This window comes from Diplodia corticola (genome assembly GCF_001883845.1).
Source record: "Diplodia corticola strain CBS 112549 chromosome Unknown scaffold102, whole genome shotgun sequence".
In the NCBI taxonomy this organism is placed as follows: domain Eukaryota; kingdom Fungi; phylum Ascomycota; class Dothideomycetes; order Botryosphaeriales; family Botryosphaeriaceae; genus Diplodia; species Diplodia corticola.
In genome coordinates, this window is record NW_017971581.1 from 1 (window position 1) to 60,003 (window position 60,003).

At 57.6% G+C, this 60,003-nt stretch overlaps 19 protein-coding genes across 19 annotated transcripts; 10 read left to right on the plus strand and 9 right to left on the minus strand.

The window, feature by feature from the left end:
- Window positions 1-1,548: 1,548 nt before the first annotated feature.
- BKCO1_1020001 (c2h2 transcription factor) lies at window positions 1,549-3,236 on the minus strand (the record flags this gene model as incomplete). The annotated part of the gene is made up of 4 exons (XM_020270139.1): window positions 1,549-1,580; window positions 1,635-2,030; window positions 2,276-2,477; window positions 2,541-3,236. The coding sequence occupies 4 exons, from the start codon at window positions 3,234-3,236 to the stop codon at window positions 1,549-1,551; spliced, it is 1,326 nt and encodes a 441-aa protein (XP_020125199.1).
- A 10,503-nt stretch (window positions 3,237-13,739) lies between these two features.
- BKCO1_1020002 (atp-dependent rna helicase dbp2) lies at window positions 13,740-16,194 on the minus strand (the record flags this gene model as incomplete). The annotated part of the gene is made up of 5 exons (XM_020270150.1): window positions 13,740-13,912; window positions 13,971-14,099; window positions 14,542-14,649; window positions 14,704-15,839; window positions 16,055-16,194. 5 exons carry the CDS (start codon window positions 16,192-16,194, stop codon window positions 13,740-13,742), a joined length of 1,686 nt encoding a protein of 561 aa, XP_020125200.1.
- Window positions 16,195-16,751: 557 nt separating this feature from the next.
- Window positions 16,752-18,786, minus strand: BKCO1_1020003 (phosphomethylpyrimidine kinase; the record flags this gene model as incomplete). The annotated part of the gene is made up of 9 exons (XM_020270151.1): window positions 16,752-16,787; window positions 16,841-17,136; window positions 17,189-17,363; window positions 17,414-17,564; window positions 17,617-17,776; window positions 17,833-18,217; window positions 18,297-18,379; window positions 18,455-18,636; window positions 18,734-18,786. 9 exons carry the CDS (start codon window positions 18,784-18,786, stop codon window positions 16,752-16,754), a joined length of 1,521 nt encoding a protein of 506 aa, XP_020125201.1.
- A 415-nt stretch (window positions 18,787-19,201) lies between these two features.
- BKCO1_1020004 (rni-like protein) lies at window positions 19,202-21,215 on the minus strand (the record flags this gene model as incomplete). Its single annotated transcript, XM_020270152.1, has 6 exons — window positions 19,202-19,242; window positions 19,318-20,252; window positions 20,304-20,454; window positions 20,602-20,702; window positions 20,808-21,026; window positions 21,079-21,215. The coding sequence occupies 6 exons, from the start codon at window positions 21,213-21,215 to the stop codon at window positions 19,202-19,204; spliced, it is 1,584 nt and encodes a 527-aa protein (XP_020125195.1).
- A 189-nt stretch (window positions 21,216-21,404) lies between these two features.
- BKCO1_1020005 (dna repair protein rad9) lies at window positions 21,405-23,011 on the plus strand (the record flags this gene model as incomplete). Its single annotated transcript, XM_020270153.1, has 6 exons — window positions 21,405-21,518; window positions 21,574-21,714; window positions 21,768-21,906; window positions 21,959-22,181; window positions 22,269-22,941; window positions 22,994-23,011. The coding sequence occupies 6 exons, from the start codon at window positions 21,405-21,407 to the stop codon at window positions 23,009-23,011; spliced, it is 1,308 nt and encodes a 435-aa protein (XP_020125196.1).
- Window positions 23,012-24,525: 1,514 nt separating this feature from the next.
- BKCO1_1020006 (myb dna-binding domain protein) lies at window positions 24,526-27,201 on the minus strand (the record flags this gene model as incomplete). The annotated part of the gene is made up of 3 exons (XM_020270154.1): window positions 24,526-24,634; window positions 24,705-26,793; window positions 26,955-27,201. The coding sequence occupies 3 exons, from the start codon at window positions 27,199-27,201 to the stop codon at window positions 24,526-24,528; spliced, it is 2,445 nt and encodes an 814-aa protein (XP_020125197.1).
- An 880-nt stretch (window positions 27,202-28,081) lies between these two features.
- On the plus strand, window positions 28,082-29,775 carry BKCO1_1020007 (uncharacterized protein; the record flags this gene model as incomplete). Its single annotated transcript, XM_020270155.1, has 3 exons — window positions 28,082-28,678; window positions 28,751-29,648; window positions 29,702-29,775. 3 exons carry the CDS (start codon window positions 28,082-28,084, stop codon window positions 29,773-29,775), a joined length of 1,569 nt encoding a protein of 522 aa, XP_020125198.1.
- Window positions 29,776-30,876: 1,101 nt separating this feature from the next.
- Window positions 30,877-31,971, minus strand: BKCO1_1020008 (uncharacterized protein; the record flags this gene model as incomplete). The annotated part of the gene is made up of 2 exons (XM_020270156.1): window positions 30,877-31,470; window positions 31,582-31,971. 2 exons carry the CDS (start codon window positions 31,969-31,971, stop codon window positions 30,877-30,879), a joined length of 984 nt encoding a protein of 327 aa, XP_020125202.1.
- Window positions 31,972-33,914: 1,943 nt separating this feature from the next.
- Window positions 33,915-35,504, plus strand: BKCO1_1020009 (heterokaryon incompatibility protein; the record flags this gene model as incomplete). Its single annotated transcript, XM_020270157.1, has 1 exon — window positions 33,915-35,504. One exon carries the CDS (start codon window positions 33,915-33,917, stop codon window positions 35,502-35,504), a length of 1,590 nt encoding a protein of 529 aa, XP_020125203.1.
- Window positions 35,505-36,845: 1,341 nt separating this feature from the next.
- On the minus strand, window positions 36,846-38,809 carry BKCO1_10200010 (uncharacterized protein; the record flags this gene model as incomplete). The annotated part of the gene is made up of 3 exons (XM_020270140.1): window positions 36,846-37,271; window positions 37,332-37,681; window positions 37,735-38,809. 3 exons carry the CDS (start codon window positions 38,807-38,809, stop codon window positions 36,846-36,848), a joined length of 1,851 nt encoding a protein of 616 aa, XP_020125191.1.
- Window positions 38,810-39,570: 761 nt separating this feature from the next.
- On the plus strand, window positions 39,571-42,729 carry BKCO1_10200011 (c-4 methyl sterol oxidase; the record flags this gene model as incomplete). Its single annotated transcript, XM_020270141.1, has 6 exons — window positions 39,571-40,178; window positions 40,253-40,645; window positions 40,684-41,035; window positions 41,582-41,709; window positions 41,766-42,027; window positions 42,079-42,729. The coding sequence occupies 6 exons, from the start codon at window positions 39,571-39,573 to the stop codon at window positions 42,727-42,729; spliced, it is 2,394 nt and encodes a 797-aa protein (XP_020125192.1).
- A 652-nt stretch (window positions 42,730-43,381) lies between these two features.
- On the plus strand, window positions 43,382-45,530 carry BKCO1_10200012 (dna replication initiation factor cdc45 protein; the record flags this gene model as incomplete). Its single annotated transcript, XM_020270142.1, has 3 exons — window positions 43,382-43,632; window positions 43,687-44,380; window positions 44,433-45,530. The coding sequence occupies 3 exons, from the start codon at window positions 43,382-43,384 to the stop codon at window positions 45,528-45,530; spliced, it is 2,043 nt and encodes a 680-aa protein (XP_020125189.1).
- A 476-nt stretch (window positions 45,531-46,006) lies between these two features.
- On the minus strand, window positions 46,007-46,750 carry BKCO1_10200013 (acid phosphatase-like protein; the record flags this gene model as incomplete). Its single annotated transcript, XM_020270143.1, has 1 exon — window positions 46,007-46,750. One exon carries the CDS (start codon window positions 46,748-46,750, stop codon window positions 46,007-46,009), a length of 744 nt encoding a protein of 247 aa, XP_020125190.1.
- Window positions 46,751-47,778: 1,028 nt separating this feature from the next.
- BKCO1_10200014 (six-hairpin glycosidase-like protein) lies at window positions 47,779-49,881 on the plus strand (the record flags this gene model as incomplete). The annotated part of the gene is made up of 1 exon (XM_020270144.1): window positions 47,779-49,881. One exon carries the CDS (start codon window positions 47,779-47,781, stop codon window positions 49,879-49,881), a length of 2,103 nt encoding a protein of 700 aa, XP_020125187.1.
- Window positions 49,882-51,033: 1,152 nt separating this feature from the next.
- BKCO1_10200015 (uncharacterized protein) lies at window positions 51,034-52,000 on the plus strand (the record flags this gene model as incomplete). Its single annotated transcript, XM_020270145.1, has 3 exons — window positions 51,034-51,103; window positions 51,191-51,346; window positions 51,471-52,000. The coding sequence occupies 3 exons, from the start codon at window positions 51,034-51,036 to the stop codon at window positions 51,998-52,000; spliced, it is 756 nt and encodes a 251-aa protein (XP_020125188.1).
- Window positions 52,001-52,804: 804 nt separating this feature from the next.
- BKCO1_10200016 (family pyridoxal phosphate enzyme) lies at window positions 52,805-53,750 on the plus strand (the record flags this gene model as incomplete). The annotated part of the gene is made up of 2 exons (XM_020270146.1): window positions 52,805-52,912; window positions 53,022-53,750. 2 exons carry the CDS (start codon window positions 52,805-52,807, stop codon window positions 53,748-53,750), a joined length of 837 nt encoding a protein of 278 aa, XP_020125185.1.
- A 1,067-nt stretch (window positions 53,751-54,817) lies between these two features.
- Window positions 54,818-55,954, plus strand: BKCO1_10200017 (ligninase h2 precursor; the record flags this gene model as incomplete). Its single annotated transcript, XM_020270147.1, has 1 exon — window positions 54,818-55,954. One exon carries the CDS (start codon window positions 54,818-54,820, stop codon window positions 55,952-55,954), a length of 1,137 nt encoding a protein of 378 aa, XP_020125186.1.
- A 350-nt stretch (window positions 55,955-56,304) lies between these two features.
- Window positions 56,305-57,576, minus strand: BKCO1_10200018 (carbon-nitrogen hydrolase; the record flags this gene model as incomplete). The annotated part of the gene is made up of 5 exons (XM_020270148.1): window positions 56,305-56,543; window positions 56,608-56,712; window positions 56,782-56,948; window positions 57,153-57,481; window positions 57,532-57,576. 5 exons carry the CDS (start codon window positions 57,574-57,576, stop codon window positions 56,305-56,307), a joined length of 885 nt encoding a protein of 294 aa, XP_020125193.1.
- Window positions 57,577-57,800: 224 nt separating this feature from the next.
- On the plus strand, window positions 57,801-59,356 carry BKCO1_10200019 (eukaryotic translation initiation factor 3; the record flags this gene model as incomplete). The annotated part of the gene is made up of 3 exons (XM_020270149.1): window positions 57,801-58,103; window positions 58,166-59,203; window positions 59,276-59,356. 3 exons carry the CDS (start codon window positions 57,801-57,803, stop codon window positions 59,354-59,356), a joined length of 1,422 nt encoding a protein of 473 aa, XP_020125194.1.
- Window positions 59,357-60,003: the final 647 nt, after the last annotated feature.

Here is a 60,003-nt window from a genome sequence, read left to right on the forward strand (position 1 = left end):
CCCCCTACCCAGCTATTGCGAGGAAGAGCAGAAAAAAAAACATAAAAAACAGTGGGAGAGGAGGGAAAAAAGAGGTCAAAACGTCTAGCGGATCGGCAATGCCGCCCGGACGCACGCACGCACGCACGCACGCATGCCTGCATGCATGCATGCGTGCATGCGTGCATCATGCAGGCGGAGGACGGGCGACGACGACGCCGAGGGAACTGACTGACGCACACGCGCTTCGCTGCAGACGAAAGGCAGGAAGGACTGACGGTTAGCCAGACGCCAATGTAATGCTGAGCAGCAGCAGCAGCAGCAGCCACCGCACTCTGTCCTGGCCCTTTTCCGCGCCGAAACAGAGCGGGACGGTGTCCGGGAGAGCAGAAGTGGGTGCTAGAGTGGAAGAGATTTCTTTTGCATGACAGGTCGACGCTCGCGAATCATCAGGCGATCAGTCTTTGAACGTGTTCTCGGTCCTGTCGCCCAATTTTCTCTGCCAGAACCCCGTTCCCGGAAGTGCCGTCGTGTTGCGACGCAGGAGTGGCGCCCCCCTCCATACCCACATGCGGCGACCTTCGTAATGCTTGCTGCCCACTCGCATCCCGGTTGATGTGATACATCGCATTTTGCTCTTCGATCCCGCATCTCGGAATCTGTTGCGGCAACGATGCGGCCTTGGAACCTGAGCGGTCTTCTTGGAATTGTACGTGCACATTGTGCGCCACGTCTACCGGTGTTACACAGAAACAGGATCGTTATGGGAGGACGGACGACTGCTGCTGCCGCTGCTACTGCACAGGATTCGCAACTGAAGAGCTACATACTTACATGCCCTAGGCTTTCCATGCCTGCCAATTGTCGCCCGAAGCCACAGCGAGAAGAAAACAATACGCCTGCGATGAAAGCAATAGGAAAACCAGTACTTCTGAACAAATTGCGCGTGCGCCAGAGCGACAGGTCGACAGGCTTTTGCAGCCAGGGTGCTTTCTTCCAGGGACTTGCATCGCTTTTCCTCCCAGAATCTCCTTCCAGTACCCTCGCTTACTTCCTGCATTAACCCCATGACCAAATGAAGAGCAGCGACGAATTGTTTCAGATGCGCCGGGCTTGAATGCATGTCTCTAGAAGCTCCTGAATCGATAATTGATGCAGCCCAAACTTTTGAGGAAACCCGCACGTTGGCCGCCGTCCCACATGATCTTTGATGCCAATGATAGCAAATGTGAGAGGTCCTGCCGCCGCCTGACTCCTAAAAGAGCACGACCCAAAGGTCAACGCCGCCTTCTTTTCGTTGACACCACCGCGCTATGGTGCAACAGGTCTTCCATGAGAATGATGGGCTGTTCGTCGACGGCGCGACCATCAAGTCGTGATTATCGTGTCTTCGCTTTGTGACCGCAAACACCCCCGAAGAAATTTAGCCGCCCCCGTGAAAATGCATGTCGAAAACCAGAACGCATATGCAACCATGCTGAATGTCGTAACGAAAAACCGGACTGAGAGGCGGTCAAGACTGGGGGGGTACCGAAAGTGTGAAAAAAAATAACGCGGACGGTCAGGTGTCTACTGCTGGTAGTTCGATCCGTTATCCGCGGCTGCTGAAGACATCAGTATGCGCGAACCAGCTTGGGCAGGCGAGTAAGACGCACGCTGTTGGTACATGGTCTGGCCTTGCGTGTAGGGCGACTGTGGGTAGCTGCTACTGGCATTAGACGCACTGCTTGTGTACATCTGTGGGTTGGCGGCGGCATACTGGGCCATCTCTCCAATCGCACTGGGACTCTGCGTGCCATACTGTGGTGGCGCCTGACCGCTGGCCGCAGGAGCGTAGCCTATAGGAGGAAGCTGGGGGCCACCCATCTGCACGGGCTGGGCCATCTGACGAGGCTGGCCGTAGATGGGTGTCTCCGGGTTACTGTTGTTGGCTTCGTTGTTCTGTGCCTGGCGCTGCTGCTCGGCCTGGCGCTGGCGTTCCTCATCAGCTTTGCGCTGAGCCTCCTCCTCCTTCTTCTTGGCCTTCCATTCCTTACGAATCTCTTTAAACTCTGTTGCAATAAACGTTAGTTGGTGTCGTCTAAACACGAGTTGCATGCATGGTAGGGTTGGTGTTGAAACTAGACAGGGCATGGGTAGTCTTGTGCTAGCTTCCGGCCACCAAGTCGATGACCCCGACCGAGCGGGAACCGCCAAAATAGCTCGCAACACCAAGCGCGCGCGCCAGAACTAAACCTGGGGTCGATCGCGCGCTACACATTACATCGCAACTAGTGGGGAAAACAACACCACGTACCTTCTGGCGTGCGCTTTTGCCCGTGCGATTGCATCGTAACGTGCGCGTTTAGGTGGTTAAGCGTTCCATATGCCTTCTCACACCCATTCCAACCACATTTATACATGCGCTCGATTTCCTCATAACGCCTACGTGGGCGCTTATGTTGCTGCGCGCCCGGAATCGGAACGAAAGAGTAAACGGTAGAAAGAGGATGGCCGCCCTGTGGAACCGACGCATTAGTATCACAATCTCAAGTGCCGCCGCGGCGGGGCGCGATTCTTACAGTCGGCGGACGCTGTACCGGTGAGACCATTGAGGGCTGTGGAGGGCCTGTAGTGACAGGCGCGTGCCCGTACATGCCAGGGTAGTGAGAACCCCACTGGTCGGGGCGTCCGTAGACGGGTGTCGCCGGATGCGCGGCGTAGTGAGGCATCTCGTGCTGTGGCGGATAGGGAGAGTATTGATTGTGGGGTGGGTAGGAAGGAGAAGCGGCCGCGGCTATCGAAGGATCTATAGGTACTTCGGGGTCAGACTTGTTGCTTTGCGCGTTGTGGTTGTTGGCATTGCCATCGGGCAGAGGCATGGACGGACTTGATGCTTGCGCCATATTTCCTGCTTGCTGCGGCTGACCAGCTGGGGGATAGTGTCCTCGTTGAACGTAGTCCGGAAAGGAGCCTGAGCGCGCGGAGGAAGGATTGATTCCGTACTCGGAGGTGGGAGTGGCAGAGGAGGAGAAGTTGGCGGAGCGAGGATCGGAAGCCGCAGGGTATTGCGCAGCAGATGCTTGATCTGCGGAAGAACCTTCAGACTGAGGTTCTGAAGTGGAGAATGGATAGGGCGAGTTCAAACCTGGCTGCGAGTAGTCGTTTTGTCTACCGTCCATAGACTGTGCGTGTCCGTTCAGGTGCAGGGCAAGCTTTTGACTAGGCGACAGAGGGCTCTCGGGTGCTGGGTGAGGAGAAGGATAGCTCGCGGACATGTCACGCTTAATTGGCAAGCGTTCGCGGATGATTCGCCGCCGGTGGTATCGACCAGCAGGAGGTAGAAAGGCCGTGCGGACCGAGGCTGGGATCCAAACAGCTGACTAGGAGGCCGTGGGCGGTGGAAGTCGACAAGCACGATAGCGTGCGACTTAGGTGCGGGTGATGCGCAGGCCGGTCTCTTTCAAGTCAGGCTAGCAGAGGAAGATTGGGCGCACTTCTCGGCAGATTCGCTCCGGAAAGCCCACAAGACCAAGATTCGCGCACGGGGACTGGGTGGGCGGGCGCTTGATCGGTAGCCTGGCTGGAGCGCTGAGCTGACCGTGGGTGCTCGTTCTTGGTAGCGTGGTAGCGCGCGCCGTCGAAGGTGCAAGTGCGACGTGCAGTCGCACGGATGCCGGATGCTGGTGCGCTGGAGAATATCAAACAAGATGGAGGTAGCTGAGGCCGGCTAGCGGCAGGTAGGGGTTGGTGTTTGGGCACGGTGGGAGCGTGGCGTGTGCCCTGTGAAGATTGCGGCGCCAATTGCAGGTCTAGCCTTAGCTTAAGCTGTGAGGTAATGACGCCGAGTCGCTGGAGATCCCCTCGGCGCTGGTCCCAGCCGTGTCGACGGAAGGATTGCCTCTGAGCTTTGGGACGGACGGACGGCGGGCTAGGCTGTGCTTGGGAGCCGGGTGAGGGAAAAGTGGAAAGGCGCGAGGACCTCGGTACCCAGGCGGGTTAAGAGCGGCCGTAGCGCTACCACGTATGAAACCACGGTGAAGAGCCCTGGACGCGGGCGGCCCAGACTGCCCAGTGAGAGCGACCGGACCGACGCTGCCTTAGTCGGCCCTTCCGCGGGTCAGCAAGGCAAATAGACTTTGGGCCGACCACACTTTGCGCAATCTAGTCCGCGGGGCTTTCCCAGCTCGCTGACTGATGAGCAAATGCCGCGGCTGCGAGTGCCTGACCGTGTGCAGATCCTGTCACCAGTGTGTGCATGCGCCGACGCTCCCGGGGGTGGTGCTGGTCGGGGGCCGCGGTGGGCGCGCGTTCTGGCGCTCTGCCGCCGCCGCACGTCAAGGTGACCGCGGTGCTCGCCTGGCTGTGTCTGCCTGCGTAGACAGTGGTGGGGGGGGGAGGGGAGCACGGTCAGCGCTCCGGCGTGCTTGACTGAGGGCAGTCGCGGGCGACGGTGCTGCTGCCGGCGGACGACGACGCGCGCAGCTCCAACGGCGGGCAGTGTGGGCGCGCGTCACACGTGTTGCACGCACGCGGTGATCTGGTATGACGGCAGCGGAGGGGATGGCGCGCGGCGGTGCGAGATTCGCGATGGGCTAGCGACGGAGTCGGGATGGTGGCAAAAGTGGCCTGGCTGAGGTGGAGGTTGGTGTGCGTCGAATCAAGCACAGCTGTGGGCTAGCGCGAGACGAGCACGCGGATATTGGGGTCGCGCGCCAAGCCCACACCGGCCTAGCAAAAGGCTTGTCTGCGTCTGCGTCAGGGCGCGGACGGCGTGACGGCAACACGATGCGGGCGCGATGCGCAAGAGATGCGGATTGAGGCTGAGTAGCCAGCGAGCGCAAAGGGCGCTGAGATGCGCATGCGAGAGCTGGCTCAGGCCGCCTGCCCGGGGGAGCCCTGCCGCAATATTGGCGTCTGGCGGGCAGTCGCGCTGCCAAAGTACACACTGACTGCGCTGCAAATATCGAATGCCCGCCGCAGTGGAGCGCGCATTCTGGGCGTGTTGCTGGGCGCTGCCCGCTCGACGCACTCCTCTCCGCAGCAAATTCCGATACAACACCGCTGCCGCTGGGCTCACCGACTCTCGCGCGCCGCCGCCGCCGTGGCAGCAGCGGCATCCCCGCGGCGCGCTGGCCACCTGTGCTGTCTCATCGTCGCCGAGCTCCGATTCCAGCGTGTTTCTGCTGCCAACTGCCAGCCTGCCACTGCTCCAACCCTCCACGCCCACACGCCGCCGCGCGCACAGACGGATGACGACGGCGATCGCAGCCTCGCGTATCAAACCGTCGACTCTATTGGCCTCGACGCCCCCTTTGCTTCATTTGTAATTTGCCATCCACGTTGCATCTGGCCGTCTGCTCTCTCCCCACCGCTATACGAAGCGATACGCGCGGCGTGGGAGGGGCGAGGGCCCCGGGCAGGCGGGCGGGCAGGCAGCATGGCAACATGGCAGCATCTGAGCGCCGCCGCGGCACCAATTGGCAGCGTGCGGAGGGGTGTCCTTGGAGGCGCATCTGCCACTGCCACAGCTGCAAAAGCGCGCATCGCGAGAGGATGTGCCCCATCAGCTCTAGCGCCAGGCGGGGGTAGCTCCGCCGCAGGCTGGCCCAGCTTCTGCTTGCAGGCGGGCACCTTGCGCTGTTGGGCGTAGGCGAGTTGGAATGCGCGCTGTGATTGCGATCTGCCATCTCCGTATGGGGTTCTGCGCACTCTGGCGGCCGGCGCAGCTGGCAGCTGGCAGCTGGCAGCTCGCTGCTCGCCTGGGCGCAGCGGGCGGGCGCTGAAAGAATGCCCTCGACACGAGCGGGTCAAGGAGTCATCTGGCAGCCTCATCATCAGCACTCAGGAGAAATGAGACGTTGCTGCAGCCGGCGAGCATCCCTTGGCCCGTTTGCATGGGCGGATCAGACCCGGCTCGTCGGGGCCGGCCGCTTGCGAGTGTCTCGAGAGGCTGCGCGCGCGGCCATGTGTGCGCGCTGCCCGTCCATTCGAGAACGCATTTCGAACGAGTACCGCCGCCGCTCTCCCGCTGCCGTCGCCGGCCAGCGTCGCCCGTTCTGCCCCCGCCTTGCCGTAGCCTGCCCGCCGGCTTTGGCTTCGCCGCGGCACGACATCAGCGGAGGCCGTGGCGGCGAGCCGTCGACAAACGTCACGACGCGCATGCACTTGCCCCCATCCGCGGCGTCTGGCGAGTCTGGCGAGCCTCCGGCCTCCGATGCCACAACACCGCCCGCCAAGCCCAGGCATTCTCTGGCTCCTGTGACAAATTACGGCCTCGTTGCGGGCATTCCTCCTGAGGCTGCGCAGCTGTTGTTCCCGGCCCCGTCATCCGATCTCTCGTCCGGCTGCTGCATCGCAAATTTACCTCAACCATGGCTGCGATCCAGATGAGGACAGGCCGAGACTCGCGCCCTGCACAGCCTCGTGCCCCTGACTCGAGCGGCCTTTCGGATTCCCCAGTCGTGACGCACTTTCAGCCCGCCAGACTGCGTTGCCCGTTTGCTACGGCCGCGCGCCGATCGCTTTGCTGGTCATTGGCCGATCCTCACTCATCAGAGCTGCGGGCGCACATTCATTGGCTTCCAGCGCTGCCTTGCAAGTCCTTTTTCGTCCCAAAGCTTCGCCTGCAGATCTACTTTGCGATCCGTGGATGATTCAGCCCGTCCAATCTTTACAGCTGGCCTCAGCACGCCCTACTACGTACACAGTATGTGCCCTCGCCCCTTCTGCGGCGTTCGTGGGCCGCCGAGGGGCATGCAGTTCGCCGTGGGCACAGAGAGAGAGGCGTACGGCACGCCCCCCCTGCCCGCTCCTGGCCGCTCCTGCGGACCTGTCGAAACAGAGCGTGTCTGAAGCTCCCTTGGACGCTCACCGAACAGGCAAGAGAAACGAGAAACGAGGCTCTGCGCGTCAGGTCATGGAAGGTTCACGGCGGATCGCACCACGTCCGTGCTCGATTCTCTTGCAACGCACACGCCTTGATGCCATGCGAGCTCACACACAGACCGCACACGATGCCTCGGCTCGCCCCAGCATCAGCTGTGCGCGGCGGACAGCTGAGGCCCCAGCACTTCCCCACACAATATTGGGAGCGTGTGCGCTGTGCGGTGTTATTGAAATAAGGCCCATGACTAAGATCCTTAGCCAGTTTCCTGAAATCGCATCGGGCTGCGGATCCCTTCAGCAAGTTGTTGGTCTCTTGCACGAGGCGCGAGGCCCTGCCCGCGCTCGTGGCCGCCGTGGCGCTCGTCTTCTGGCACTGAAACTTCTTCGTTGCACCCTGCGGCTAGAGTCAAGCGCGCCGGCGCATGCGCCTGATGATCCGCGACGTTTCCCTCACGTCCAAATACTTCCGGGCAGGAATTCCCAGGATTAGCGATTCAAGGCCCCTGCGAGAGTTGGCTGCCAGGGTGTGGCCGGACGACGGGGGGCCGGGATGGTGAATCGTCAACCGCGAATCACCCCGTTCTGTCCTGGGCTGCGCCGCCGCCAGTCGCAGCTCGGCTGCTGGGCTGTCACCGCCTTCTGCCACATCCAGGACACGCGCAACCGCACACGCAAACACAATGCTGGGCAGCGCCCGAGCTTTCTGGGCGCTGGAGCTGGCGTCGTCGGTCAGTCAGTCACGGGCTCGCCTCCTCCGCGGTAAACAAGGGTCTTGCCGGACGCGAATCTGATCAGGCTGCGATAGCGCTGGAGATCCCGGTGGCTCTGTACAAGGCCGCCCGCGACTGGCGAGCCGCGGAGCAACATCAGTGCCTCGCCAGAGACGGCAACCACTGCGCAACCACTGCTGCCGCGCCTGCGTGATGGTGATCTTCCACGCGCCCCCCTTTCCTCTGCACTTCGGCAAAATTCCACGGGGCAGCGCGCGCGAGTTGGTCCGAATGCTGGACGAAAATAACGCCGACGTCTCGAGGCCGAGGGCGGGACGGGCGTCGATTGGCTTGGACAAGCAGCCGTGTGGCCGCAGCGGGCAGAGCGTGGCGCGGAGAGGAGCGGACATGCAGAGAGCAGGAACAGCCACCCGGAGCCGGACGCAGCATTGCAGCAGACCGGTCAAGACGTCCATGGCTCACCGCGCATCTCCATTGTGGCCGGGCAGATTCACGGAGGAGAGGGGGGAGCAGAGGGCAAATGTGATGTGTCGTCTGCAGATGCAGCGCTGAGAAAGGTACAGGATGCGGGTGCGGGAAAGTGCGCCGCACGCCCGGCCAGCTGCCCCGATGCCTGACGAGCGCCGCTTGGCGATTACCACGGCGGCGGTATGATCTCCTACGTTCCGACACGGCAGTCCGCAGCCCCCGTGCTTGCGGCGCAGGTGGGAGGCCGGAGGGCAGGGAGGCCGGAGGGCAGGGAAGCGGGAGCTTGTGGCCGTGGTGGGCGGGAGCAAACGAGCCGACAGCGGCGGCGGCAGGGCGTGCAGCTTTTGCCAGCCGGTGGAGCAAGGGACGGGCGGCCAGCTGCGCACCTGCGATATGCGCGGGCTGACTCGGGCGACAGGGTCCTGCTGCGGCTGCGTCCCTACGAGGCATTCGACTTGGACCTCCGGCTTGCTCCAATCTGGCCATCCCGCCAAAATGCACTATTCCGGCCCCCACCATGGCGCGCGCTGGACTACTCCAGCTCCCACCAGCGTTTCGCCCGCCGGTGCTGAGTACGGGACCCAAATGCTTTGCCAACCGCTGGAGCGTTGCGCCTCCCCGTACACACCACGTCCGTACCTATTCCCGTCCACGCCTATCGGACGGACGACTGCTCGCTTATCTCCTCCGGTCCAAGGCCTACCAAGTGGCAGTTGCCAGCCAATCCCCACCTCCGGCCGCAGCTAGTGTACTGTATTTGTATCCTATATGCTGCAATAATCCCTCTCCCGCACTCTCCCGCCGGCACGCATCTATTGCCTGCTGAGTCAAGATGTCCGCGGCCTGCGTCTGAGAGAATGCCAGCGTGCCAGGGTGCTTCAAGAGCACGTCAATAGAAGGTGCCTCGGCGAGCAACGCTAGCTGTGTTATACGCCCTGTGTATTGCCTGTCTAACGGGTCCGCCCTGGTGCCTTGCTACCGATACCTACATTATTGTTGAGAACGGGCGCTACTACTACACAGTATGGCTACACAACCTACGTCGCTCCTATTACAACGTTCTTCCTCAGCCAACCAAGCGATGCTGCAACCATCAAGTGACATCCCTGACGCATGCAACAGCTCATCATTATTGCAACCCATGCCACGCATGCACACGTGCGGGCTTGGGCGAGCCTGCAGCGTTCTGGACTCACGCCCTCTCTCCGGATTCGCCTTGTCAGATCTGTCTGATGTGGTCAGTGATGTTCCAAGTACTAGTACATGTCCGCCTTCGACCCGGGCATTGGCCGGAGCCGGCGCCGGACTGGATATATGGAAGCATATCGTCTGATGTGAGCAACCGAAGTCGATTGGTAAAGCTCATGCAATCAGCTCCTGTCATCTGCGTTTCCTTTCGGGTGAGAGTCTATTGGAAGCCATAATCGTTGGTCTTGGGTTCCGCGGTCTCAGGGTAAGCACAAAGCCGACTTCCGCGGCCCTGTCGTTGTTACGTCGTGACAACAGAAAGCGAGGACTGCAACAGCGGAACCACCGGCCTCGCCCGTCGCCACCACCGCAATCACAGGAGTCGGCACCGCAGGCAGAGGAAGCGTTGTCGTGCATCCTTCGCAGGGGACCACTGGGCAATGATCCCAATCGCCCATCAACGCACTAAGCCCACGGACCGATAGATCGATGGGTGGCTTGCAGATGCGCCGTCTCCGCCGCTACGTAACCTTTTCTTTCCGCGCACCACTTGTCCTCGTCGCATTCGCGGCCACGTTCCAATCACCCGCACTCAATGCCGGCGTTCAAGGGAAAAGAAGGGACTAGCTGTCCCAGGCGCGACCTCGCCGCAGGCCTGACGATGATCGTTCCGGTCGTGTCGATCATCCAAAGCAAAACCCACCCGCCTCGCTTGCTCCATCTCCACATTCCCTCTCGGTCACTGTGGGCTCCGAGGAAACGCGGCCGCAGAAGTTCCCTCGGTAGCTGCTCACCGGCATCGAGGCTCGCAAACACGCTCATCAAGAGAGAGTGACAAGCAGAATATGCAAGGAGACCAGAATAACAAAGAGGGATGGAAAAAGCAAAGGCAAGATCATCAGCTCCGTTCCACGTGTACGGACGTACTCCCTAGCGGATCGCCGTCCGCCCGCCGAACGCTCCATTCCATTTCTCCGTTGTCGACGGTCGGCGACCCTGCGGGAAAATAAGAGCACACGGACAATACGCAACACCGAGCGCCTCAGCCTCGTTCAGCTAAAGACGGTTCTTGCAACTTGACTCGCTGACCATCTCGTGCCTGGTCTTTTTTTTGGGGGCATTTTGTGAATGGAAAGAGAGCGAGAGCCTGGGGGTGGGTGTGCGGTTCACGCACCGACGTTCCCCAAGAATCGCCGCCGCCCTCGCCGCCGCCACCGTCGCCACTGCTGCTTCCGTGACTTTCGTCGTCTGCTTTGCCATTCACCGTCCCGGCCCCACAGGTGATCCCGAGTTAGAACAGAGGTAGGATGTTCGCGTCTGTTCGCCGTAGGCGCAGCACGCGGACGGCATGTCATGCGGCACCTGGGGCACCTGCGTTCGTGACGGTGGTACCGTCAGAGCGGATGTGGGTTGATGGTCTGTGAGCGTACATCGCACCGTGTGAGCTAATTCCGGGATTAGCAGGTATGGATGCGGCGGCGGGCGGACCAGGGAGCAGCCCCGCAACAGAATCGATGGTAAATCACGACGGAGAGGAGCTGAGAGAAAAAGAGAAAGAGATAAAAATTGCACGCAGGCGAGACGGGCACATCCGTGTGCTTGCGCGATCTCCCGTGTCTTGAATGGCAACTGCCGGAGTGGAGTCGATATCATCTGGTCTTCTGTTTGTGAACGCTGAGCTTTGCCGCCGCCGCTGCGTCCCCACAGCTGCTCAGTCGTACTATCGCCATCTCCGTCCAACGAGAGAGCGCGGAGGACGAGCATGCCAATGGTCTCCCAGCTGAATGGTTACAGGGCAAAATTAGCCCGAGCTTCCCACTTGCGGCGGGACATGGGCGGTGGAGCAGAGGCAGGCGGTGACGCTTGAGCACACTGGCACCAACGCACGGAGCCAGCAGTGCGCGCAGGTAGGCGCGTGCACCTTTTTTTTTTTTCGCCGTGAGCTCTCACGGCTTCATCCAGACGAGCAGTGGCCCTGTGGGTGCGTGTGGCACGCTTTGGCCACCACCGCCAAACGACAGTTGCCCCCAATTTTCCCATTCCCCTGCTCACAGACCAAGGCAGACCGGGCAGACCGGGCAGACCGGGAAGACCAACAAGCGGGCATCATCGTTGCACAGTGGACCGGGTAATGCTACCCTGGAGGCGCGGCGGGGGGCAACAGAGAAGCCATCGATACCCACATATCACGCACGCAAACCCATGACCCAGCAGGCAATCAATCCTCGGAAGGGGCGCGTGCTCCATCATCCCACAATCCTTCATCAACTCATCACGGAGCGCGTATCATCAGCGATGGAATCGAAGGGGGTTGAGGGAAGCAGGATCAGGCACATGGTGCCAACCGTGAATCAATCTTTCGCCTGGCCCGTGTACTGTTTGACTGGCTGACGAGCAGCAAGACATTCGTTCCGTTTCTCACATCACCTCGCTCCGCTTGTGCCGGACGATGACGATTCATCAGAAGGCGACGCACTGCACAACACCCTTTGCTGGCAATGCCGAGGGATAATCGCAACTGGACCCTCTCTTTCTCCCCCTTCTTGACTCCATTCGCACCCCACCCCACCGCCCACATCATATCACACGCATCACCTCTTGTCCCTTACTCATACGAACTGCGCGCCTCGGGAAAGCGCTCGTTACGAGAGCGTACCGACCCGAACGCGAGCGCATATCGCAGCCGAGGGGGGTGAGAGTCATCGCCATGTCAGAACTATCTGATCGAACCACGCACACACGCAATGCAAATAGGCGATGCCCACCTCATCGATCTGCACCACGGTGCGAGCGTTTTAGGTAGCCATCACCTCAATCCGAGATCCATATCCGTTTCCAATTCACGCACACGCACTGTGACTGGTCGCCCCGTCTCTATCTCTACCTCGTCACGCCTTCCCTCACGTCACTCTCTCTCTCCAAGTGAGAACCGCGGGAAACTGTACACAGTAGACAATTACGAATCGCCATGGCGAACGAGGCCGGAAACGATGAGCTAAAGCCAAGCAAAACGAATAACACAATAGATGCACTGGCCAATACCATTGCCGCCAAGCCTCTATATAAGTACGTATACACACGGACTTGCATATTCATCGTACACGATAGAGAAGAAAAAGGCCGCGGCATTCGCCAGACGCACGAGTGCCTTAAAGTATGTACCTACCACAATCACGGTCTTCTCCCCTTCTCCCTCCCTCCATCCACGCTCGTGCTCACGCTCCGGCTCTTCCCTTTTGCCGTGCGGAACTGCCCGTCGCGGCTGAAAAGAGGGATGGGGAAGGAGGGGGAGAGGAAAAAAAAATACAAAGGGTGGGGACCGAGGCTGTCGTCAGCTTGCTAGCTACCTAGCTAGCTGGCATCATGACCGCTTTTCCTTCTCTCCGCCGTAGCGAACTCCTCGATTAGGCAGATCTGCGATGAAAGAAAAACTTTTTCTTTTTTTTTTCTCACGATGAACAATCCAGCCCCCTCCACGATTCATGTGAAACTCAGGCAGAGATGGGGGCGGAGGTGTGGAACAACAAGGGTGCGTGTATGGGGGAGGGGGCGCGCACCATCAAGGGGGGTGACCAGCTATATTAAATGGGAAAAAGAAAAAAAGTAGGGAGCGGAAATGGAGAAGATGAAAAAGAGGCGGCTATCTGAAACACAAGTAGCCGCACAAAAAAGCAAAAAAAATATTGCTATAAGAAACAAACGATCGGTGGGGAACAAATAGATTGCTTTCCGACGCCACCACCACTTCCCACTGGCCCCGCCTCGCACCCACAGCGCGGCGGGAACGGAGATGAAAAGCACGGTACATGATATCGCTGCCGACGGCAGTGGCTTGAGACGACTGGGCGTGGACTCTCGATTCGCCGGCAAAGTTCGTATCTGCTATTCGTGTTCACAACACGGATTTCACCGTCGGGTACATTAAAACATGTGAAGGGCATGAGCTCATTTGGCTTCGATCATCCAAGACCTCGGGAGAGGCCTTAAGAAATGCAAGGTAGCTTCTATCAGCAAGACCGATACCGCCATTAGAAAAGAAACGCAAATTTTCAAGGAAAACCAGTTCATCGCAATCTGCTCATCATCCATCCATCCCTTCTTAACCTGACTAGTCCAGGAGCTATCAAGCCGTGAGAAAACCAGTCCCGTGTATCAGACAGAGAACCCGACGATGGTTCAAGTCATTGATGACGGCCGCCGATGATGAGAGGCAAGAAAGAGCCTATTCTATGCAGAAACACCTAACCGAAAACGCCGTGATTTTTTGTTCCATGATCCGAGGCTCGTCAGCCCCGATCGTAGAGGTCGCTGGTATCTATTACAAGTCAAAGCCTACTAGGCTGCGCAAAGGGTCAATGGTGCGTAAGTCAAGTAGCCGCGCGGTGCTCGCAGTACGTGGCTTGTCAAATTCTTGATTCACCACCTGCTGCGGCCGAGGGGCATTGCGTTACCACCAGAGTAACCTGGGATGACCTGTTATCATCTGACCGCGTTCGGACCCAGACTTTAACGGCGGGAGAACCTACCACCACCGCCACGGCCGCCACCGCGTCCACGACCACCCCAGCCACGACCACCACCGCCGCCGCCACTGTAGCGAGCCATCTCGTGGAGGCGGGGATCGATCTGTTGCTTGGACTCGGTGAGAATCTGGACGAGGTCACGGGCTTGCTTGGCATCTGTTGCACAGTCAGTGGCTTGGCTTCCGTGGGGGGGGAGACCTGGGGCAAGACTTACTCTCCGTGGTGAACAGGGTGATGGCGGTACCCTTCGCACCAGCACGACCAGTACGACCGATACGGTGCACATAGTCCTCTGAGTTGTTCGGATAATCATAATTGAGGACGTGAGTGATGTTGCGAACGTCTTTGACATGCATCAGTTAGCGTGAACCTTGAGGTAAGTCATTCGAGCAAGCGATCTTTAGTGTCGATCGCGTGAAGCTGCTGTATGTTGCATGCACTACTCTCTGTGCGCAAGGAAGATCATGGCATCCTTGGTGCGCCGGCAAGGCTGTGGTAATTCTCATCTCATGGTCAGGAAACCTTGGGAGGGCGGCTCGAGCAAGTCAAAAAGCCTATCCGACTCTGCACCCGGCTGGTACGAAGAGAAACGGAAATGAGTGAAGCAAGCTTCGCCTCAGCGAACCAAGATTCCCAGAAGGAGAACCGAGAAAAAGAAAGAGCCCTGGACGTCATGAATGCAAGCGAAGGCGCACGAGAGAATAGAGAGCAGAGCATCACACAGATCACGCAACAGAGCATAAGACAAGGGGGGAAGGGAAGTGCAGGAGCAATCGCAACCATACCGATACCACGCGAAGCCACATCGGTGGCAACCATGATGGGGCTCTTGCCCGTCTTGAACTCGTTCAGCACCCAGTCACGTTCGTTCTGCTGCTTATCACCGTGAATAGCTGGGCGTTTGTCAGTCCATGTTCGGATGAAAATCAACGCCAAGGAAAACTTACAGAGCGCGGGCCAGCCGTCCTGGCGGAGGAACCTGGTGATGTCGTCCGCGACACGCTTAGTACCTGTGAAGATGAGGACCTTGTTGTTCTTGTCATCCATGATGCGCTCGAGGTGCTTGGCCATCTTGTCACGCTTCTCGAAGTCCGAAACCACCTCAACAATCTGAGTGATGCGGTGGTTGGCAGAGAGATCCATGGAGCCGATGTTGACCTGGATGAAGTCGGTCTGATAGTCAGAAGCAAGCTGGCGAACCTCCTTGGGCCACGTAGCAGACCACATGCAGGTCTGACGGTCAGGGCGAATCTGGCCGATGATCTTCCTGATCTGAGGCTCGAAACCCATGTCCAGCATACGGTCAGCTTCGTCGAGGACGAGGTAGGTAACACGCCTAAGGTTGGTCTTGCCAGACTCGAGCATGTCGATCAGACGACCGGGAGTGGCAATGCAAACCTCGACACCGCGAGCGAGGTCACGGATCTGACCGCCCTTGGGCACACCACCGTAGACGCAGGTGTTCCTGATGCGCGAGGACTTGCCGAACTTGCTGATCTCGGTCTGGATTTGGACAGCGAGCTCACGGGTGGGAGCGAGAATCAAGACGATGGGGCCGTCGCCAGGAGCAAGGAGAGGCTGAGCGTTGATGTGGACGATGGCGGGAAGGCAGTAGGTGAGGGTCTTTCCGGAACCGGTCTCGGCGATACCGACGACGTCACGTCCGGAGAGAGCCATGGGCCAACCCTGAGACTGGATAGCAGTGGGCTTGTCGAAACCCTGGGCCTTGACCTCGTTCATGACGTATCCAGGGAAACCAGCCTCGTCGAAGGTGGTGACGGGCTTAGGGACATCGCTGCCGTGGATGGTCATTTGCTGCTCCTTGCGGAAATCGTCGACCTCCTTCTGGGAGCGGGCAGCGACTTCGGGGTGCTCCTTGTAGAAAGACTTCTCGAACTTGGGAAGAGAGTTGATATCCCAGTTCTGCTGCTTCAGGCCGGCGCCCAGGTTCGACATCCTGTCACCGCCACCGCCACCGCCGCCGTAGCCACCACCATATCCACCGCCGCCGCCGCCGCCGCTGTATCCGTTGCTACCGCCGTAGCCACCGCCGTTGGAGTAGCCGTTGCTACCACCGCCGTATCTGTGAAGCGAGCGTCAGTAAGCGTCAAATGCGTGGGTGAGAGAAGGTGACGCCTAGCAGACTCACGCGTTACGAAGAACCAGCGCGTCGCAAGAGGCGCCAGAAGTTCGCTGCATGAGTTCGCCAGACAAGGTGAGAGGAGAGGGGGCGATGGCTGTGCAGAGTGAGGGCGCAGACGACCACTGCCAATATCTAGACCTTAGGGTGGGCCATACCCGCTGGAATAGTGACTGGAGTTGTAGCTGTTCGCGCAGCGCGAGGAATCATACCCGTTGCTGTAACCGCCGCCGCCGCCGCCGCTACCGCCGCCGCGGGAGCCGCCGTATCCACCGCCGTAACCGCCGCCGTAAGACATGGTGTCGCTGGATCAGTAGGGACCGGCTGGGGCTGATAAAGGGATCGTGGGCTGCGCGCGAAGGCTCCGAGTCGCTCAAGAGTGAGAGGGCGTCGGAGAGTGGTGCAGCAAATCGCAGCGCCGTGGATGGAAAGAGGGAAAGAGTTTTGCAGGAGAGGGAGGAGTGGAGCAGATGAGAAAGGGCGGGTGGTGTTTTTTGTTGGCAAGCGGCAGGAGCCCTGGCTGGGAGGCGAAGGCAGCGCAGAAAACTTCGGGCCGGAAAAATTGCCTAGGCAGCGGCGCTAGCGCTCTGATTGGATGCGCACAGCCCTACGCGGCCAAACGCCGCGCGACCAGCTCGGCGGCCAGCGCGCCCATGTCAAGAACGTCGGTTCCAGTAGCCCAGAGCCTGCCTGGTTGCGCCGCGGTCCGCGGTACCAACTGCGCTGCTATGCTACGTTTCTGTCATCCGCCCCAGAGATGCCGCGCCGCCCCTCCCAACACCTAAGCTGCCGATCTGCCGCGCCCGTCGCCGAAAACCCTTCGTCGCGCGCGCCCTGCATTGTCCACCGCCCGCCCTACAAAGAACCCATGTCCCAGAAGCCCGTCTCCATCTGCGCCAAGTTGCTCAGCACTCTGGAATGCATACAAAGGAGGGCCGGCTTACCTTCGTCGCGTGGATGAAAATCTGCACGAGCTGCTCTATCCTGCTCGGTGACTGCAGCACTGCGTTTTGCTCGATGATCTCCAGCCCGGCCTTGACCGCGTCTGTGTAGTCCTCTGCGACATACTGCTCCACCCAGTTCCAGTACGTGTTGCCTTCGCGCTTGGTCTTCGGGTCGTCATACAGCCTTCTCGCAATCTGGCCATACCCGATCAAGCACGGCATAAGCGCTATCTGCAAGCCGAACCAGTCCTCGGACTGTCCGACGTCAAGCACGTATCTAGTGTACGCAGTGCACGCTAGGCCCAGTGTCAATGGCAAACGACCTCTAGAAACTTGGAGACAACCTACCTGGGTGCTCCTTGTGGCTTTCGATCTGCTCCTTTGTCAGACCGAAGCTTTCACAGTACTTGATGTGCAACCCCATCTCCTCTTGAATGTGCTGGACTATTCTGGCCGACTTGGTGATGTCGGCGAGATTCTTCGCCTTGTACGCAGCAAGCGCATTTGCTCTTGAGAACTGAATCTGCCAATGTGTCAGCGGAGCGCTCCACACGACCGGACATTGCCAATTACCAAGAAGAGGTAATCTTGAACGAGATAGTTCTTGAACTTCCTAACAGGCAAAGTTCCGTCGGAGAGTCCTTGCACGAACGAATGATGCGTGTGCTTCTGCCACGGATCCTTGACATCCTCTCTGTCGAGGACGTATTCGAGAAAGCGGCCGCTGAGGAATAGTCAGCAATGTAATGTTTTAGCCTCGGATGAGAGAAACCTACGGCGCAAATGGTAGCGAGTACATCGAATGAAAATGGTTGATAGGCCCACTACCTTTGCCGAGGTCTTTACTGGTACGGATGCCAGCTTCAATGTAGTAGTTGGCTGTTTTCACAGCCTGCTCGATAGTCATACCAGAAGCCAATCTCGACGCAATTGCCGCTGGTGCCATGTTAAAATTGCAATCCGTAAAAATAAAAAAATGGAACTGTACTTACAAGCCAGCGAGCATCCTGTGCCATGGGTGTTTTTCGACTTCAGGTATGCCGTTTCAAATATGACGTCCTCCTCTCCACCGACAAGCACATTCAGAACAATATGGCGGTCCACCTCACTCGTGGACACTACCCTATCTTTCGTCAAGGGCACATGGCCACCTTTGAGCAGGACGTACTTCGGACCAAGCTCGCGCACGGCCTTCGCCATGGCCACGATGTCGTCGACACTTTGCGGCTCGCCGACTTGATTGCCGGCACTTTTGAGAATGAGCTGAGCCTCCGGAAGGTTCGGCGTCAGCAGCGTGGTGACGGGTAGCAGTTGCGTGATTAGGATCTCCACGGCATCTTCGGGCAGCAGCTGAGCCCCGCTCGTGGAGACCATGACCTGAATGATAGATCTGTCAATGAACCGAAGCACGGGGCGTTTCCTTCCAGGAACGCATTTCAGGGGTCTGTCAACGTACAGGGTCGACGATGCACATGGGGACGTTGTGTCTCTTCAACGCATCGGCAACAACTTCGATCGTCGACGCCGACGCCAACATTCCTGAACACAAGGGATAGAAAAGTCAAACCACAGTCATGCGGGACTTGAATGGATGGGATTGCCAAATAAAATTACCTGTCTTGACGACATCAACGCCAATGTCCTCAATGCACGCGTCGATCTGCTTGCGGACGAATGACGAGGGGATTTGATGGATGTCGTAGACGCCCTGCGTATTCTGTGCCGTGAGGGCGGTCGTGGCCGTCATGGCATAGCAGCCATGAGCGGCAATTACTTTCTGATCGGCCTCGAGGCCACTATACAGCGAAAGTCAGAGAAGCCGTGGTGGTGCCACGCAGGCGGCGGGCACACCGGCGGAGAGAAGTTCAGGACGGGTGATTCAGCTGCACGTACGCTCCGCCAGAGCTGTCCGAGCCGGCTATAACCAGGATCCGGTTGCTAGCCATGCCTCCGAATCTTGCGTTGTTTGGGGCTTGGGTGATTGTTGGGAAAAGTTTGTTCTCCTAGTAACTGAAGGAAGGCGCGACCCCGCCGCTGTCGCACCGAGTAGCGAGACAAGGACGTCATGCACTCCTCCAGCACAGCTCGAGGCAACCACCCATCCCTACCAAACTCCCTAAGAACAAAGCAATCAGGCTGCCATTTACTTCTGCTGTTCGTGCCGGCCTTTTTTTTTTTTTTTTTGACTGAATCTCTGTAGACCTGCATCTCGCTCCATTGCCACTCTAAAGCGCCCGAGACCCTTGATCCTATCCCTTTTCGCCTGTGTGCATTTTCCAACGCCTGTACCAAAGTGCCCTTCTGACAAGACTTGATTTTCCGTGGAAGGTTTTGCGAATGAAAGTCCCCCAACAGCGGGGCTCAATCCGAATCGGACTCGTCAATTTGCTCCTCCTGCGGATCTGTGATGCGTCAGCTCCGTCCAAAGATGAAAGCCAGGATCAACGCCATCCATTCGACCTCATCGACATTTATACCTCTGTATAGCACCCATTCCAGTTTTCCATCGACCCTGGATGTTAACTGCTGGTTGACGACTTGCAGTTCTTCGTCCGAAAGCTTGCTTTCCGGCGCGGCAGCTTCCACTCTGAACTCGATCCCTCTATTTCCAGGTCCGAGCCGCTCTGCAAACTCCAGTAGCCCCTCAAAGGTAAACGTACTGATCGAAGCAACCTCGAGCCGACGCAGGTCCCTGAGATTGGCGAGTTCAGGAAGAATGGCATCACCGACTTGAAGGCCGGTGAAGTAGACATCATCTAGATGGGGCAAACTCTTCGCAAGCGCGATAATGTGCTCGTCATTAAAATAGTCCGACACGCCAATGAGCTTGATGTGTCTCAACTGTCCTAGTTGTGTCAGTGTTTCGACCACGATATCTATATCGTCCCTGATCATTCCATCCGAGTCCGCCGTAAGCTGGAGCCATTGAAGGCTTGGTTGGTTGGTCAAAGCTCGGTGGAATTCCGCGGCACTGTGCGCCTCATAACAGTCGACACTGAGGTGAGACAGCTTAATGTCGTGCTGAAGAAGGACGGGTGTAACGAGCTTTAAGGCAGAAAAAATACCGCTAAATTGCAGGCTGTTCATGCTCTTGCATTCGCAAAGCCACTGTTGGACCTCGACGAAGATATCGTGCTGCGTTGCTTCGAGGTCAAGCGGGTTCTCCCTGGAATTGGAGTATTCGAGCTCTAGACTCTCGAGCGCTGTGCAAGTCTTGAGCAGACCGAGATGTGGTATGGTACTGGGCCGCAAGGCCATCTTCAGATTCTTCAGCGACTCGCCATGAGAGCTTAATGAAAGCAATGCTCCCTCGCCGAGGTCAGCATGACTGATGGTTTCGAAGTATTTCAGCCGTTGAGGCTGCAGTCCCGAGAGGAAAGAAGCGAGCTGCTGGTCGGCGGCTTCGCCAATCCTTTCCGAAACGTCAATGTCTTCTGATGGTTGTGTAGTTTGAACCTCTTACCAGATGTAGAAGCTGAGAGCGTTGAACTTCGGACAGTGCTCGATGATTGCATCTTGTGCCTTGGGATCGCTGAGGGCATCGCCCGCCCACAGCTGCAGCGAAGTCAATCGCGGGAGCTTCGGCGGCCACTTGATGAGTGCGCTGGCCTTGACTGTAAAGTAGCATCAGCCAGCTATCGAAGAGATCGCACGGGACTACTTGCCGTTTCCTGTGATGACCTCAACAAACGGCGTGTGGGGGGTCATGGCTGTCTTGCGTCAATGGATGAATGCAAAGGGCAGGAGGGAGCTGAGCGTACCGTCTCCGATGGCTTCGACAGTGGCGCCGACATCCAGGACACCCTTCCTCCCAACCTTGTTCGTGATCTTGAAAGCAGACATTTCTCCGGAAAAGAAATCTCTATTGGGAAATCAGTAAACGCATCGGCCGAAGGCCGAAGTGCAAGAAGACTCGGTCCGCCGTCCACGGAGGCTGACGGCGAAGCGAATGGACGGGTCGACCTACTTCATGAGGTCCTTGCGCGTGAACCTAGGGTCCTGGAAGAGCTCCAGGAGCACGATAAGGTCGCGGAAATCGAGCGTCTTGATATAGCGGCAATAAGGAAAGGCGGTGACCTCGAGGCTGGCGGCAATGATGGAGCGCCACATGATGGACCATTTCTGCACCTTGGGAGGGGGTTGGCCATCTCCGCCTCCGCCGATAACAGGAGAAGCATCGTGATGGCTGGCGACTGGTCAGCCACTGGTGCCGATAACGTGGTGCTGGAAGCAGATACCGATAGAGACAGGTCAGGGCTGGCACGGCAAAGCGTTTGGCTGTGAGAGCGCACTGAAACAGAGTGTCAAAGTCCTTGGCGTCGGCGAGCTTGTCGCACAGGATATACAGGACATCTTCGGGCACCTCGAGCGGCATGGTTACGCGGAAAATCGGGTGAGGTGCGAGCGGTGCCGGGATGGGGACGAAGCTGCCGGGCTTGTTGTGTCTGGGGCCTGCCTCGAGCTCCCGTGTGCACGCGCGCCGCGTCTCCCGCCCAAACGCGCCGGCGACACGGCTGCCTGCCTGCTCGCTCCTCACCCAACGCCGCCCCGCCAACCCCGCACAATGGTCGTCCTAAACTTCACCCTGCGGCCCGAGGCTCTGGCCGCCCTGCACGATGCCCTGGTCTGCCTCGCCAAGTTCAGCGACGCTGTGTCGCTCGAGGCCCGCCGCGAGAAGGTCCGTTTTGGCCTTGTTTCTCAGGCTGCAATCCGCCGCTGACTTCCCTTTCCAGCTCTCCCTTACAGCCCTCAACTCGTCCAAGTCCGCATATGCCTCCTTCGCTCTCGACTCCTCCGCCTTCTTCTCGTCCTACAAGTTTGCCCCTGCCACAGCAAACGTAGACGGGCGCTTCACCTGCCGTGTCTACAACAAGGCACGCCACACGTCCCCACCACACGTGTGACCCTCGGCTTAACTCATTTTTAGGCGCTCCTCTCCGTCTTCAAAGGCCGTATCATTGATCCGCGTGGAAAGGATACCACCGTCGACCGGTGCGAAGTCAGCTTACAAGACAGACCCGATCAAGCAGAATGCCGCCTGATCATCAAGATGCTCTCCGACCAAGGCATGTGCGCCGGCGCCACTTCCATAGAGACTGCTGGCTCACCAACCTACAGGGGTCACCAAGACCTACAAGCTGACGTACGAGTCGGTGGAGGTTATGCACGCATTGTTTGACAAGCAGTCCGCCCAGAACCGTTGGTCAATTCACTCCTCGGCACTGAGAGAGGCAATAGACTACTTCGGCCCTAAGACTGAGCAGCTGGACATCTACGCCGAGAACGGGCGCGTCACATATACAAGCTTCACTGAAAAGATCACCAATGACAAAGGCAAGCCGTAAGCTCATTCTCAATGCCCGCGCCGCTACGCTAACCATCCCACAGAAGTTCTCAAGCAACCCCTTCAGACTGCCGTTTCGCTTAGTACGGCAGACTTCGAGCACTTCGCCGCTGCCGAGCAGATGCACATCGTCATCAGGGTCAAAGACTTCAAAGCCATCGTCACCCACGCCCACCATCTGCGCGCCTCCATACAGGCTTACTACTCGCAACCTTCGCGCCCGTTACAGTTCAGTTACGATATGGCTGGCATTGGTGTTCTCTGTGAATTTACCCTCATGACAATCGGGGACCCGCAAGATCAAGTGAACAGCAGCAGCACCACTCCCCGTGTGATATCTACTCGCTCTGCTACTACATCCGGAGTGCATCCCACAACTGCACGGTCAACGCCTTCTGCCGCTGACAGGCAGCGTACTACGGCAATGCCTCCCCCAGCCGCGCCCGTCTCTCGTGCCTCGAACAAACAACGCAGAGCGCCCATCGGCTCGGCAACACGACCTTCGCAGCAGAAGATGCATGCTAACGAGGATGAAGAATCACTCTTTGTGCCCTATGGTGATGAGGACGCGCGTTGGGACCCGGCAGGCTACGGCGATGATGACGAGGAGACACTTGGCTGGGACGCAAGCGCAGATCCCGGTGCATGGAATCCAACCGTCCGAGACAGTGCATCGACGGCGGCGGGTGCGATGGCCAGGAGTGACACGGGGGAGACAGAAGCGGATGGACTGGCTCCTACACAGAGGTTGTCACAAGTAAGTAAAGATTTGACTTCGTCCCACGACTCAAATACTGATTGGGGGATAGATTCGAGGCCTGTGGTGACGTGGAGAATCTCAAGTATAAACTTCTACTTTGGGACCGAGATGACGCGGCAAATGGTACGGTTTCTGGGCTAGCTTACTCGTCTCGGTAAACATTTCCGCCACCAACTCTTGATATAGCTTGACATGCACTTTCTACCCAGGCAGCTCGTTAACACGATAACAGACAGTAAAGCACGCGAACTTTTTCAACCCGAACAATTTCTCGTGCTCAAAGTAAGTAGCGCAATATTAGTTCACTTGTGGCGCTGCAAACTTCAGCTCCAGCATCGAATATCCTGCATATCACGCCTCTATATATGAGGAAGTACGCAGTCCCCCTTGGTCGTTTCGTTCCCAGTTCCGACTTCTACTTGTTGTGACAAAATGTGCATCATCATTAGGTGGCATTTGAGGCTCCGTACGGGCTCGGTGAGAGGAGCATTATGCGGCACTGCTCAGGGGAAAATGTTACTTCACCTGACCAGCGTAGATTGAAGGAACTGCATATGCAGGCACGCGTGTGCATGGCTTGCCTCTAAGTCCATTCCGGCCCGGCTATAAGTTCTGTCCCTGAGGACTCACCGTCCCGCCCGGCCGCCATCATACCATTGGTGTGTCTGCTCGGCGCTCGGTCCGTCTTCCGAACCGGACTCTTAGAAAACCCCCCCAAACGCCAACGCAGTAGTAAGATATTCCTACGTGCAAAAGAGATAGCATTACCACGATGCAAAAGAGAATTTCCGTCGCCGGGAATCGAACCCGGGCCTTGCCGGCACTTGTAAGTGAGATGACTCTCGGAAGACTGAGAGCGGCAAATCCTAGCCCCTAGACCACAACGGAGTTGTGAACTACCTCGATTAGGAGGTGGATCTCTCAGGTATTGATGGAGGCCTGAGCAGCCAGCACAATTAAATAAAGACATAAACGACCGAGATATCTGATCAATGCCCTCACCTTTGTTATGGTTGCATGCCAAGGGAATATCGATCCCATTTTTCGCAACAGTACCGCAGCGTCTGTGCGAAAGTTGGCTAGCTGTCAAGGTAGTTTTAGAGATACTTGTGACAGCGTGGTGCTTGGCAAAGCGTTAGGTTAGAGCTTCGAGTTGTGCATGAGTGCTTGATATGTGCACATGTTCTAGACCGGTCCATTCACTCCACACTGTAGCATGTTCTATAATTCGACCTTGCCTCTCTCAAATCATCATTGGGAACTGCAGTCAGTCAGTAAGGATATAAGCTGGAGAGGGGGGGAGGCGAGAAAAAAAAAAACAGCAAGTGGTATTGGTCACTTTCTCCTCCTAGCTCTGCGCATACGAACTTCAAGCAATGAGGTCAACGAAAAAGTACCGTGTCTATAACTTAATAATATCTTAAAAAAGAGTGAAAGAACGACGCTCATCAACATGAATTGGCTCGACAACTTCGCCATCATGAAGTTGGCGGCGAAACCCTTAATCATGGCTCCCAACGCCTTGTTAAAGATATCAAACCCGGAGATATTTTTTGTTCCATGCAGAAACCTCATATTCTTTCACTCTTCCGAATCCTCAGGTAGAACCCCTCGACGCTTTTCTACTTTCTCCTGGAGTTTAGCCGGTAGCCTGAACACTTCGAAGCCTGTCGGCAATGCTTGACCAGCCCTACGGTAGTCGGTCAGCGAGCAAGTGAGAGAAGGGAATATGAAAAGGGAGGAAACGGGGTATAACACACAATCTGTAGTTGTAAATCATGTTGATGGCCTTGTCTTTCAGGTCTTTGTTACTTCTGTGCCTCAACACGTCGTCGCAAGCAGAATCCGTACTCTTGATCATTGCCCATGGCTGCGCTGAATTTTTGAACGTAGCAACAAGTTCCATGAGGACATTGACCTCTTCGCGTGACCATGGCCTGCGTCCCTTGCCGACCCGAATGCCATATGTGCCGCTCACAGCCTTGGCTTGTTGGTTCACGGTCTTGAACTGCTCGGCGGGAGACGGCGGAACTTCGTCCCGGCCGTCGTAGTCTTCTCCTTCCTCAAGTCGAGTACGGACAGCTCGACGGCTCGTTTCACCTCGTGCGGACGGTGATGGCGGCGGAATTGAGGATGAATCATATCGTGTCCTTCTCTTGACGGGTGCTTTCCGTTTGTTGTTCGAGATGCGCGTTTCAAACTCCTCTTCCTCGTCGGACTCGGTCTCGACACGCCTTCTCCTCTTTGGGCGTTTACTGGACGAGGCGAACTCCGTTGGAAATGATACTTCCGGTTCGTCCCAGGAAACCCGCGTTGCGCTTTTTTGTTTGTCGTAGAACGACTTGCGAGCAGAGGGGCTTGAGTTTGTCATTGTTCTCCGCATGTTCTCCTTGTTTTGTTTTTCGCGTAGTCGTAGGCTCTCAAGATCCTCCTGCATAATACTGGATCCTGCTGGAGGATTGGTAGATGTCCTTGAGTCATCCTCTTCCTCGGTGATTGGCGGCTGATAGTCCTCCTCGGCTGTTTGAGGGACGGCGCCATTAGGTGCACTGGCTTCCCTTGGATCTTCCGCTACTTCGATGCCTTGGCCTTTGAAACGGTCCCAACGCTTCTTCCAGTGCCTGGCGACATTTTGGTTTGTCCCGGGGATTTGTTGGCTTTGGGACTCTGTTTCGGCGGTAGATTCGCCCTGGCTCTGCGATGCGATCTGTTTGCGCTCTCCGGAATATTGAGTGTCTTCCGCCTCTAGGTATTGCTGCAGAGACTCTTGAATTTCGTGAATGCCGCGAACACCGCCAACCTCGTTTTCGAACTCGACACTACAGACGCTCGCCCACTCCAAGACGCCTATAACAAAACCATGCCAGGGAAAATCCAACTCGAGCGTTTCTGCATCGATATAGTCCCTTTGCTGCAAAGCTTCCTGGTCTTCCCGGAAGGCTCCCCTGATTTTGTCGATCCTCTTCGTGACGGCTTCTTTGATAGGCTTGGGTAGATCGTCATCGCCCGAGCCGAGACCCAAGATATCCCATCCCCGGAGGTGACTAGCCCCACTGCCTTCTCCATCTTCATCATCGGGGATTGCAAAAAAGACAGAATTGAGAGATGCATCTGGATCGAAGTCTACTTCATTTCTGGCGTTCATCAGCAAAGAAATAGCAAACTGGGTGCGAATATCCAGGGCGAGGTTAAATGTCTCCTCTCCAAGAGCGCCATCCTCCAGCTCTAACGACCCAATCAGGTTACGGGGGAAGGTGTGGTCAAGAAGTAGGAGGCTATGAAACATAGCGCTTCTATCTTCGGGTAAGGTGGCAATTTGGCTTGCCAACGCTGCTACATTGGCCATGTAGAGAATGGCATCGAGGCGATGCACATCCGGCTCGTGCATCGCTTCTCCATGAGCCAAGGACGCCAGCACGGTTTCCACATTGATGAAATCACCATCTCCAAAGTTTCCGCGTGCTTCTCTGAAGTGCTTGGCACGCTTCTCCAGGAGACGTCGAGTCCGTGAGTCTGCATCGGCAGCTTCAGAAGCAACAGATGCAAGGCGCTCAGTGGAAGCACTCTTGGGGGCGATGATTGTCAAAATCTTGCTTGCACCCGTGTACAGGTCCTCAAGAAACTCGATCATCAAGTCGTTGTCTAGGTCGGCAGGGTCATGGACGGTTTGGGCGGTTGAGATTGCGGTAGTGCCGGAGACGTTGGACTGAGCTCGGGGCGGTTGATGAGCAATGTAGTCGTTCTCAACGTACAGAGGCGAATCTGCCTCGTCGTCATCGGGAACTGCTTCTACTGGTTGTGGAAGAGCCGGATACTGCACAGCCGCATCTTCTTCGACAACAGGGAGGGCTTGAGAGGGTACGGGTTAGTAAGGTTGCACGCTAAAAATACAGATTATAGGCGACGAGAAGATTCTGGGCCATCAGAGACGGGAAGGATAAACGAAGGACAGCTGCATCATGCAATTGTTTGCAACCCTAACCCAACGCACAAGGCCAAAAATCACTCACTTCGTTCTACAGCTCTCCGGGATGAGCGAGTGGCGCGGGCGCGGACGGTGTCGGTGTCGACGCTATCAATGCTCTCGGCACTGGCTCCACGGCCATTTCTTCGCGAGGGATTTGTGCCATGCTGGGTTGGTAAGATGTCGGGGTCGCGGCTTTGGCTGCGAGTGATGCGGGTCGACTGCTGTTGGTGTGAGAGGTCGACGTCTGGTTGCGGGGTCGCACGCGACCGGACGCGTCGGGACTGCGCCATGGTGGCGTCGGTGCGAGCTGCTGCGCCCTCTTTCCGGCCCGGTTCGGTCGGCGAACACGGCCTTCCGGGCGGCACTCAATGGTACGGCCGGGCAGTGACGAAGAGGTCAGGAGGCCGTGGAGCGGGCAGCAGTGTTGCGGTGTTGCGACAAAAGCAATGTGGGCATGTCCGACGCGCGCGGGAAGGTCGAGGTTGCGTGTGCACATGACGGCGCCGCATCGCATGCGACGAGTCATGCTGCCTCAGGCAGGCCTGTGGATCTGGCAGTGCTCGACAAAAGCAGCAACCCTTGCGGCGATCAGCGCCGTCTCGAAGGCGATCGTGCAACCGTCGCGCGCGGGAGATTTGACTCTCGGCTTCCGCGCCGGCGGGGACTCGGGAGGCGATGCACAGGCAAAGCCGTTGAGCTGCGCAGCGCAGAGCCCACGCGCCGTCACTCGCGCTCCAGGAGACGGCCCGGCGCCCACAGGCATAGGTCCATTGGACGCTGGCCCAATCGCGGCAGCTTCAATTTGCGGAAAAGGCCCTGGTCGAGCCTCGCTGTTTCCGCGCTGCCAGCCCCTTGCGCAACTTGCGTAGCCCCTGCACCGCCTCCGCTGTCATCCTGGCCAGAGGCCGACTTTCTCCTGCGCCGCCGAAGCCACCTAAGTCTCACGCTCAACCGAGCTGATGCACCACCATCACCCAAGACGCCCCCGCTTCACTTCCTAATCCCCTTCTTTTCTTTCCCCGGGGCCCGTCCTAACCATCGGCCGCCGACGTTCGCTCCTTCACCCGTTTCGCGCTTCCCACAGCTTTCCTTCCGCCGCCAAGCTGCGCGCAGCCCTGCGTCAGCGACGCCCGGCTTTTCTCTCCTCCCCCTTGACCTCTGCCGAAAGTCATGATTCTCAGAAAAGACAAGGCTGCAGCGCTGCTGCTCCTGCTGCCCGTCCTCTCGGCCGCCTTGGTGGTCGACGTGGACGGAACTGGCGTCCAGAAAGTCCGCGAGTCCTCCAAGGACGTTACCGCGACTGCGAGCAAACTCGACGTCGGCACCAAAGACGCGCCCGTGGACGGCCTTGACGGCAAGCCTCACGCCGGCCCGTTTGTTGTCGAAAATTCCCCCATCGCCGCCAAGGCCGCCGACAGCACGAAGACGACCACTCGCGAATCGCTTTCCGACGAGATAACCGTGGACCAGAAGAAGGTGTCCTCTGAACTCCTCGCGGAAAAAGACATTGGCGTCATGGACGATCCCGACCGCGCTTCGCCCAAGAAGGGTACTACTGGAACTGAGGGGGGGGTGTCGCAGAGGACCAAGGAACACAAGGCGCTGGAAGCAGAGAAGGGCGCAAAGGTCGGCAAGGTTCCGGTTTCGCCGGATGAGGAGCGCCCGTTGTCCAACGACGAACAGGAGCGCATGGGCGTGGATACTGCAGACGATAGCGATGACGAAGACTCGACCTCTGAGAGGGCGAAGGGTGCCGCTGGTTTGGCGGTTCGTAGCCCCATTTAGCAACTCAGGCTTTGCGGCCGCACATGGAAGTTGAGCTGACGTTGGATTACCTAGAAACCCACAGACCTTCCGGATACGCCCCACGGCGACAGCAGCTCCTCCAAGCCCGTCATTCCAAGCATGCCCAAGGATACCTATGATTCCTCCAAGTCCTCCTCAACGACCTCAAAAACCTCCACGACTGATGTGGATTCTGATGACGAAGAGGGCATTATTCAACCGTTCCACTCCTTCGTTCTGTCCTTCATGATGATCATCTTCTCCGAAATTGGCGACAAGACCTTCCTCGTTGCGGCCCTCATGGCTATGCGCCACCCTCGTGTCGTGGTGTTTACCGCCGCTTTCGCCGCTCTCATCACCATGACGGTCCTCTCAGCCGTTCTTGGTCACGCTGTGCCGACGCTCCTGCCCAAGTGGCTCACGAGCTTTGCGGCCGCTGTTCTCTTCTTCGTTTTTGGTGCCAAGCTGCTCCGCGAGGGTCTTGCAATGAGCCCTGATGAGGGCGTCGGCGAAGAAATGAAGGAAGTCGAGGCCGAGCTGGAGGAGAAGGAGCATAACCTTGGGAAGAGGCGCCGCTCGTCCATTTCACCGTATGCTCTCGAAGCGGGCACCCGCGGCCGCCGCTCAAGGTCGAACAGCCGTCTGCCCACTCATCGTAGTCCCTCGTCTTCGCCTGCCAGGTCTCCTTCACCCTCTGGTGCAAGCCTCTCCAACATTCTTGGCGGTCTGAATAACCTTTTCTCGTTGCTCCTCAGCCCGGCCTGGGTCCAGACTTTTGTGATGACCTTCCTTGGCGAGTGGGGAGACAGGAGCCAGATCGCCACAATCGCTATGGCTGCTGGTCAAGATTATTGGTTTGTCACCCTGGGTGCCATTGTCGGACACGGTTTGTGCACCAGTGCCGCCGTCATAGGCGGCAGGGCTATTGCAGGCAAAGTTAGCATGCGTGTTGGTAAGTCATTGCCTGGCTTCAATGAATCGATTACATATACTAATATTCCCCAGTTACTCTCGGTGGCGCCATCGCGTTCTTGGTTTTCGGCGTCATCTACTTGTTTGAGTCTATGTATACGGACTAGACATATCTTTCGTCCTCCCTTCCAAAAAGTCGCCGGGATCCCGAGGGTAGAGCACCTGTTTCTCAGAAGAATAATTTTTCTGCTCTAATAAATGAGGTCTCGCACTACATTATCCTCCTAGTCCCAAGCTATACCTTTCACGCTCCAGGGGTGGTCAACCTTTTTTCACTTCTTCAGATGTTTTTTCCCTCCAGCTTGTAGGACATGAGGATTTGGCTATGCCGTGGATTTTCACTAGGTTCTGGAAGATACGAGGGGTTCTTATCTTTTATTTGGCCAACGGCGAACGGTACTATTGGGGGAATATCAAACGAACGGTGCGTCCTGGCATGGTTTAAGGCGTATTCTTTTGTGTAAAGAGGGCAGAATGTTTCTTCCCGATTCCAGCTTGCCCATATTTCATTGCTCTTCAGAGTGTGGTGTTTGCTGGCCGAGAAATACTGGGAACTATTCCTGACGATGCGCTGTGTCTGTTATTATTATTTTTTCTCTGTGGCATTCGTCTCTTCCAGTCCTATCTTCCTCAATGGTTGCCCGACTAATTCGTGCACGAAGGCTGATGATAGGCGCAACAGTCATCGCGAAAGCCATGTGCGGTATGGTGCTGTATGGCTGAACCTCTGAGGCTCGCTGCATCAGTTACGGCTTTGTTAAAAATGCACAGTAGATTACCAAATGACTTGTAGTCGTTCTTCCACCCCCCCCCCTCCCCCCTATCCCAATCTCGACCCATGCCGCAGAACTCGTGGAACGAGCTTCAGAGAAGCAGTGGTTCGGCGACTTGTCGTACTTGTATCATAACAGCTTCCATTCCTTGTCATGTTGAGGAAAGTAGGTGATGAAAACGAATTGAAATAGCTTGAATTTGCTCCAATCACACCGAACTAGTTTGCTATGCGTTACCTGACGCATTCGGCCGGTAAACTTAGGTGCGCCCAACGCCATACAAAGTGATGATTCAGGGAGCAACGCGGGCTCTCCTGTTACCAAAGTCGCAGCCGAAACCAGTCCGTGATTCCTTGCCCCAAAAACCTTGACGCCGAACATGGGCTCCCATTTCCCTCTTCCTCTCGTCTTCCGTACCGCCGCATGCTAGCTACCTCATGACGCAACAGCCTCGTCTCTCCGGACGCCTCGGCTTTGGCTCGTCTCTCTGGGTGAGGTCGTCGCCGGCGGGCCTGCTCCGCTGGATCTCGGACCCCGCAGCTCAGACTCCAGCTCCCTGATGCGCTTCCTCAGCAGCTCGTTTTCCTTCTTGGCTTCCTCGAGCTCCTGTCTGTGCAGCGCCGCCTCCTCGAACCTCGTCGCAGCGCTCGCTCCCACACCGAGGCTCGGGCTGCGCGCCATGCCCACGCCGGCCGCGTAGGTGCTGCTGGCCCCGCTGATCACCCCGCTACCCGTACCGTCGATCTGTTGTGGTTGCGCCTGGCCCTGGCCCTGGCTCTGGCTCGACACGGACCAGCGGTGCGGCTGGGACGCACGGCTGACGCTACTGGAGCTGCGGTGGCGGCGCGAGGCCGTGGGGTGAGTCGGGCCGGTCAGGGCGCCGGCGTGGACGGCCGAGGGGTCGGTGGCCTCGAAGAGGAGGGGGTTGCTGGAATGGTGGTGCGCGGAGGTGCTGGTCGACGAGACGGAGCTGGCGACGGATGCCGAGTGCGCGCGGAGGGCGCTGAGCTCGCGCGTGAGGCGGTTGACCTGCGCGACGTCGGGAGATTAGCGGCGCGGCCGTGTCGATGCTTTTTGCAATAGGAGTGCGGGGATCAAGGGGACAGAGAGGGAGGGAGAAAGGGGCAGGCAAACACTCACCACGGCCTCTTGCTCGAGCTCGAGCTCGTGGTGCAGCTCAGCGGCTGTCAAGGGGCGCGGGTGCCTCATGGGAACACCGGCCTCATCCATGCTGCCGCGAGGAGCGGTGCCGGGCAGGTGTGGGCTCAGCGGCGGGAATGGCTGGTATGTGGTCTGCGACTGAGGCTGCGAGGTCGGAGTGGAGCCGTTCCCAGCTGCGCCGAGCGGGAGCGGCGGAGGATTCATGGGCGAGATCTGGGATGCGCGGCGCGAGGAGGGGTGTGAGGTGGAAGCTGGCAGGGCGTGGTGGCTGCTGCCGTGCGAAGGTGCGGGCGCGGAGGGCTGGATCGTGGCTGCCGACGCCTGGGCGAGGCGCGGCGAGGGAGGCACCGAGTTCAGGTCGGGGGCCATGGGTGGTTTGCTGGCGGCTGCTGGCGGCTGCTGGGTGGGTTTGGGCAAGACTGGTGAGGTTGAGGGACTGCTTGCTCTCCGAGGGTGCGGGGAGGGCGAAGGAATTGGACCCTGCGCGGGCAGCGGGCGGCATGACGCGCCGACGCGACGCCTTGCGCCCGCCTAAGCGTCTCACACAGCCACAGCGCCGGTGCAAACAACCGCTGCCTGGACGAAGTTTGCCTTCCGCCATGTCACCATCCCACCCCCAACCATCGTCACGATCTGCGCCGCGTCGCTTCGCACGTCTCAGCCTCACCACACCGCGCGCTTGCTGGCAGAGTGCGAGTTGGTTGCACGAGCCACTGCACGCATCGCACAGTCACGCGGCGGAAAGACGTTTCATGGTGCATGGCGCGTCCCGGCATCTCCAGGGAACGCTGCTACCGTGCGCTTTGCGACAACACGCTTGCGCATGAGGGCCAACGCTGCGCGCTGCGCACTGCCCAATGGAGCTGCTGCCGACCGCCAGAGTGCTCGCGCAGCTGCTCGCTCTGCGTTCCGCCGCTTTCGAGGCGCAATCTCCCCCGCCGTCTGCCCGTCCGCGGGCTGTGGGCGGGAGCGCAGGCGCGCACGGGCTCGTCGATGACTTCATGGCGTCGTGCTCTAATTGAACCTCACACCGCTTACCGCTCCGGTTGATCTCTGATGAGCCCTCGCGCTGAGCTTAAAGTCATTTCCAGTGACGTGGCTGCCGACGAGCCGCATCGTCATGGCTGCATCTCCCACGATGGCGCTGCGAATACGGACCCTGGGGCGGGCAGTGCCGACCTGATCGCCGTCCGCTGTGGCATTTCTCAATCAGCATCGCAATTGCACCAGGCATCCTTCCTCTTTTGAGGCCTGTCTCCGGTGGCGAACTTCAAGGGTCATGACAATGCGTCGAAGCGGTGAACACGTGCTGTCCACCTTCAGCTGCTCAACCGTTTGTGAAGACGTACAAATTGTTGCGATGAAAGACGGTTCGCCTCCAGGCCAAGCCTCCCTTCTCTCTCAATGACCCCGCTGCAAAGCAAAGTTCGTCGACGCTGGCGCCGCCTTCACCATTGCTCCAAAGTGGACCCATCCCCTCATGCAAGTCATCCCGCTCTTTGAACATCGCCTTGACGGATCACCGGAGCCACTCCCCTCCGGTCCCCGCAGTTCCGTCCTGCAGACCCACTCGGCCGAGTTAACCAACCCAGCAGCGCCTGTGCTCGGTGTGTCTTGGCCTCAATAAACCCGCCCTCCAGAAACGATTCGCCAAAAACGGGTGCACGCCTCCCTCCCAAGTCCACCAGCTCCGGAAATCCAAGGATGCTGGGTGTGCTTCCTGCTCAGTCCTATGGCAGGGGCTGACCCAGGTCCTTGACGACGAGAGCCCGCCTGACCATGCACAAGTCCGACTTGAGATCGAATTCAGAAATGGTACCGAAGGCACGTCGACAATCATCCTCTCCTACACCTCGAATGACGACACGAGCCGAGAACACAACATTGAATTCTACACCCATGATGGTAGTGAGCGAGATTTCGATTGGATGGTCCCAGCTAGTGGGTTGCAAAGACTTTTACCCTCGTCGTGTCTGTCTCACCAGACGTTGCACTTTACTTACATGAGCAGCTGAAGCGATTCGTGCATGCTTCAGCTGCTCATGGTCCAAGGGTGCAGCATCCCTGTCTCCGTGCATGGTTGAAGCCTGCGTACGGATTATTTTCATGCCGAGACTGCATCCGTATCTACTTCAACCATACATGTGTGGGGACTAGTGTCTTTTGTCGCAAGGGTCAAATCCTCTGCGATCCACTATGCTATTATGGTTCGGCGGACGTAGCGACTAACGAGATACGCAGGTGCACCGAGCCGTTGGAGTCTCATCGGACCTGCTCGTGACGTCCCAATCGATGTTTCTTCGCCACGCGAGATGCAGCTGGCCGTCGACCTGCTACGAAACTGCCGGGAAAACCATGCGCGGTGCCAAGGGCAGGGTCCCCTGCCCAAACGTGTGATTTTTGTGGGCTCACCTGAAGACGAACACCCACGACTACACAAATCCAACGGAGAAGAAGCACACTATGCCGCCCTAAGTCACTGTTGGGGGGACAAGTTTGCTGCTGTGAGGACCATCAAGAGCACCATTTCCACCGAGAGTCTCCGCACGAAATCCATCTCTCTGGATTCTCTACCGCAGACGTTCCGTGACGCCATTGTTATCACTCGCAGGCTCGGGCTGAGGTACCTGTGGATCGACTCGCTTTGCATCTTGCAAGATTGTGAAGAAGACTGGCATTGCCACTCGGAAAGCATGCGAGACATCTACATGGGAGCAACAGTAACCATTTCCGCTGACAAAGCGACCAACTGCTTTGGTGGAATATTCGAGTCCTCGAACAATGGTCGAACCGGGCGAGTGGTCATTAACCCCCGTGGGTCCAAAAATCCAATCTATGTCCGTCCCACCCAGCTCTCAATCTACAAGTTCCAGAACGCGACCGGATCCCAAGGCCAGAAGTTCATGCATCATGCCCCAATATCCGATCCTCTTTTCCGTCGGGCGTGGTCCTTACAAGAATGGATTCTCAGTCGACGGTTACTGCGGTTCGGTAGTGGAGGGCTGACCTGGGAATGTGAGCACGAGGTTCGGTGTGAGTGCCACCCCGGCCGTTCCCAGCCGTGCTTCCCTCCACGTTTACACGAACCTCAACAGGAAAAGCGCATATCCGAGCTCAGCAGGTATGACAACCGTAACAATCTGCTTGGCAACTGGCTGGCCCTTATCGAGCACTACTCCGGTCGTGAAGTCACCGTTGGTGGAGATCGTCTGCCAGCGCTCGCCGGGCTTGCAGCTGCGGCCGCTCCCTTCGCACAGGAGATATACCTGTATGGCCATTGGAAGGGTCTCCGCTTCCATGAATCACTGCTTTGGAAGTCACACCGGACATGTGCTAGCCTCAAGCCTGTCCATACAAGAACTGTGGAGAGCCGCCATGCTCCGACTTGGTCGTGGCCGTCCATCACTGGCCAAGTCACGACAAGCTCGAACCCTTGCATTCGTTCCGACTTTCGAGTCCTTGAGACACACGGCTACCCGGCTACGCTCAGTCCTTCTGATACGCTCAACTCAGAGGCTTATATCCTAGCAGCTGGATCGACCATGGAACTTCAGATTTGGAAACACGAGGACCCGCGACACGACCTCTTCGAAGGAGATCGGTACAAGTCCGATCTCTCCCGCAGAGTTTTTGCTTCGCCACTCGGGCGAGTTCAAGGGCAAACTTTTGAGCTCGCCCTCACGGTCGATGTGGACGCACCAGGACTAGAGGTCGCACAGGGGAATGTCCTAACGTTTCTCCTTGCTGCGAAGCGTACTGGGCTCGTGCTGAGGAAGAGGCTCCTGGGAGGTGAGGCAGCTGGCTACAGATACGAGAGAGTCGCTTTGTTTGAGATTCTCGACGAGGGAAACCGCCTACAATGGGAGTCCAGGGCTATCAGGAAATCTCTCATGATCGTTTGATGGCGCAACGCGGAGCGAGAGGGATTGGATGGATGTTCGACGGTTTGGCTAATCTGTTTCCTATTGCTCTGTCATTTCTTAGGCTCATTTGCTCTTTGCTTCTTCCCGATAATCTTTTACCTCATACACTTTCTTCAAAGGAAAGAGTCATGTCGTTCAAGGCATCAGTTTCACACAAGACTTTCACCCGGACGGCAACATCCTGTACATTAAACATCTGATTTGGCAAACCAAACGTAGGGCAGCACGTTTCAATACCCATAGAGACCTGTTTCATTTCCTTGTCATTGTATTATCATTCCTCCCTCCCAGCACACACTGAAATCTTGTTTAAGACAATGTATACCAGAATTCTATCTCATCTCTGCTTCTGCCCGGGCCTGCGTTTCTCTTGGGATCATGTCAATATTCTCTAGCCCTCTTCATCACTCCACAGCATCAATAACACCAAAATGCCCGAGCAATACTTGCTCCACGCTCAAACATTCATGTGAACCGCCTGTAGTTATTTAACATACATTGAGCGCGTATTCCCCTCTCGCCTAAAACCCTATCACGCCATTCCAAGCATAGCAGAAAGCTGTGTCGCTTCTCGAAGTAGTACATGAAGGACTGGAAAAAGGAAAAAGAAATTGCGACGGCGGATATATGAAACAAACTTCCCATCATCATTCGGGGTAGTGAGGCAGCTGAGAAGCAGTGAAATCATCCCCATGACAGGGTCATCTTTATCTTTCCAAGAAATAAGAGAAGAGTCGAGCTTCCACCGCCCGGCCCTGTTCAACCGTTGATCGGCGAAATGACCTACTCTCACTGCCAGCCAGTTACAATTGGATCAATTTTTCGCGCCACTCTTTCGACTCTCCTTTCCAAGTTTTTGCCTATTCTTTCTCTTCATGATATTTCACGCTCGTATCCTATCCATCTTTCGAATTTCGAGTTTTCATCGTTAATAGCGTTCCCGCATCACCACTAGAATGCCGATAGGGGAAAACGCTGACATCCTCTCTCTTCTCATCTCTGGTACAGCGGCATCGGCAGAAGCAGGGATAGTACTTCGATCCACCGTTCCGCTGAGGATCAAGGAAGAGAAAGTATAAAGTGAAGGAAACACAACATGCAACCATCCAAAACCCCCTTTGAAGGGTTTCTTGCAACGGATATGACTGATTGAACAAATCGAGCCCTCTCCACTATCGATTCACTTTCCAGTGCATGCTACAGGAAAATTTTTCCCCAGGCTCTTCTCTAGGAGACTCCGTACGAAGGGCGCAGGGGAGGCATCGGAGCAATAATAGGAATGTTTCTTCACCCCATCATCCGCTGCCCATTCACTAGCCATCAAAGCTCTTCGTCTTCTTCCATCGTACTCTCTTCCTGCTTGATCACGGTGCCCGAGCTCGTGCCGAGAGAGCTCGCCGTTATACCCGCACTTTGGCCAGATGCATTGCTATCGCTCATGCTGCGTGGCTGTAGTACCGGTGCGCCCGCTAGTGCCGATGACGAGGAGGCGTTCGCCAGCGCGGACCCTAAATTCGACCGCACGCCTTCATCGAAGCCAGGTAGACTGGCGCGCTGTTTCTTGAATGGCGAGCCTACAACCGCGGCTTCTGGAGCGACTTCTTTGGCGGCGAGGACTGCGGCGGCGCTGGTGGGAACCTCACTGCCGGGTGATAAAGCAGCGCTCGCAGAACCGCTGGGAGTGAAATCTGCAGGCGATTTCGTTGGGGAATCCTGGACGGGGTCGGCTGAGTGGGCACGCTTGAGCTGTAACGGAGTCAGAACTGCTCGATCAACCAGAGACTGCCAGATACCGGGGGTTCTTACCTTGATCTTGCGAACGCCCTCGGCCATCTCTTCTTGTCTGGCTACGTCCTCAGGTGACAGCATGCCCTTGGCCTCCGTCTTGATGTCAATCTCGTCGTCGTTGGCGCCAATTCGTGCATCGTCATCATCCTCGGCATCACTGTCCATGTCGTCAATGTCCTTGACTTTTCCCCCTTTGGACTTTTTCGTTGGTGACGCGTTGGGGTCACGGTAGCCCGCGAAATTCCTGGTCCCGGTTGTCGTAAGTGGCTTCAGGGCGGAGAAGTCGAGGCCGGTTTTCCTCTTCGTCGAGGCAGGGGTCTTGGGGGCAATACTCGGGGTTGCCAGAATGCCCATCTTGCGTAATTGCTCTACAGCTCTGTCAGAAACGTCTGTATGTCTGGACTAGAAAATTCAAACTTACTCTCGCCACGGTACAGGAATGTGAACACGGCGTAGGGCTTATCCGGGGGGTCAATGCCCGTTACGGTCTGTGTGCTGATTGACTTGGGGTCCAATGTCTTCGGCTTGGCAAAACTCGTCGTGTGGTCAACATCTGCGTCATTGGCCGGGTCGCCGTTCGCACCCGCGGTATCGTCGTCATCGTGTGCGTCGAATTGGGGGGAGTACTCCCCCCTCTTGATTTCCCCGGAGGCAAGGACTCTGAACAATGCAACCTTTATCTGGCCAGCAGCCTCGGGCATAGGCGGCTCGTCGTCTGAATCCGAGTCGGAAGTGAACAAGCCTTCATCCCCCGACAGCGGCTCCACTGTCTTGTCTTCACCATAGCGGAGAACGCCGTTCCTGTTGGCCGTCTTTTTCCTGTCCGTGTCCATGTCGTCGTCGTCGTCGTCGTCGTCGTCATCGCTACCCTTCTGCTCCGTCTTCTTCCGTCTCTTCTTTTCCAGACGCAGCCTTCGCCGCTCTATCCTAGCTGCTACGTCCTTGTCCTTGCCCTCGAGGTCGAGACCATTGAGCCATCGCTCCAATCCAACCTCACGGAAGAGGAACTCACGCTCAGCGAGACCACCGCCCTCCAACTCGGGCACGCTGACCCAGCGCGAGTTGACCCATGTCTCCTCGCCTCGCCGGAGCAGCGTTGCAACCTCCTCTTTCGCGCGTCCGTCGAAGTATATATAGGCAGCAATGGTCTCGTTCGGCGAAGACGTCAGCGGAATGTAGGGCCCGATTACGGGGCCGTACTTGCCCCGCTCGTTGCCATAGCCGGGCAAGCCGCCAACGACCTTGGGGCGCGGGTAGGGATCGTCGGGGCCCGGTTTGGGAGTCGAGTACGGGACGTTCAGGCCGGGGGTGAGGAGGGTGATGGAGATAGCGAAGGTGGACTGTTCGGGCTTGATGGCGCCAGGCGGGACCTTGGCGGGCGGGACGGGGATGTACGAGGTGATGCGGTGGGCGCGAGAGTTCTTCTGGATCGAATATTCGGGAAGCGGGCCGTCAGGCGTATGGATGCTGACGGCCAGGCCCTGGAAGCAGGGCATCTTGCGAGGCGACGGCTGCGGGCGCAGGTGGGGCTGCCGCGCAAAGAGCGGTGGCCGGCGAGGGTGGGCGGGCGTGGGCAATGGTGTGGTGCGCGAGAGCGCGAGATGGTGTGCGGAGGCTCTGGTGGTCGCAGGTGCGGAGTCAGAGGGCCGCGAAAACCTGAGACAGCGCGAGCACGGTGAGGTTCTGGTCGATCGATTTAATGCTCGGCCGTGGAGCTGGCGCTCGGATGCCTAGAGCGCGTCGGCGGCGACGCAGCCGCGGTGGAGGGCAGGCGGGCGGACTCGGGCGGTGCTGGCACGACACGAGCGCGGAAGCGGAGCGGAGGCAGCTCTTGCTCGCGGGTGGGTTGCTCGGGGAGAGGTTCGAGCAGTCGTGGTTCACACACACAGCGGCAGAGAGGCTGCACGCCAAGCCGTCGATCAAGTCCGCAAAACCCCCCCCGGTCGCCCGTGTGCTGCCCGCCCGCCGCCGCCGCTTCCCAGGATGGCCAGCCTTACACAAAGCCACCACCTCGTCCGCCCAAGGCTCCCTTGGCCGCGCGGCACAGGCTCAGCCAGAGACGCGCGATACGGGCGGCCGACGTTGTGCAGCAGTGCCGCGCGAACAACTGCTCCTCGGCTCTCGCAGCCCCGAAAATGCCGCATCATCGTTGCTGCCTCAGCCCTACATGGAGGAAACACAACATTGAGTCTTTGACTACATCCGCCTTAAAGACGGGTCGCCCGCCACAGCACAAAGCCACCAACCAGTGCCAGAGATGACCGTCACCGAGCTTGCGCTACTGCGCCTCAAGTCTGGCGCATCCTTCGACGACCCCACGTTGCGCGCGAGCCTCCAGAAAGCTAAAAAGGCTATGGAGGACTACACCTCTCAAGCCTTCCATTACTTTGTTCAGATTGAAGACCCGTCGCGTTTCTACATCGTCGGCTCCTGGCAATCCGTCACGCAGCACTTTGAAGAATGGATCCCTTCACCCACAAACCAAGAGCTTCTCGGGCTGCTCAAAGACCAAGTCGACGTCGAATTCATGTTCCACCTTGACATTGAGAAGCCGCGTCTGCCCCTCGACGCCCCCATCATAGCCATTGGCAGGCACTTCATTGCGCCAGACAGGCGCGTTGGCTTCTCGCACACATTCGGTGCTCTGAAGCACAATGTCGAGAACTTCACTGCACCCAAGGAGGTTGCTGGAGGGTGGAGGATTGACAAGGGTGCGGACGAGAAAGAGGAGTGGGTGCTCTTCACAGGCTGGGACGAGGCTGCCCAGCATGGGAAGTTCGGGGGGTCGGAATCGTTTCAGGAGTATGTGAAAATCAAGGAGTTTGTGAGCGGGCTCGATATCAAACACGCGAAGATCCTCACGGTGTAAGAGAGCGGGGCTTGAAAAGATTACGTTGACAAATCAGCGGCTAGGCGAGAAGGACGGGTGACTTGCCTAGCGATACTATTGCTACTACAAGCGCAACATTGGCGTGTGGCTCGCCTTCAACTGCTGCACATTTGCATACAAGCCATTTCCCTCCGCGCGATTTGGAAAGCCTTCATGCCGTAACCCCGCTGCGCGTGGCTGAACACGATAGTCATGTTCTTTGCTTGAGGAAGGTATCCACACACGAGGGCCTCACGCTCCATCTTGCACTTTACTGTGCAACACTCGTTGAGGAAATTCGATACGTTGTTATCACATACTCGCCTCCCAGAGTCGGAAGCGGCAAACGGCAACAGTGTGCTTGGCAGTGGCAATGGATGTTGGCGGGGGTTACGCAGCCGAAGGCAAACCGGGCCAAGAGCTTCCGAGAGATTCTAGGGGTCGCCACGAGTGGATTTGTCCGGTCAGGTCGAGCGTGATCGGAATTGAAAATCAGTCCAGAGTTGGATGTGGATTTTCCCAGCGTGAAGCGTGGAAGCTGCTGCGTGGCGTTGATGTGGATCATGGAGCGGAGCTTACCATATCGGAGCGTGACGCCTCGGGCCAAGGCAGCGCGTATTGGTCGCGCCAGCAAAAGTGCAGAGCAAATGCACCGCGATTGCAGAGGCGACTCAGAAACACCAGACCCGGGAACCTGACTGAGACGCAAGCGTGTTCCCCGCGGCAGAGGGTGTACATAAAAGCTTCGAGCCCCGGACAGGAACAGGGACGGCGTTATCGGAACGCCAATCAGAACAGCGCGGGCCAGGTTGAGACAATGCGAGATGGAGATCCCGACGCAGGAGCTGGTGCGGTGGCAAAATGCCAACGACACGCTGGAGCTCTGTGGAAATCGCACACGTAGTCCCGCAGGCGGGCGAGAGAAGCGCTCCAAGACCAGGCGGTGTGCAGCCAGTCTTCTCGAAGAGATCGCCGGCGGACTAGCGCAGGCCTCTCGCCGCGCGGGCGCGACGGGGGACGGCGCTGATTGGCTGCAGAGGCCGGGAACCAGCCCTGCAGCTGCCGGGGAAATTTGACGCTCAGGGCGGTCGGGCGCGGTGCGTGGAAATTGTGTGATGATGGGCTGACGGCGCCCTGGGCGGCGTGGGTGGATGCGAGCAACGGCCCAGCCCACAGGTGCTTGTCTGCCGATACTGTCGCCATGGGGGCTTGAGCGATGCCCTTGTTAGCGTGTTTGCTCGCTGTTGAGATCGCGCGCAGCAAACATGCCAAGAAAAGATCCTAGCGCGCCCCTATCGCGGCTTAGCGGTCGCCACGTTGAGGCTAGCGCCATCTGAGCTCAGGGACCGGAAAGCCGCGTCCCGTGTGGTGTGGTGCGTCTGCAGCTCACAAAACCTAGGTCGCGCCGCCGCTCGCTCCTCCCGGTCACCAACTAAAAGCGCCGAGTCCTGTCCACTCCCGCTCCTGGCCCTTTCCTCTGTCTGTCGTTCTTCTCCTGCTCGTTGAGTCCAGCTCCGCAGCCAAGATGTACGTCCGCAAGCCGCTGCGCATGCCCAGCGCCTCCTCGCTAACGCCGCTGCTAGGAACTCAACGACAGCTGCATTCGCCGCCAATCCGGCGCCCGCCGACACCTACTGGGCTCAGTTCGAGGAGGTTTCCAAGTACAATGTCTCCCTCAACTACTTCGAGCGCCTCTGGCTCGCCTGGTACACGTACATGAACAACGATGTTTTGGCCACGGGCATCATGTCCTTCGTCATGCACGAGACCGTCTATTTCGGTCGCTCGCTCCCATGGATCATCATCGACGCCATTCCTTTCTTCAACAAGTACAAGATCCAAGCTGTAAGTTTTGTCGCTTGCATCCGACGGCTGATCTTGCTGACGCGCCACTAGGCCAAGGTTCCCACCGCCAAGGAGCAATGGCAATGCGCCGCCCTTGTGTTGCTGAGCCACTTCACCGTCGAACTTCCCCAGATTTGGCTCTTCCATCCTATGGCTCAATTCTTCGGCCTCGAGACCAGCGTTCCGTTCCCGTCGCCGCTGAAGATGGCCTATCAGATCGCCATCTTCTTCGTTCTCGAGGATACCTGGCACTACTGGACACACCGTGCCATGCATGTCTTCCCCACCCTCTACAAGAACATCCACAAAATCCACCACCACTACTCGGCTCCTTTCGGTCTTGCGGCCGAGTACGCGTCGCCCATTGAGGTCCTCATCCTTGGTCTCGGCACCGTTGGCTCCCCCATTCTCTACTGCGCCATCACCAAGGACCTCCACATCCTCACCATGTACGTGTGGATTGTCGCTCGTCTCTTCCAGGCCATCGACGCCCACAGCGGCTACGAGTTCCCTTGGAGTCTGCACCACTTCCTGCCTTTCTGGGCCGGTGCCGAGCACCACGACACCCACCACGAGCGTTTCATTGGCAACTACGCCAGCAGCTTCCGCTGGTGGGACTACGTCCTTGACACCGAGTCTGGTCCTGAGGCCGCCAAGAGAAGGCGCGAGAAGAGGCTCGCCAAGGCCAAGAAGGCCCAGTAGAACGAGCTCTTGCAGTGAGTGCACGTCCTCACGACGCGCGCTGGATGTCATGGTATCTTGGGTTGTTGTGTTGGAGGTCAGGACCTCTGGATATGGCATTCAACGGCGTTCAGTAGATTCTACAACCCGGTGTTTTGCTTCCGCGGACTTTTGCTTCCACGAGCGGTTTACAAAAAAGATGATTAATGCTGTCCTTCGCAGCTGAATGACATTTGACAATGTACATATTTTAATTCATGGCTGCCTACCGTTCATTATCAACAGAAGATCAAGAGAAGAAGGACGTGGAAGTGTCCATGGATGCTCCAATCGCAAAAATCGTTCTGGCTCGTGGCAAGCAGTTCTGAAGTGAAGGGATACTCCGCAAAGATGATTTTGCTACCAGGCCAAGGTAAAATAACATTGGTTTATTCATAAACGGAGCGGGAGGGCGATGATACAGCAACGAAGAGCAGTGCCCATCTAGGATCTACACGACGAGTAGCTGTTGCTCTATTCGAACTAGTACTGGCAGGGTCTGTCCCGAAGAAAAGCCGCGCGCCCAGCACCCAGCCAGCACCACCCATCGTCAGCTCATCCTCTTCTTGCTTCTTGACCCACAACACTCGCGCACTGGACGGTAGCGATGGGCATTCAGCGACTGCTGCATCACATGCAAGACTTTGGTACCTCTGTCGAGCTGGGCACAGCTTGGCAGAAGGCTGCCAGCCCCCGGCCAACAGAAAATCTTGACAAGAAGCTCGTCGTGGTCGACGGCCCAAGCCTGGCCTACCACGCCTACCATCGCGCCGTCGCCGGAAGATACCATGCACGCAACGCCCTGGAGGCCATGCCATCGCATTCTGAGGTGGCAGAGACTGCGTCCCACTTTCTCACCGTGCTGGAGTCGCATAACATGGCCATGTACGTGACTTAATTTCCAGTCGCTCTCAGTTGTATTCCATTGACTAAATGAAGCTTAGGAGTCTTCTTCGATGGAGCGCTTCCTGCCGCCAAGCGTGACACTCGCCTTAAGCGCCTCCACTCCTCTCTCACTCAGCTTCAAAGCTTCAAGACCCTGCATCCTGATGACATTCGTTGCGTCCGGTCCAGCATTGAGACGAATTCTTTCAGTGCGCCAACTTCCGTCCCTGAGAAGCTCACTCGACTACCGGCAACGCCTTTTTTGGTGCCGGCTGTCATCGATCACCTCAGCAACGGCCCATTTGCCGAGCGTGTTTTCGTGGTCCCGGGTGAAGCAGATGTCTTCTGTGCTGATGTTGTCTGCCGCGTCAGCCAGAAACAAGCATGTTGGCTTCTGAGCTCCGACACCGACTTACTCGTGTTCGATCTTGGACCCAATGGATCCGTCCTACGCTTCCAGGACGTGAGTCTGGCGACGTTTCCACGTCGGACGGTTCTAAAAGGCGTCGAATATCATCCCAGGTCCATTGCCGAACGCCTTGGGCTAAAGACTTTAGCTCCCCTAGCATTTGCTCTGTCGCAGGATTCTCACAGAAGTTTGAAGGAACTCGTTCAGGTGGCCAAAGCTGTAGATGTCTCGATTGCGACATATCAAGGATGGTTCGAAGAGTACACTCCACTCCATAGCATGTCAGGCTCCGGCCAGTTGTTGGTCAACCTTTACCGCTCAAGTTTTGCTCTCTTGCAGGTACGCATGCGCGCATGTCACTTGACTTGTGTCAGTACTGACAGCCAAACAGGGAAACAATACTCTCCATGCCTTACTTCCGAATGCGTACGAGGATGTATATCTCCCGTGGACCCAGACACGTCAGACGAAGCAAGAGGCAGCTACTTACCTGCACTATCTCGCTGATACGAAATTGAGGACGATGGATCCGAGGATCTCTGAGCTTGTCCAGCAGGTATGCTCAGCTATAGTCATGGGCACCAGCCACACAAAATCCCACCAGCCAGATGGTGTCGAAGTCGGCTGCGCCATGTTCCTTCCGTTCCTCATTGATGATCCAACACGAGCTTCGGCTTGGTGCTTGTCTGCAGACCTTAGATTTCTGGGATACGCCATACTTTCCATCCCAATGCCTGCCCTGTACTCGATGGAAGAATGGGAGCGTCGAGGCCCGCGCATGGCTCAGACCGTAGTTCCCCGCTTCTACTACAAGAAGGCAGAGGTGGTTCACACCTGCAGGGAGTTGAGTGCCCACATCACTGCCTTCATGGTAAACTCGGGCGATCTGCACCTTCGCGCGCCGCTTCACTTCTGGAAGCTGTATGGGGCCATGTACCTGTCCGACAAGCTCGTCCAGAAGGAAGAACACCAAGTCTCGAAGAACCAGGTCATGAGAATGCTCCGAGGCTGCCAAGGACAGCTTGAATGGTCTCATGTCCATCATGTCGCCCAGCTGCAGGGCGTATGGTACTCGCTACGCATGCTCCGCCAGTTTCTCACCATATTTCTTTCCTTCCCCACAGAAGGTGTCCCGCAAACCCACAAGACAGACAACCACAGCGATCCAGAAATACAAGCGGCAGTCAAGGACTTGCACGAGCGCCTTGAATATCTTCCAAACGCGGTCAAGTTCTTCGACCCTGTTCCCGATGACGACGAGGATGCCGTGCCGGAATCATACCTGCTCAACGCCGTTGAGAACTTTCCAAGCCTTGCGCCGGATCCGAAGGAGGCATACGTGGCGTCGCTTGAGAAGAAGAACAAGAAGCGTAAGAAAAAGAAGCAGGGTCAGCCAGACGACCAAGAGAAAGGACAGAAGGTCGATGCGATGGAGCAGGTGTGGAAAAACAGATTCGGTGCTCTCAACCGGCTGGCTGATGACATCTAAGTGGAGGTCAAGATGGGCGTGATCTGAAGATGTGGCAGCTGCGATGGTCGAGAGATAGCGGATGGACTGAGCGGGAGAGGATCTTCTAGGTATATTCGAAATGCCAGTCGACCGACTCCGTTTGAATCTTCGATGAAATGACACCCACAGCTTGCAGTTGGATTATGGATGCATCCAGAGCAATCAAGTCTCGGACAAGGACATGAACATTCCTAGGAAGAGAAATTCGCCGAGGCGGACTATATCAATAACATTATACAATGACCCTCCGCTTTTGTGAACTCCGCGCATGAGAGTAAGAAAACCCATACCATACGCTCGTCGTCAAAGCTAGTTGTCCAGCCCAAACCACGAATTCATTCAACCACCCGCCCGCCTATCAGAGACGCTACGTGAGCATCTTGGAGGGGCCCAAAAAAGGGAAGACCGGAAATTAGGAGAAGTGAAAAAAAAAAAAAGAACCAATGCTGTACACCTTAAACCTCTTCTCTGAACATGCTCCTCCTCGACTCTGTCGGGCTGTCACCAGCTGCACCGCCTCGCGCACCTGAGCCCACCGGTCTAGGGCTGACGCCGCGCAGGTTGCTGCGTTCCGCGCTGTCGCCAAATGGGTTCTCGCCGCCGCCATGGCCACGGCTGTGGCCCATCTCCTCGTCGTAGCGCTCGTCCAGCTCGCGCGTCCTGCTGCGGCCACGCTCGGAGCCGGCGCTCAAACCGGCGCTGTGTGGCGCGGCGTACATGCCGGAGCCGGCATAACCGCTGCCGCCGTACGGCGTCGTCCCGGAGTGGTGGTCTTGGTGGTGCAGGCCGCCGAGCTCCTGCTCCTCGTCGTAGCCGTAGCCGTAGTCGGCCTCGGTGCCGACGCGCGCGTCCCAGGCCTCGTCCGGATCGAGGGTGCCGCGGCCGCGGCCGCCGGCCCTGGCGGCGCCGGGCTCCTCGTAGGCGCCCGCGGCATAGCGGGAGTTGTTGCGGCCGCCGCCTTTGTTCTTCAGCGCGCTGATCTTGTCGTTGACCCAGCCGACGAAGCCGCTGGGCGCGGGCGCGGGGAGGGCGCCGGCGCCGCCGATGGACGAGCGCGACCCGCGCGCGAACGGGTTGAGCGGCGGCGGCGGCAGGCCGAGGCGTTTCGCGCGGATGCGTGTGTAGGCGACCCAGGAGACGCCGCCGATGACGATGAGAAGGATGAGGATCCCAAAGAAGATGCCGACGCCTGAGGCCATTGTTGCTTTGTGTTGTAGTCCTTGTTGCGCGAGCGTGGTGTTATCGTTGGCAGATATTGTGCGCGTATGCAGGTGGGAGGCTGACGGTAGAGAACGGCGGGCGATGGGGATTCCGGTGAGAGGCTGTTGCGCTGAGGGTTATTTTTAGGGCATGCGATGAGACGCAGGGGATTGAGGTCGAAGCAGTACGTACGCTTGGTGACGGGGTCGCAGTGCTCGGTGGTGTGAACGGAGCGGCCGGGCGCTCGCGGACAAAGGCGCGTGTTGGAATTCGAAGGCTGTGGTTGGATTGGGCTGTGGTGGTGGGAGTAATGGAGCGGCGGCTGCTGACAGGGCAGTGAAACAACAAGCTGGTGCAGGCGACGGGTGGGCTATGACGACGCCGATGTGCCGATGGGAGTGCACGGCCGCGGCTGAGCTGCAACTGCGGGTGCATCTCGTACCCAAGCTGCCTGAAAAAAGTCCAGGCCGCCCACCGCTGCTGTCACCCTGCCGTCGCAGCCCGCGCGCCACGCACTCCGCTCGCCGGCCCCCCGATGGTGCTGCTGCCGCCTCGCAACAAAAAGCCGCATGCGCCCTGCTTCAATGGCCGCAGTCAACGGGCATGCCTAGCAACTGCGGCACTGCCAGGAACAGGCCGTTAACGGACCCACAGTCATGGCACGCGCCATTCCACCCCACGCGTTGGATCGGCAGTTTCCACTTCTCCATCCGGTCGACAGGCCTCCTCCAATCTTCTCGTCTCATGTGCTCAGCGCGCCGGCTCGTCGTCATCATCACGGGCTTCGCTACACCGAAGTCCGCCGTCGACCCGTCGGCGTCTTGTCCTGTGCTCAGGAACCAGTGCAAATCTCCCGGGAAAAATGGCCACCGCCCACGTCGATCAGTGCGGGGCGCGGGGTGATGCCCCATCGTGCATTCATCCAGCTCATCGACAGCGGCTTTAAAGGCCGGAGAAAGCCTTCTCGACATGTCGCAATGAAGCCCTCAAGCCGCCGCCCGGTATTTGCACTTTCCTCCCCTTCGTTATGCGCCTCTCTGGACCAGTGATTTCCTCGGCGGCGATTGCCTGGGCTTATCCTGTCACGGCTGAGCCAATCAACCGGCGCGATGTGGTTCGAAATTTCAACCCAACTCGCAATGGATCTGCCTCCTCCTACGACACTCCAATGCAAGTAGGCAACGGGGACTTTGCCTTCGGGGCTGATGTTACTGGACTCCAAACCGTGGTGCCGTGGAACATTCTTTCCTCTTGGTGTTGGCACAATTCCTCGCTGCCCACCACGCCCGGCCAGACCTCTCCAGAAGACTTCACTGGTCTTGACTGGTGGACCCATGGCCGCCCCATCAACTACGCACAGCCGAATCCCGCAGAAGCGGAAATTTCCCAATGGATGATCGCCAATCCTCACCGTGTGAACCTGGCGAGGATAGGCCTCGCACTAAACAGCAAGTCCATCGAGGATGTCGACATTGGGGGCCCGCTTCAAAGGCTAGATTTATTTAACGGTACACTGCACTCAACCTTCTCTATCCGCGGAAGCACTGTCTCCGTTGAGACCCTTGCGGATCCAGCCTCGGATACGCTAGGCGTAAAGGTGCAATCTAAACTGTTGAGGAATGAGTCCTTGTCTGTCTTTTTCGACTATCCCTATCCAGTCGACAAGAACAAATTCGAGAAGTTTGTCGGAGTTTTTAATTCTACTTCAAACCACACCACTTCCCTTCGGAACGGACGAAATTCTGCTGAGATTGAACACAATATCGATGCCACTACTTATTTCACCCATATCAGGTGGGATGGAGGAGCTTCTGTGCGTCGCCTCAATGCAAGCGCTCATCGGTACTTTTTGACAACTCAAGGTGACTCTCTCACTTTCACTGCAACCTTTGCGCCCCGACGGTCGCATTCCAATAGCACCTATGCAGCTATATCAGCTTCATCTTCTGATTGGTGGAGCAACTACTGGGAGACGGGTGCCTTTCTGGACTTGACCACCATCCCTGATCCCAACGCAACTGAGATTCAGCGTCGGACTATTCTATCTCAATACTTACTTGCCGTGAACGAAGCTGGAAGGGATCCACCGCAAGAGTCCGGCCTTGCCAACAACGGTTGGTACGGGAAGTTCCATATGGAGATGGTGTACTGGCATCTTGTCCACTGGAATCTTTGGGGGAAGCAAGACCTACTTGACCGAAGCATTGGAGTGTACGAGCGATTCCTTCCGACCTCTTTGGAGCGCGCTGCGTATCAAGGGTACACGGGCGCTCGCTGGGGTAAAATGAGTGATCCCACAGGACGCTCGGCGCCCGGAGAGATCAACTCACTTCTCATCTGGCAGCAAGTCCACCCTTTCTACTTTGCCGAACTCGAGTACCGACAGAACCCAGGTAATGGCACACTGGCCAAATGGGACCCCATCCTTACTGCATCGGCTGAGTGGATGAGCTCGTATGCATTTTACAACAAGACTACTGGAGTCTACGACCTGGGACCGCCGATGTACCCCGTCTCCGAGAACACCAACCCAAATGCCACCATCAATTCGATCTTTGAGCTATCATACTGGGAATTTGGCCTTTCAATCGCTGCCAAATGGCAACAGCGGCAAGGGAAATCTGTGCCTTTGCATTGGACTGAGGTTGCGGACAATCTCGCACCTCTGCCGACAGCCAACGGCAGCTACGTGACTTATGAAGGAGCGCCCAACATGTGGACAGATCCGGACTTGACATCGGACCATCAGGGATTGCTCGCCATCAACGGAGTCCTTCCCCCGCCACCCAACATTGACCTTGCTGTCTTCAAGGCAACTGTCGAGCGTGTCTACCAAACATGGAATTTCTCACTCAGCTACGGTTGGGACTTCCCTCTGCTAGCCATGACTGCATTGCGCGGCGGAGATGCGGAGACGGCTATCCGGTGGTTGCTCGACGAAAACTTCGCATTTGACGACGTGGGCATGCCTCTTGGCGGGAGCCGGGTGCCCACTCCGTACTTCCCCGCAAGTGGCGGGCTGATGATCGTCGTAGCCATGCTGGCGGCGGGCTGGGAAGGCGACGAGGGATCGAAGTGGCCGAATTCTTGGGGCGATGCAAGGTCGGAGGCATTTGAATCATTGTTGTAAAGAAGACTTAAGGTGTTGGTTGCCTTATGTTGCGTGATTCTGGCTTCATCTACCTTGGCACTGGCTTGGCTGCAACGGCTTTTCAAGCTGCCGTATACTGATACTTTTTAAGCAGTGACCCAATATACGGCCACGCGGATAGCTTTCATTCCGCTCGCAGAGTTAAATGAGGAGGGCATTACGGATAGATCATCGCAGACGCTCACATCAGCGCGTTAAAAGTAAAACTTGGGGCTACACCACTGTCCGTCGATGCCCGTTTTTGGGGGATTGCCTTCTTGAAGGGGCGTTGGTGCCGCAGCCTCCGTTGCGGTTATCTGGGTTCTGAAACGAGCGGCGCCGCAACACCGCCTCCACAGTCTCATACGCGCCGTGTGACTCGCCAATACGGGACCCTTCCAGACACCCGTTCCGTCCATTCGCTGATTGGATCCAGACTGGCGATCGCCGTTGGATCTACGCTGTTATTTTCCGTCACTCCCGCTGCCAAGCATCTCCGCCTGCGTCTCTCACACGCCTGTCACCATCAACCAGCCACGCCACGCCCCGCGACGATCAAATGATCTCCCGGAAAGACAGAAGAAGCCTCAGGCTGCCGCTGACTGTCATGCATCTGGCTCGATGGCGCACCACAACCTTGTCCGGACCAGTGTGATCCGGACGGCATGCCCCTTCCCATAAATCGCCAATCGTTAGCATGCAAGAGCCTCTGCTTGTGTAAGAGCTTGTTGGCCTGGGCGCCGCTACCTATCACCCATGCTATACTCGCTTTGCGATTGCTCTTCCCACATTTGACGTCGAGCCATGCACGGAATTCCCCTGCCGAATCAGGGTCTCTACATCTTGGCAGCCTCACACTGAGTAGCTCGGATGGAAGCTCTTCCACCATGCCTGAGATCAGGATGAGGGTTGACTTTGTATAAATCTCCCATTCCCAGCGCCCCACAACTTCCCTTTCTCCACCCATCATCCAGCCATCCCCATCCAGATTTACGCTCATTTTTAAGCTTATCTACTTCTCAAACCCCGTGCTGTGCACACCCTCCGTTCTCTTTGACTTCATACAACCGCTTGACGCGGATCAGTTCAACAACCTTTCTTTCGACTAATATCTTGGCTTCTCTGACCAAATTATCCACATAATCCGTAAAGATGAAGTACTCCACCGTTGCCGTTCTCTCCGTCGTCGCTCTGGCAGCGGCTTCGCCTGTCAAGCCTGGTCGTAAGTTTTTGCCCTAACACCGTCACTCTTCCAAAAAGAAACCTCTCCCCGACATGCAACCAGCTAACAGCCTTCTCCACCAAGCAGCCAATACCGAGCTTGGTGGCTCCCTCAGCGATGTCGAACTTGCCACCCGCGATCTTGGACGCAGAGGCGACGATTCCGATGACGATGATGACGGGGATAACATCATAGTCATTCTCGGCCTGGACGACGACGATGACGAAGAGCAGAAGCAGGAGGGTAGGTCGCCACCGTGTTGATTGCACTCCCTTCACGCAAGCCCAGTCTCCCTGATCCCACGCTCAAAACCACTCCAAATATACCACCACTCTTTGCCCTCTCGCTGACGACGACAAACAATCAGACGCCCTCAAGATTGCCCAGCTCGAGCTCATCAAGGCCGCCAAGCTCGACGCCGCGGCCATCGACACGGCCAAGAAGGCGCAGGAGTTCGCCGACGCCGCGCAGGACGCCAAGGTCAAGGCGATCCAGGCGCAGGTGTACGCTCAAGGTGGCGACGCCCTGCAGGCCGGCAAAGACATGGAGCAGCAGATCACCGACGCCCAGCAGGCGGCCCAGCAGGCGGCTGCAGCTGCGGCGGCCGGTCAGGAGCAGCAGGCCGATCAGGGCCAGGACCAGCAGGACCAGCAGGCTGCTGAGGAGCAGGCTGCCGCTGAGGAGCAGGCTGCCGCTGATCAGGCCGCAGCCGAGCAGGAACAGGCCGGTGCTGCTGCTGCTGCTGCGACTCCGGCTGCGACTCCAGCCGCCGACGCGGCTGCGGCTCAGGGCACCGGCGATGCGGTGGCGGCTGAGGCTGCGCAGAACGGGACGGCTGGGGTCTCCGAGACGCAGAAGCGTGCTTCTGTCCGTCGCTCTTTCCGCGTCTGGCAGTAGATTCTTGCGGGACAATGGCAAAGCTCGGTCCGCTTTCTTGGTCTCTCTCTCTCGCTCTCTCGCAAACTGGAGCTGTTACGCTTCGCAGGCCTCGGTTGGAGGCGTGGCATGGAACCGCGGATGGGGTTGTTTGTGATTGGAGGGAAGCGGGGGCTACTTTGGAGTGGTGGGTGGCTGGATGACGGTCAAGTTTCGCGCCTCACGATGAACGAATCGCTATGTCCAGCTCCGAATCTTATTTGCTTGGTATTGGTACTTCTTTCCGCTCTGTCATCCAACGTGGTGTGTCTTTGTTTCTCGTCTCTTCATTGGCAGATGACAGTGAGGGGCAGTGTGTGAGCGCTCTACGAGCGTTGGTCGGGGGATGCAGGAGAAAAACGAGGAATGCGAATATGACGTGGCGCAGATGTGGGCTACGAGGACAAGAAGGAAAGTGAAGGATGCCACTCATCGGCTGGTGGGGTGGTGCGGCGCTCTCTCCTGGAACGATGGCCGGCGCTAGGCAGAGGCACACAGAGCTATTGCTGCAAACGGACTAAACGGGGACGGCGAGGTTGGGGTATGCTGTGTATTCAGCATGCCTGCAGACGTCCAAAGTTGCATGCAATGGCTCGGATCTGGCAAGTCATGTCCGCGGAGGGGCGTGGGCGGTGTTGGTGGGCGGTAAAAGGGGATGTTCGTACGCAGTGGAGGCGACGGTGTACCTGGGATGGCCTGTCGAAGAGAAGCCGCTGCATGACTCGGGCGCCGCCGCCGCTCTCACGTCACTTGCCGCCCGCCCTCGCTTTTATCCCACCCTGCGACATGGCCGACCACGACATGAAAGTGAATCCCCTGCGAGCCACCGAGCTCATCGAGAACATCGCCCATGTCTCCGACAGGATAAGGGCCGCCAACAAGGCCGGCAGAAACGTGCGTCGCACCCTCGCGCCTGAGACGCTCCCGCTCGCCTTCGCGCAGCCAACGCCATGGCGCTGCCGGCAGAATGCAAGCTGACACTGCGTGCTCATCCTCCGTGCAGGTCCGCCTCATCGCCGTCTCGAAACTGAAGCCTGCCACCGATGTGCTTGCCCTCCACACGGCGCCTGCGCCGAGCACCCAGCTCCACTTTGGCGAGAACTACTTCCAGGAGCTGCAAGAGAAGGCTGCAATCCTGCCGCGCACCATACGATGGCACTTTATCGGCGCTCTGCAGACCAACAAGTGCTCCAAGCTGGCCGAGCAGATCCCTAACCTGTGGTGCGTGTCGAGCGTCGACTCGGCCAAGAAGGCCGACCAGCTGGAGAAGGGTCGCAAGACGCTCGTCGAAAAAAAGATGCAGGAGGGCGCCCACGCCCATGTGAAGGAGCTGTTGCGCATCATGGTCCAGGTCAACACGTCGGGCGAAGAGGCCAAGAGCGGCGTCGAGCCCCAGGACACTGCCGCGCTGTGTCGCCACGTCCGCGAGCACTGCCCGCACCTCAAGCTTGCAGGCCTCATGACCATTGGCGCCATTGCCCGCTCGCAGGCGACCACGCCAGAGACGGAGAATGAGGATTTTGTGGCGCTGCGCGATGTGCGGGATAAGGTTGTCAAGGAGCTCGGCCTGGGGGCGGGGGAGCTGGAGCTGAGCATGGGCATGAGCTCCGACTTCGAGGGCGCCATCGCTCTGGGGAGCGACGAGGTTAGAGTCGGCACTACTATCTTTGGCGTGCGTCCGCCGAAGAAGGACGCAAAAGTCAAAGGGGACGTCGACGAGGCCAAGGAGTAAACGAGAAAGAAAAGAAAAAAACAAAGTCCCACCTGAGCCGCCTCCTTGCATCGGTGACACAGAGGACCCTTGCGCCATGCCTGTGGCCCACTACTTGACGGCTGTCGCAATGCACCTGTGTATCCGCAATGTCCACAGCCTTATTCGGTGGCTCTGGTAGTGCAGAAAGCTCTCGATTAGCCCCGTAAGTATTTGAGTACTTGCGCCACACTGCCCCAGCGATCCGTCCTGCAACAGAAACACTTTTCTTCCACAGGAAACCCTCCTCAGATCGACGGCCCCCGTCCCTCCCGCGGGTGCCGATCATCATGGGCCACGCTAGCACTTGCGGACCGCGGGAAGCGAGCAGCCCGTCTCTTTAGTGCCACGGTGGGTGAGGCTGAGCTGGCCACCACTGCTTGGCCACAGCCCGCCAGGACCTGGATGCGCCTCGACTACGTAGTACCGTCCCAGACCATCGGATCCCCCATATTTTACCGGGCCCGGTGCTGCGTCTGTCGGGCCGCAGGGCTGATCATTGGACACGTGCATCGGAGCTTTCCATTGAAGCTCCATGGCGCAGAGCGGCCATGAGAAATGGCTGCCTATGACAGAGGAAGCGATTCCCTGATGGTCAGCAATACGCTCGCTTGGCGTGGCGCCAGCTATGCACGTCAGCTCAAGACATCCCTCCGCACCCTCGAGCTAGCTTGTAATGGCCATAACCTACTTTAATTAGCACATTGACCTGGACCTGGGTCTGTTTCCTCTCTACTGTTGATTGCTGTTCTGGACTGTGAGGACCCGAGCCAGTCCTCCTAACGCGCTGTTGCTCTGCCACTGGCCCTCCCAGGGCGCGCGGAAGACTCCACGCGGGCCACAAGAACGGCCGGATTTGGGATGGCTCTCGTGAGAGATGTTGAATATATCTTGCCCGTCGCCCCGCTGTGTTTGGATTTCATATCAGCCAACATTCTTTTGACGCTCACTTCAACGCAGTCGTTCTCAAACGATCACTACTCTGGGATAGTCATTTCCCAGCCTTTCATTTTCTTTTACCAGTCCATTCATTTAGACCAACATTCACTATGAAGTTTTCTGCAGTCTTTTCGAGCATTGCTCTGACCGTTCTCATCCAGCCCACCGTGGCCCACCCCGGAATGGCCAATCTTGTCTCTGAGATCCGCGCTCGCCAAGATGCCAACACCGCTGTTGTCGTCGACCTCAACGCTGACGGCGATGCCGATCCTCAGATGATCGGTGACCTTGCCACCGTTGGCCCCACGACCCCCGTTGGCAACAGCATCTACAACATCCTGACAGGGGCTGAGTCTGGCGAGACTCAGGTTAGCGGCTACACCCCACCTCTTTTTGGAACCAAGGCATGCAAGGCCGACACTTGCTGCGTCTGGTCCTACGTCTCCGCCGAACTCAGCCTCACTTTCTTGGGGCCTACTGGTCGCTGCAACAAGTGGGCACGCGCCGCCATCCGCCTCGGCTTCCACGATGCAGGCACCTGGTCCAACACCACGTGGGGCGGAGCGGACGGCAGCATCGCCCTCTCCGGCACGGAAATCAACCGCTCGGAGAACAACGGCCTGCAGGACATCATTGGCAAGATGATCACCATCCAAAAGCGCTGGGGCGTCGGCATGGCCGACCTGATCCAATTCGCCGGAGTGCACGCCGTCGTCACTTGCCCGCTGGGCCCGCGCATCCGCTTCTTCGCCGGCCGCCAGGACAGCAAGACGGCGGGCCCTGAGGGCCTGCTCCCGGGCGTCAACGACAGCGCCGACAAGCTCATCCAACTCTTCCAGAACAAGACCATCTCTCCGCACGAGCTCGCGGCCCTCGTCGGCGCCCACACGGCCTCGCAGCAGTTCACCGTCAACACCACCCTGGCGGGTGCGCCCCAGGACAGCACCCCCGGCGTCTGGGACACGCGCTTCTACAACCAGACCACGTCCAACCAGGTTCCCAAGAAGGTGTTCCGCTTCGCGAGCGACGTCGTGCTGGCGAACGACAGCCGCGTCCAGGACGAGTGGGTCCAGTTCACCGACCCGGTCACGGGCCAGAAGCACTGGAACGAGGACTACGCCGCCGCCTACACCCGCCTCAGTCTCCTCGGTGTCAACAACATCAACAGCTTGACCGAGTGCAGCAAGGTGCTGCCCGCCCAGAGGATCCAGTTCCCCGGTGCGTCCACCCTGTGGATCGAGCAGTGATTGGAACATGGCGGTGTTGATTACGTTTTCCTTTTTTTTTTCCCCCAACGGGTCAGGGCATAAGTTCAAAGGGCTTGGATGTGACAGAACTTCTCGTTAATGTTTGGTTATACCCGAGGAGAACACTGCATATAGACGATTTTTGTTTTCGTTGTTTCGGCACCTGTTTCTGGCATTTTGAGGAGTATCTTTTGGCTTTCATTTCTCCATCCTCTCCTTCAAGAAATGGTCATTGAACCAATGTTTCCTTTGATAGACATATTCTGACCACTCCGATCCACATGAGAATTTCCACATGAATACATCTCTTATCGTTTTCGATTCTTACACCGCACTTTTTATATCAGCTTTCAAAGCTTTCCCTTTGAATTGTGCCGGTAATCGTAATGCCAGTCGTGACGGGCCAAGTCAGCGCGAACCTGGTAGTTTTCTTCCGCATCCTCAAGGATGCTAAGGTCGAGGTCGACGATGCTCATCCCTTCGGCGCAGCTGCCAAGGCGAGTCACGGGACCGATATAGGGGACCGTGACTTGCGAGACACCGGCATAGCCCTTTCCGGCAGGGCCGCCGGCGTTGGAAAATATGATGGCTGGACGACGACAAATCAGAGCTCGCAAGAGAAAAGCGTTAGCCGGGTGCAGAAAGGCGCGTACCACACGTGTTCTCGAAAGCGCGCGCTGTGAGCATGCTGTCGAGGAAAAGGGCTTCGGAGGACGGGTTGTAGCCGAGGCCTTTGGGTGAGCAGTCGGCCAGTGTCCCTAGAGCAGAGATGAGATCAGGAGTGATTTCCTTGTGCATGCGACGGACGGAACAAGGCGCGGACTGACAGAAACATGGAATGATGATGATCTTAGCACCCTGAGCAATCAATTCGCGGAAGGCTTCCGGGAAGGCCAGATCCCAGCAGATGAGCATGCCGACGCGGCCGATTGGGGTGTCGAAGACTTCATGAATGTCGCGGCCGGATGAGGTAAGGTGTTCGCGCTCCGGACCCCTACAAGATTCAAGTAAGCCGAGATTCTTGGGCAACAGAAGCACGCGATGGGCATGTTGAGTAGTACTGCAATAGGGTGGCTCGGGCAACCAGGAATATGCAGCATCGATGTGGACACGATGTGCACGGAGCACCCAAAGCCGTGGCTGTTCCACATGCAGAAGTGTCTGTGATGTCAGTCACTGATTCAAAGGGGGCACCTACCATAGGTTCTTCTTCACGTATTTGCCAATGATGTCGCCATCTTGGTTGATGAAATAAGCGACGTTGAGTAGTCTCTCGTCCTCCTTGTCGGCATCGCGGTGTCTCTCGACGATGGTGCCAGGAACGATGCAGATCCGGTGTTCTTTAGCGAGCGCCTGATACTTTTTAAGGTAGGTTTCCCACTGCTCACAGAGCGGCAGGAAGCCAGGGTCTTTGGGGACCCAATTTGTCAAATGATACTCGGGCAGCACGGCAAGCTCGGCGCCCTGCAATGCAGCCGACTTGATAAAGCTCGCCGCTTTGTTGAAGTTGTGCTCGATCTGGAGCGGCTGTGGGCGCGTGTGAGCGGCGAAGGCAGAGGCTTGCGGCGACGACCAACCTTGGGATGCAGCTGGATCACTGCGACCTTGATTGTCTGAGCCATGGTTTGGTTGCAGGTGTGGGTGATGGCGGAGAGTGGGCGGCGCTCCCCCGCAGACCGACACACCTATTGCAGCAGTCGCGGCTTATCGATAAGGCGGCGTCCGGGCCCGCACACCAAGCGAAACACCAAATTCAACCCTCACGACGCGCGACGCCCCGACACGCTCCACCGCACGCCAACTCCACCGCCCTCCGCGCATCCCTCCGCGCCTCCATCCGCCCACCATGAGCTTGCGCAACAACATGCAGGCCGAGACGCCCCGCGCGCGCCCCGATGACTCGGACGTCGAGGAGGAGGCCCTCGCCAACGACTACCGCGAGCAGGTCCAGTACGACGACGGCATGGACGCCCTCGACCGCACCTCATCGCTCGGCGGTCAGGACATCCACGCCCAGCTTGCCGCCGCTGCCACCCCGCTCGAGTTCCCCGCCACCCTCGAGACCAAGTTCGCCAGCTACGACAACTACTGCAGCCTTTTCCACTTCATCCTCAACTCCGACGGCCCCGTCGACCTCGAGGTCCCCAACGTAAGCACCCCTGCGAGCGTGCATGCCTTTCCCGGAGATTGCTTGCGCTGACGCATCGACAGTACTACTGGGCCTGGGATGTCATCGACGAGTTCATCTACCAGTTCAACAGCTTCTGTAGCTACAGACAAAAGACTGCGCTGAAGGGTGACAACGAGGAGGAGATCCAGCTGCTCCGCGAAAACCCAAACACTTGGGGCTGCTACAGCGTTCTGAACGTCCTGTACTCGCTGATCCAGCGCTCGCAGATCAGCGAGCAGCTGGCCGCCATGAAGCGCGGCGAGGACCCTGCCCAGTTCGCCGGCGAGTACGGCAACCGCCCGCTGTACAAGATGCTCGGCTACTTCTCCATCATTGGCCTGCTCCGCGTCCACTGCCTTCTCGGCGACTTTAGCCTGGCCCTCAAGACGCTCGACGACATCGAGCTGAACAAGAAGGCCATGTTCGCCCGTGTCATGGCCGCCCATTTCACCACCTACTACTATGTTGGTTTCTCCTACATGATGATGCGCCGCTATGCCGACGCCATCCGCATGTTCAGCCACATTCTGGTCTACGTCTCGAGGACAAAGAACTTCCAGAAGAACGCTCAGTACGACTCCATCACCAAGAGGAACGACCAGATGTACGCCCTGATTGCCATCTGCGTTGCCTTCAACCCCACCAGGCTGGACGACACCATCCACTCTGCTCTCCGCGAGAAGTACGGCGAGCAGTTCAACCGCCTCCAGCGTGGCGGTCCCGAGGCTCTGCCCCTCTTCGAGGAACTCTTCCGCCAGGCTTGCCCCAAGTTCATCTCCCCCACCCCGCCGGACTTCGACAACCCGGAGGTCAACGTCGACCCCGTCGACCACCACTGCCGCATCTTCATGGAGGAGGTTAAGAACAACATGTGGTCGCCCACCGTCAAGAGCTACCTGAAGCTCTACACCACCATGGATCTCAAGAAGCTCGCCGGTTTCCTTGATGTCGAGCCCGAGAAGCTCCGCTGCTGGTTGCTCGTCAACAAGCAGAGGAGCAGGCAGGTCAGGTGGACCGAGGGCGGTCTGCTCGATGGCGACATTGTCAACAGCAGCGATCTTGACTACGCTATGGAGGGCGTAAGTAATTTCTTGATATTCGAAAAGAACCCTTCGATTTTGCGTACGAATAGCAGGCTGACTGTCATGTAGGACCTCATCCACGTTTCCGAGGCCAAGGTCGGCCGCAGGCTTGTAGACTGGTACCTTCGCAACCTTGCTAGGACCTACTAGATGCTTGGACCCACCATTGAGAAAGCCTCGTAGTTGAAGCACACAGGGGTTACCTAGCTGGTTGCGGGCACGTGCAGCCTTTGAACGGCTCGCATGAGATGAGCCTGCCACTACGGACTCCGGAGGTATGCGATGAGCAAGGAGGACGCCGGAGTTTTTGACCGGTAGCTCATTCTAGTGCTCGTCGTTGGTGGCATCATTTGCCTAGACTCTTGTTTTTGCGAAAGCCGTGCATGGGTTAGGAGTTCTATCATCAGGGTTTCTTGGTTCCGGGGGATCAAGAGGAGAGAGAAAAAGCACGTGTCAAAGGCGGTTGTTGTTAGTCGGGTGACGGAAATCGAATGTGGGATTTGATTGAAAAAAGAGACGGAATTAAAAAGACCGGTTTGGGGGGTTTCTTCTTTGCTCTCCCCACTTTTCTATACATGCTATTGCATGGCTTTACGGAACGGTCGGTGGCGGGGAAGGGAAATATTACGAACAGTTAGTAGTACCCTTTGGGATATATGAATGATGGTTAAGAATCTTCCCTTTGTTATTGTTGCGTGCTAGTGATTACGTTACGCCTGCTTCCTATTGATCGTCCGAAACTTTGGTGATTTATACGCTCGTGGAAGTGATGGTTGATCGAGGGGGGGGGGGGGGGG